Raw genomic sequence first — 72,089 nt, 5'->3', positions numbered from 1 at the left:
TGTAAAATAAATAACGAATCAAGGTCTAATACTCTGAAGTTATTAACAACTCAAGATATTGATACCATCATGGCAAAAGCTAGTGAAAAAGAACGATCTGAACTGAAATATGTTCACATTGGAGGAATCGAAATAATAGAATCAGCTCACCACCGAGAAGGAATAGATACACTAATTGAAATCACAGTTCGTGACAAAAGGATACGTAATTTTGAGGATTCAATCCTTGGAAAAATTGAAGGAAACTTATGTTACAAAAAGATGAAATTTTGTATTTATCCACAATACAATATATCTCTTTTTGATAAAAACATAAATGACGTTTTAACATTAGATTATTACTTTTATAAAAATAATCTTATGTTAACAGGAAACCATCCGATCAATATAAACTATGTTTTCGGTTTAGCAATAAGTAATAATTCTCAAACAGAAATAATTTCAACAAAACCAACTATTTCTGTTGAAAGAATGTTTAAAAATATTACAAGAATTGAACACCCTCGAAAAGCATTTATTGAAGAAATAAATCCCTATAAAAGATGGAGTTCAGATGACCTCCAAATCACAAAATAGTCTGTACCAAGAAGATCATTATCATTTGCTAGAAATGATGAAGATATTCTTGAAAAGATTGGAACCGTGAATCAAAATATTCTTAAAATTAAACAAGCTATTGTTAATGAATCAACCTCATCGCAATGACGTCCTTAATAAAATTAGAAAAAGATCTAGGAGATTTAGAAAATAATATCAATAAGATCAATCTATCAATACAAGAATTAGAGAAGAATTTCAAAGAATATATTGATTTAGCAACGACTAGATTAATAATTGAACAGGAAAGACATAGTAATGAAATATTAAACTATCTTAAAGAAGTTCTTCCAATAGATAAAGGGAAAAAAAAAATAGAAGAAGAACCACCATTCAAAATTGAATCATGGTATAGAAATCCCCTTAGTTATGGCAAACATAAGTATGGAGATGTTTAGTGAAACAGAATCATCTGATTTTGAACAAATAGGAGTAAATACAGAAGAATTATATCATTCACATCAGGAATCAAAACAATACAAAGATATGGATATTTCAGAATCAGAATCTGAAGATGATTCTAGACCACGATTAAATCTACGAACGAATATAGAAGGTAGTGGTGGAAGAGATGATGAAGAATTTAAATATAACAGAGACCAATACTCTGGATCTTATAAAGATGTTAGAGATATTCTTAGAGAATAAAAAACATCAGGATTTGTGAAACAGAATATCTTAGATTTAGGTTGTTCAACAGCCAAAGAAAGAAAATCAAAGATAGATCATTGGGCAAATGAACTATCAGTACAAATTTAATTAACACCATTATTAGACAAAAGTGAGAATATTCAAGTTTTAACTCATGGGATGATAAAAATAACATTGGTTGGAGCAGTAAGAACTTGAGCTGTACTAATCTACCACAAGGAATGACAGGACATCGATATTTTGAACTATTTGTTGATGCCTTGTACCAAGAATTTTTAGGAGTTTTTAATAATGATGCTAATCTGGTAGCTAAGAACATAGAACAAAATAGAGTAATTTTTATTCTAGATAATATTAAACTATGCAATTTATGTTATCTAGAAGAATTTATATGTGATTATGAAACAAACTATTATCAGTTAATAGATGCTGATAAAAAAGAACATTATAAATTAAGTATTTTTAATAAAATACCTAATATACCAATAAATAGTAAAGATGAATTCTTAACTAGCGCTTATGCCAAAACACTAGGAGGAGCTATTAAATTCATTAAAGATGTTATAACAAAGAAATGTCATGAAGTAACATTAAATAAAAGAATATTCAGATCTTACAAACAAAATAATAAACTTTGCTGTAACAAAATGGAATTCACAGTAAAGGAATACGGTTGCAAAACAAACATGTCACACAAACATTTAAAACAACAGAAACAGAATAAATTTAATAAACCTTATAAATCTTTTAATAGAAAATTTATTCCCTATAAGAAAAAGAAATTTAAAAGGAATTTCTTCAGAAAACCTTATAAAAGAAAATTTTATAAAAAATTTGATAACAAAAATCACCTTGCCCAAAAGGTAAAGGAAAGAACTGCACATGTTGGTTGTGCAATGAAGAAGGTCATTATGCAAATGAATGTCCAAAATAAAACGAAAAGAAAAATAAAGTTAAACTTCTTGATGAAATATATACTATTGGATTCTATCCAGTAGAAACAATTGAATTTTCATCCGAAGATGAAAATATTTATTATCTTGATGAATCAAGTGAATCAGATTTTGAATCCGATTTCACATTTGATAATTCAAGAAATAATAATGATTAAAATAAAGACAAGGACATTTTCGAAAAGACAAATATAGGGAGTAAATTGAAACTTATGTTTGATTTAGGGAGTTATCTACAAGTTGCCCTTAAATAAACATGTCCATATTTTGTGGATGGCGAGGTGGGCAGGTGGCCTAATACATAAAATCAAAGATAAACAAAAAGAAAATGACATGCTCATCAAAGCAAACCCCGATTTTTTGGTAGGGCACGTCCGACGATTTTACGTGTTTTTATTTGTAATATGTGTTGATTATATATACTAGTCACTGGAGCACGCAATCCGTGTTAAGTTTATATTTTTAGTTAAAAATGTATACTATTTTAAAATATTAAGGGTATTTATGTCTACACACGTTTATGACCAAAAGTAGTTATTATAAGGGGTAGAGCCATCAAAACGGGTCGGTCCGGCCGGCCCCGTCATGAAAAATTGGCGGGTTGGGTTGAAATTTTACTGGCCCGTTTGGAAGCGGACCAACCCAAATGGGCCATGGGTTGAGGCGGGGCGGGGCGGAGCGCTAGCCAGTTTTAGAAAAAAAATAATATTTTAAATTTTTTTTGAATTATGGGCATAAAAATACTTATTTTTAAAAAAATTAATTTAAAATTTTTAAAATTAGTATTTTTAATATTTTTAATATATTACGGGTCAATTCAATCAAATATCATATTTAATAATTGAATATTTGCATTTCACAATTAATAAAAAGTTATATTGATTATTATTGAGTTCTCTACAATATAATACGATGAAATTATATTTTATTATAGAAAAACTTTATACAACTAAGCATACTTTAAAATTAACTCGTTTAATCAAATTTTATTAAATTATTGCAGTATATTTGTAACAAATAATAAAAATTAAATAATAAATTAAATCAAGTGAAACATTTAGAAGTAATAATATTAGCTATTTAATATTATATATTAACTTTTCAATAGTATTTTAATATACGTCAATGGTCTTATTATATATAATACAACATATGAGTGAATAAATAATAAAACCAAAAGACGAATGTTCTTTTACAATCAATTTATATGTAATATGATGAGCAAATATGAAAAATCATTTATTCATTTAAATGATTTTTTATCCCACTTAAATCATAATATATAATTTTTTCAATTAATTGACTCACTAATTATATACATAACATGGTTAAAAGATATTTGAAAAATTATTTTGCAAAACTGTAATTTTGGTCCTGTATGATTGTCACTTTGCGTTTTCAGTCCTCTATGTTTTCATAATTCAGTTTTAGTCCTGCATGTTCCGATTTTTGGCAATTTCAATCATTTTTCCTCGAAAATGCATATGTAACACTATACATGTTAGCTCTACAACAACAATGCATTGATGTCACATCAGCACCACATCGAAAAAAAAGATAAATTTGCAACAACAACAAAAAATAAAAAAATATCGAACTAAAACTGAAATCTGCAAAATAGAGAACCAACAAAGCAAATTTCTCAAATATTTTTACACTAACTTTTTAAATCCAATTTAAATACAAATGATAATTTCAAGTTATGGACTTATAACCATAGAGAGACATAAGTTATAATGAATCTCTATAATTTTTAAGTGTTTATTAGTTATCAGTATTACATTTGATACATAAATTTTTTCATTGGTAAAAAAAAATCAAACAAAGAACTTTTAAAAAATGATAAAATTTAGAATGAGGATATAATAAGAATCTTAGTTAATTAACACAATTAAAGTTAGCATATTAATTAACTTAATAATAATTTATAATTAAATCATTATTTTTTTAACAAATTTTATTAAACTAATGTAGTATATTTATAAACGAACTAACAATTTAAAAAAATAAATAATAAATTAAACCAAGTGAAATATTTATGAGTACGTAGAACAATTATATATTTAACTCTATTAACTTTCCAATATCACTTTAATATACGCCATTTGTTTTATTATATATAATATAGCATATGGGTGAATAGTTAATAAAACGAAAAGACCAACTCTCTCTCTAAAAGTTAATTTATGTGTAATATGGTGAGAAGGTATTATTAAAAAAATAATTAATATAATTAAATTTTTATTCTACTTAAATCCTAATAATAATTAATTTCAGTAATTAATAACCATTTAATTATATACATAATATGACAAAGAGTTATGAGAAAATTTAAAGAATTTTTACATTAACATTTTTCATTTACTCTGAATACTATCGATAATATCATATTATAGACTAATAATCATGTATGAGTAATAATGAAATATGTATAACTTAAAAATGATTGTAAGTTATCAATATTGTACTTGAAACATTCATTTTTTTACGGTAAAAAATTAAAAAAAACTTACAAATTATTTAAAATGGTAAAATTTAGAATGAAAATTAATAATTAAACTTACTAAATAACGTAGAATATTATTTAAATTTTTTATATATTTTTTATTTTTTACGTATGTTATTCTATTAATTTTGTACTTAACTCTTTAAATTAAATTATAGTAAAAAATAAAAAAAAGGCAAGATTGGTATCCACTTAAAATAACAATATGTCATTTGATGTCAAAAATATTGAGACAAATGCTATAATTAAATGTATTAATATAAATAAGACAATGATAACTATTGATCAAAGATAGCATCATATTGAGTTTGCAAAGTTGTTTTTAAAGAAAATTTGTAAAGTTAACCCTCTATAATATTGTAATATAATTTATTTTAATTTATTTTCAAAACATTATATTGAATCTGTAAAGTTCTATATATACTATTTTAATATAAATACAATCAATTAAAAAAATATTTTGATATAGTCACTTTATTATTATTAAAATTATTAACCTATTTCTCACTATCACAATAAAAATAACTATTTTTTTTGCAATATTTACATTTAGAAAAAATTTGTGCCAAACAAATATATGATAAATTAAAATATTTGACAATATTATAAAATATTTTACCTCATTTCTCCAAATTAAATTATAGTAAAAAATAAAATTTGTTTCAAACAAATATATGAAAAATAAAAATATTTGACAATATAAAAATATTTTAACTCATTTTTTCAAATTAAATTATAGTAAAAAATAAGGCACAAGATTGATATCAACTTAAAATAAAATGTCATTTAATGTAAAAAATATTGATAAAAATGTTATAATTAAATGTATTGATATAAATAAGACAATAATAAATATTGATCAAAGATAGTGTCATATTGAATTTGTAAAGTTTTTTTTATAAAAAAATTTGTAAAGTTAATCCTTTATACTATTGTAATATAATTTATTTTAATTTATTTTTAAAACATCATATTGAATTTGTAAAGTTCTCTCTATTACAATCAATTAATAAACTATTATGTTATAACCTCTTTATTATTATTGAAATTATTAACCCTATTTCTCAATATCACAATAAAAATAACTAATATTTTTTGTTGTTGCAATATTTACACTTAAAAAAAATTGTGTCAAACAAATATATTAAAAGTAAAATATTTGAAAATATAAAAATATTGTGGCCAAATATTATTTGTGAAATTTTATATTATATATTACACATTGACTATAAAAAAATTAATTTTGAGATGATAATTGAATATAAATGATAATAAATACACCTCCATTACTCATGATGCATTTAATTTTTCATTAAAGATGACTAAAATTCTAATCCATTTTTGCCCTTGTTTTTTACCTTATTTTTCCATTATTACCCATACATATTTTTTTATCCATATACAATTTGAGGGGAAAATTATAAATTCACAATAAAAAACTTTGCCCATCATTCATACTTTTATAGTAGAAATTTTTGATCCATATACAATTTGAGGGCAACGTTATAAATTTATAACAAAAAACTTTGCCCATCATTCATACTTTTATAGTAGAAATTATAGTTGAAATAGATTGAAATCGAACCAAAGATCATTTATTTTAATCGCGAGAGTAAGACCACAAGTCCCATGTAGTCTGATTGGTTTCAAATATCACTTTGGTTTGTAGCAGATAAATCTAGGAGTGTGTATTAAACGGTTCAAACCGAAAAAACTGACCGAAACGTAAATTTCGGTTTTTTTGGTTCAGTTTAAATGGTTTTTCGATCGGTTCTGGTTTTGATTTTTGATATCTTCGATTTTCCGGTCCGGTATACGGTTTTGAATTTTAAAAAACCAAAAAAACCGAACCGACCATTTAAAATATAATAAATAATAAAAATAATTAATATATGTTATTTTCATTAGATTTACATATTTGCCTCCTCACTTCTTGACTTTTCACCGTTAATACCTAATTTGGTAACCGTCAATCGTTATATTTTTTTATTATTTTATTTTGATATTTGTAAGATAACTAACAAATTGGTTACAAAAATCATAGCTATGCATATTTTTATTAATTAATTTTGATGTTTTAAGATAATCAAAAAGTTGTTTTGATCACTATTTTTTTATTATATTTATTTTAAATAATTTAACATACAACTTCATTTATAAGTTAAATTGTTACTCAAATCGTAATAACCAAAATCGTAATAAAAATAACCGAACCAAACCGAAATAAAATGGTTTGGTTTCGGATTAGGAATTTGAAAAACCGTAAACCGAAACACCAAACCGAAATTTGTTAAAACCAAACTGAACCGACCATTGCACACCCTTAGATAAATCGGACCATAACTTTCCTCACTCCCCGTTGTATAAAAAATTTAAATTATTGAATTCAAAATAAAGATGAATAAATATTAATTTGATTAATAATATATTTAATATACGCCTCATGAAATATTATGACTCTCAATTTCCGCATACCCGCATTTGTTTCCTATTCAAGAGCTGTAACAATAATAATGATTAGCGCGTACATTGGAGAATATGTAATAATATATTACATCAGTATACTGTATACCCGTAAACCTCGTACTGTTTTTCCTGCAAATACTCAAGAAAACTAAAATATTCACAACAACTGAGACAGAGGAAAAAAAAACTAAAAAATATTATCATAAATCAAGTTCTTCATGGTTCATCAACCAAAAGAGGCAGCTGATCTTCTGATGATGATTTTGAAATGATGCTGGAATCAAAGTTGGTGCTTCCTGGGATCGAGGAGAAGTCGTAAAACTCGGATATCTTTATTGAATATAGCTCATTTTTCTCAACATCACATTGGTAAACAGTCCCCTCTTTCAAATTTTGAATGGCTTCTAACTCGGCTGCTACTTCCTTCATTGTTGGCCTTTTCTTGCCCTAGAGGTGCAAGAATCTAGTGGCAAGTTCAGCGATGGCCAAAATTTGTTCTATTTTGCCTTCTTTGAGCACCAGAGCATCAAGAATATCGAACAAGTGATCTTCCTCCATTGAGTGCAAGAAATGTGTGGCTAAACTCTTCCCCACATCCGCTCTAATTCTAGATGCTGCTTTCTCCCCAGTTAAAAGCTCGACCATGACCACGCCAAAACTATAAACATCACTCTTTTCTATAAACTAGCTTGATTGGAAGTACTCTGGATCCAAGTAACCAAAGGTTCCTAGTACTTTTGTGGTCAAGTGAGTTTTCTCGATTGAAACCGACCTAGATGTTCCAAAGTCTGAAACTTTTGCCCGATACTTCTTATCCAGCAGTATGTTGGTAGATTTGATATCCCGATGATATATTGGAGCAGATGCAGCTGAATGCAAGTAAGCCAGAGAGTTGGCTACTTCTATGGCGATTCGTACACGCATCTCCCAAGTGAATGGGAATTCTTCATTTGGATGATGGATATGCTGAAACAGGGTTCCATTTGGTATGAACTCATACAGAAGAAGTGGAACTTCAGACTCTAGGCAGCATCCCAATAGCTTAACAACATGCCTGTGGTTTATCTGTGATAAAATAACCACCTCGTTGATAAAAGTTTCGATATCATCTTCATCTATCCCCTCAGATTTCTTGATTGCCACAATTCTTCCTGTAAGGGAATGGAGGTTGCACGTAAACAGTTTGAGTTGTTGTCACAGGGTGTTGACAACACCTACAATAACACCTTGAGTAATTTGCAGCGGAATATAATTAAAGCGTAAATAAAATAAACAAGCAACCAATAAACAGACTCAAATGATTTAATCAAGAGTATAAAATACTCTTGCAGCGCCTCAAGCAAAACTTCACTAGTAAATAATTTAAAGAGTTTTACAAACCCTAAAACTAGTGATTAAAACCTCAATAAAGTGATCTTCTTGGATGAGCTAATTAGCCGCGCTAACAAAACTCCTCCAATAAATGATGACCTGTTGCTGACCTGAAACCACGAACAAGAGTGTTAAAGGGGGGGCCGGAAGGTGTTCCGGCATATCCCCTCCGACGCTCAAGTCAGATGCTAGGATAGCAAAATATAGAGAGTGATGTGTGTACACGAGTGAAAATTAGGATCCAAATAATGAAAGTGAACCTGGTATTTATAGGAGAGGACTCCGAATCTTACGCTTACCTTCCTTATCAGGAACCCGAGAATCCCGGGATTTCAATCCCGAATATATAGGCGGATATCTCGTCTGAATCTAGCTTGACCGTGAAAATATCGACATGTACATTTTATCCGAGCTGACCTGTCATCACTAAGACTCTATATTGCTGCTCCCCCGGGGGTCATATGAAAAGGGGTGAGTGAGTTATTACTGAACTCCTGAACTCACCCTAAACATTGATCCTAACATCTTAGCTAGCTCGCCAAGGTTGTCGAACCCATTTACTAAGCTAACTCCCTACTAATATTGGGGCTGAGCTGAGCCCCAAGCTCCCGAGCTGAGCTCCCGACCCGAGCTGGAAATTATGGTGGGGGAGCTTGGCCAAGCTCCGAGCTCCCGAGCTGATCTCCCAACCCGAGCTGGGAATTATGGTGGGGGATATTGGCCGAGCTCCGAGCTCCCGAGCTGATCTCCCGACCCGAGCTGGGAATTATGGTGGGGAGCTTGGCCGAGCTCCGAGCTCCCGAGCTGAGCTCCTGAACCGGTTCTGGTTGATTAGGGATGTTCCTTTTATATTAGGGTCATCGATGAGCTGAGGTGGTTTTCTCCTCCGGGTATCACAAGTCCCTCCCATAAAAGTCGAATTGAGGTCAAAGACTCGAAATTCATTTTTATTCTGAGATGACCCTAAAAGAATGCCGAGCTGAGGTGCTCCGTCGAGCCCAGCTGTCACTCTGACAAGCACTAGGTGACGGTAAATTTTCCAAAGAATCTGATCCGTACACCTGTCTAATTTCAACGGTTCGATTTAACCCGAGCTTTCTATAAATAGCCCCTTGCTGTGAAAACTTCATTTTCACTTTCTTCACTTCCGTAAATTCTCTCTCGAATTCCTTTTTCCAAGCTTCCTCGCTTTCTTGCCTTTCTCCCAAGTTTTCGAGCTTCCTAAGTAAGTATTCCTTTCATGGCCACTTCTTCCCGAGCTCACTCTGGAAGCTCGGACGAAGTATTCCGTGAGGTGGATCAATTTGATTCCCTCGCTCTTACTCCCGCAGGAGAGCCTACAGGCCAGGACCCTGCTCGCCCCTCGACCTCAGCTCAGGATGTTGACTCGAGCAATGACCCTGATGTCCCTGCGGCGCCGTGGTTTGAGCTGTATCCTTCCGAGCTAGATGCTTCGGAGGAGGACAAAATAAGAGCTCTATCCCATGCTCCCAAGAAATATGATTTCATTATTCCTGACCTTGATGACCGAGCTGACAATCCCCCAGAGGGATATTACACCTTTTATGTAGATCAATTAGAAGCTGGTCTTAGGTTTCCCCTGCCCCTCATCTTCCAGCAACTCAGCCGTTATTATGAGCTTCACTCAGGGCAGTTCACCCTAACTCCTTCCGAACCTTGTGCAGCTTTATAGTTCTCTTCAGAACATTAGGCTTTGAAGTAACTTGTTTTACTATCTGTAAATTTTTGCTCCCCAAACTCTCTGAGGAGGGCCCTTTTTACTTCTTTTGCCGACCTAATTACAAATTTTTTAAGGGCTCTCCCAGTTCAAACAAAAACTGAAAAAACTCTTTCTTTTTTGTTCATCCCTCCGATGCCTGGAACATATGCTCAGCTTGGAGGGAAACTCTCCCCCTCCTGCCTGTTCCTGCCCCGGGCTTTCGACAGGGGGAGTTGTTTACTGGAGCCCTAAGGGCTATAGGGGGAAGGTGCTTCGATACTTCTGCCCTTCTGGCAGAAGATCTGCTCTGTCACCATGGGCTCAGCTCGGCCGATGTCTCGGTCCGCGGAAATTTAGGTATGGCCCTTCTCCGCCCTTGCTCTCTCCTTTTTTTTTTTTACTGACCTCCTTTCTACTTGCTCAGAAAAAAGAGTCATGAATGCTGCAATGAAGAGGATGCTAGAGAAGAAGAAGACACCAGCTCAGCCAGGGAGCAAGGCTGAAGCTACCTCGGGCAAATCCAAAGCTGCTTCGCCCCGCGCTGCTGCTGCCTCCGAGCCATCCTCTGCCCCTTCCAAAGGCTCTAAGAGGCGTGCTGTATCCAGCCCCTACCCCGAAATAGTAGAGCTGGATTCGGGAAAATCTACCATTCCCGAGGTAGTGACTCTTCGGCAGTTCAGGTCGGAGAAGCCTCAAACCCCTGTGGTCCGATGCCACTCCAATTTCTTTGACATGTACCATGATGAGCTTCGGATAGTGGGGGTAGGTCCTACCCCAGCAGCAGGATCAGTCCTTCAGGACATGCTTTCTCAAGCCGATGCTGACTTTGTGAAGAACCTTGGCTGGGCTGAGCTCTTACATCGCTCCAACACCTCTTCCGCTGAGGAGATTTATACTTTATTTACTTTAAGCTCAGCACTTTATACTCAGCTCAAAACGATCTCTGTCCTATGCCAGGATGCCGCACTGAACGCCGAGGTGTCCCTCCGAGCTTCCATTGCTCGGAAGCAACTCATCAAGGACACCAGGATTTTTGATACTCATCTTACTGAGCTGAACCAAGAGCTTGAGGTTCTAAAGATGGCTCATAACAAGGAGGTGGCCACTCTCCGAGCTCAAATGGATGAGATGCGGATGGGCTTCCAGGCCGACCGGCTGAAGCAGTTGAATGACCTCCGAGTCTCCGAGGTGCAGAAGGAAGCCTTGCAGGATGAACTTAAAGGTTCTCAGGATCAGATTTCTCAAGCCCTCCAAGAGCTAGAGCTGTCCCGAACCAAGCTGGCCAAGGGAGCTGAAGGCTTCAAAGAAGGCTTCCTAAATTCGGACGAGTTCATGGATGAGGTTGCTGTCCAAGCCTATGGCTACTTATCGAAAGGGTTCGAGGGCTGTACCCAGCAGTTTAGGGCGGCAGGTTACCCTCCTGAAGGGGTTCCTGTAGATTTTTTGGATTTGGATGGGTTTGTCCTCTCCCTCACCTCAGGAGAGCCAGTTAAGGAAGGTGAGGGCGAGGCTGAGCAGGGTGAAGGGGATGGAGAGAATGAGCATTGATTTTTGTTATGAGGGATGTAAACATTTAACTTCTCGCTTTACTATGCAAACTCATTTATTACATTGTTTCTCTTTTATTTATCTGAATTGACCTACAAATGGGAAATAAGAGCTGAGCTAAACTAACCCCAAAGGTGTTAAGCTCAACTAACACCCAAAAATGTTGAGCTGAGCTGAGCTGAGCTCCTTGAATGGAAATAAGATTAACATTTAAAAATAAACTAACACCCGGAGGCGTTGAACTGAGCTGAGCTCCCTAAGGGGAGCAAAATGCTTATTTAAAAATAAACCAACACCCGGAGGCATTGAACTGAGCTGAGCTCCTTAAGGGGAGCAAAGTACTTATTTAAAAATAAACCAACACCCGGAGGTGTTGAACTGAGCTGAGCTCCTTAAGGGGAGCAAAGTACTTATTTAAAAATAAACCAACACCCGGAGGTGTTGAACTGAGCTGAGCCCCTTAAGGGGAGCAAAGTACTTATTTAAAAATAAACTAACACCCGGAGGTGTTGAACTGAGCTGAGCTCCTTAAGGGGAGTAAAATACTTATTTAAAAATAAACCAACACCCGAAGGTGTTGAACTGAGCTGAGACCCTTAAGGGGAGCAAAGTACTTATTTAAAAATAAACTAACACCCAGAGGCGTTGAACTGAGCTGAGCTCCTTAAGGGGAGCAAAGTACTTATTTAAAAATAAACCAACACTCGGAGGTGTTGAACTGAGTTGAGCTCCCTAAGAGGAGCAAAGTACTTATTTAAAAACAAATCAACACCCGGACGTGTTGAACTGAGCTGAGCTCCCTAAGGGGAGCAAAGTACTTATTTAAAAATAAACCAACACCCGAAGGTGTTGAACTGAGCTGAGCTTCCTAAGGAGAGCAAAGTACTTATTTAAAAATAAACCAACACCCGGAAGCGTTGAAGCTGAGCTCCCTAAGGGGAACAAAGTACTTATTTAAAAATAAACCAACACCCGAAAGCGTTGAACTGAGCTGAGCTCCCTAAGGGGAGCAAAGTACTTACTTAAAAATAAACCAACACCCGGAGGCGTTGGACTGAGCTGAGCTTCAGGAGCCGAGCTGAGCTCCCAGATCCGAGCTGAGCTGCCGTAGCCAAACTTTCGACCTGACCTTACATATGTTCTCAAATCGCCTAAATGGGCTCCCGAGCTCCCAAACCAAATTGCCCTGACTCCCAGCTCATCTAAATGAGAGCAATGTGAAGTGACTCCTCATAATTACCAAGTGTGTGTTTAATTAACCAGCTAACACCATTTGTACTTGAGTATCTAAAATGCGTTAAGGGCTGAAATCAAAGTGCTGTAACTGAACTGAGCCCAAAAATCAGGGTCGAGGTGACGTGACTAAGGTAGGGAGCTGAACCAAAGTCGGGCCTAAGATGCGTGACTAAGGTAGCAAGCTGAGCCAAAGTCATGGGCCTAAGAGGCATGACTAAGGAGATGAGCTGAACCAAAGTCAAAGGCCTAAGAGGCGTGACTAAGGTGATGAGCTGAACCAAAGTCAGGGGCCTAAGAGGCGTGACTAAGGTGATGAGCTGAGCCAAAGTCAGGGGCCTAAGAGGCGTGACTAAGGCGATGAGCTGAGCCAAAGTCAGGGGCCTAAGAGGTGTGACTAAGGCGATGAGCTGAACCAAAGTCAGGGGCCTAAGAGGCGTGACTAAGGTGATGAGCTAAATCAAAGTCAGGGCCTAAGAGGCATGACTAAGGTGATAAGCTGAGCCAAAGTCAGGGGCCTAAGAGGCGTGACTAAGGCGATGAGCTGAACCAAAGTCAGGGGCCTAAGAGGCGTGACTAAGGTGATGAGCTGAACCAAAGTCAGGGGCCTAAGAGGCGTGACTAAGGTGATGAGCTGAACCAAAGTTAGGGGCCTAAGAGGCATGACTATGGTGATGAGCTGAACCAAAGTCAGGGGCCTAAGAGGCATGACTAAGGTGATGAGCTGAGCCAAAGTTAGGGGCCTAAGAGGCGTGACTAAGACGATGAGCTGAACCAAAGTCAGGGGCCTAAGAGGCGTGACTAAGGTGATGAACTGAGCCAAAGTCAGGGGCCTAAGAGGCGTGACTAAGGCGATGAGTTGAACCAAAGTCAGGGGCCTACGAGGCGTGACTAAGGTGATGAACTGAACCAAAGTCAGGGGCCTAAGAGGCGTGACTAAGGTGATGAGCTGAGGCACATTTACATCAATATTTCCGAAAAAGTAACTGCTCATAGATAAAAATAGAATATAACTTGCATGAATTACAACTTAAAGGAAAATTGTACTTGCAACATTAAGAATAATATTTTTGTAAATTGTAAGCGCTCCAAGGCCTCTTCATCATCTTTCCCTTTAAATCTTCCAGGTAGTAAGCATCCGAACTGAGCCTCATCACCACCTTGTACGGTCCTTCCCACTTAGGGTTGAGCTTCCCTACAGCCACCTCCTGAACTCTCCTGAGCACCAAATCTCCTACCTGAAAACCCTTCCTGCGCACCCGACGATTATAGGACCAAGCTATCCTGTTCTTGTATGCCTCCATTCTGATAGCAGCAGCTTCTTTCTTTTCATCCAAAAAGTCTAGGTCTTCCATTCTCCTTTCTCCATTTTCCTCATCATAGAAAATGATCCGAGCCGACTCTTCTCCAATTTCTGTTGGCAGGACGGCCTCATTTCCGTACACCATACTAAATGGAGTCTCTCCAGTCCCAATTCTCGGTGTGGTACGATATGACCATAACACACTAGGGAGCTCTTCCACCCAATTTCCCTGGGCTTTTCTCAAGCGTGTCTTCAAGCTTTGCACCAAAGACCTATTAGTAACCTCCACCTGACCATTACTCTGAGGATAATGGACAGAGGTGAAGTGTTGCTGAATTTTCATTTCTTTACACCAAGCTTGCACTCGAGCCACTTGAAACTGTATCCCATTATAAGAAATAAGCTTCCCGGGTACTCCAAATCTGCATACTATATTCTTCCATAGAAATTTCAGCACTTCCCCTTCAGTAATTCGAGCCAAGGCCTCCGCCTCCACCCACTTAGAGAAGTAATCAATAGCGACCAACAAGAATTTCTTCTGAGTTGGAGCTGGAGGGAAAGGACCCACAATATCCATTCCCCACTGATCGAAAGGACACGCTGCCACAATTCCTTTCATTAACGCTGCTGGCTGATGCTGAAGTCTGCTATGTCGCTGACAACTGTCACAAGAAGTCACCAAAGCTATGACACCTTTCAAAATAGTAGGCCAAAAATATCCTGCTAAGAGAACCTTACGGGCTAGAGAATAAGACCCCAAGTGAATGCCACAACACCCCTCGTGTATCTCCTTCAGGACATAATGAGCTTCCTTAGGGCCTAAACACTTGAGAAGAGGTCCAAAAAATGACCTCTTATAAAGAACTCCCTCCACCACCACAAAGAGGAGACTCCTCTGCTTCAACCGATATGCTTTCTTTGGATCTTTTGGTAACTTGCCCTTCTCCATGTATTCCAAGAGCTCTCTTCTCCAGTCACTCTCTTCATGAGCTAATGGTGTGAGCTCAGTAGAAGGTGTTAATTTCACTTGCACGACTACGTATCTGTTCTTCCAGTTATGAAGTGAGCTAGCCATCTTGGCAAGATAATCTGCTTTTTCATTGCTCTCCCTTGGAATTTGTTCAAACATTACCTCATCAAAGAGGCCCCGAGCTTCCTCTATCGCCCTCATGTATTCCTTCAACTTCTCATTTTTCACTTCATACGTTCCATTAACCTGCTGAGCTACTAACTGTGAATCAGAGTAGAGATGCACCCAAGCTGCCCCAGCTTGCTTAGCTTCTCGGAGGCCGATTAACATAGCCTCATACTCTGCCTCGTTATTAGAAGCTCAAAAATCCAACCTAACTGCCAATCTGATCTCATCTCCACGAGGAGAGATCAAAAACACCCCCACTCCACATCCTTCATTATTAGAAGAGCCATCAACATATACTTTCCACAAATCCTCTGCTTCCACATGTCTCGTTTCGGCCAGAAAATCTGCCAACGACTGAGCCTTAATGGCTGACCTTGGTTCATACTGGATGTCATACTCACTGAGCTCCGTAGTCCATTTCACCAATCTTCCCGAAATATCAACTCGAGTCAATATCCTCCCAATAGGGCTGTTGGTCAGTACCACAATAGGATGTGATAAAAAGTAAGGTCTGAGCTTCCTTGCTGTCATAACCAAGGCCAACGCTAGCTTTTTCACCTCCGAATACCGGAGTTCTGCACCCTTAAGGGCATGTGAAAAGAAATAGATAGGGTGTTGAGTTGCTCCCTCCTGCCTAATAAGTACTGAGCTGACTGCCCCTTCCAAAGCTGATAAATAGATGTACAATGGTTCACCAGGAATTGCCTTAGCCAACACAGGGAGTTCAGCTAAATAGCTTTTTAGGTCATCAAATGCCTTCCCGATTTCATCATCCCATTCAAATTTCTTGACTTTACGAAGCACTTTGAAGAAAAGTAGACTTCTATGAGCTGATCTTGATTTAATCGAGACAAGGCTGCTATCCTTTCTGCCAACCTCTGAACTTCTTGCAGATTACGAGGAGCAGACATGGATCGGATAGCCTGCACCTTCTCAGGATTGGGCTCTATCCCCCTCTCAGTAACCATGTACCCCAAAAACTTACCTCCCCTAATTCCAAATACACACTTCTCCGGATTAAGTTTCACCTGATAAGCTCTTAAAGTCGAGAAATCTCCTCAAGGTCGGCCAACAATCCCACATCATCCTGAGACTTCACCAGAATATCATCCACATAAACTTCCATATTTCTGCCAATTTGGGAGGCGAACACTCTGTCCATGAGCCTTTGATAAGTGGCCCCTGCATTCTTCAAACCAAAAGGCATCACTCTATAAAAAAAAGTTCCATGAGAGGTAGTGAAACTTACTTTGTCCTAATCTTCCTCCGCCAAAGGAATTTGGTGATACCCCTGATATGCATCCATGAAGCATAAGTACTGATGACCTGCCGTAGAGTCAACCAAGTGATCGATTCGAGGCAGTGGATAACAATCTTTGGGGCATGCCTTATTCAAGTCTCTGAAATCGACACACATCCTCCACTTGCCTGAGCTCTTAGGGACCAAGACCACATTTGATAACCAAGTAGGGAACTGCACTTCCCTAATGTGTCCTGCCTCAAGGAGCTCATCCACTTATTTTTTAATAACCTTATCCTTTTTTGGTCCAAAGTGTCTCTTCTTCTGTTTTATCAGCCTCACTCCCGCAAGAGTGTTGAGTCGATGAACCATAATTTCCGCACTAACCCCTTTGAGCTCTGACACAGACCAAGCAAAAACATCCTTGTTCTTCTTCAAGCAGTCAACCAATCTTTTCTTCACTGATGGGACGAGATCAGCAGCTAATTTAACAATCTGAGCCCCTGGGCTTAATTCCACCTTCTCATTACCTTCTTCAGACATCAGAAGCACCTTCTGACCAAACACCCTCGATGTTCGACCTACTGAAACCATTCCTAGTTCCCTCCTCTTCTTCTTTGCATCAATATTCACTTCATTCACATAACACAACCGAGCTGCCTTCTGATCACCCCGAACAACCCCCACTTCTCTTCCACTTGGGAACTTCAACTTCTGATGATAGGTGGATGCCACGGCTCGGAAATCACTCAGGGCAGGGCGCCCCAATATTCCATTGAAAAAGGATGGTGCATCCACCATGGTGAAGCAAGCCATTTTGGTTACTCTCTGCTCTCCATTTCCAAGAGATAATGGGAGCACTATTTGTCCCAACGGTTGCAAAGCATGACCCGTGAACCCATACAACTCCGTGGTGATTGGGTCCAACTCAAATCCTTCCAACTTCATTTGATCAAGGGTTTCTTTGAAGATAATGTTTACTGAGCTACCAGTATCAACAAAGATGCGAGCCACATCATAATTGGCTATGGTCAAGGTGACCAATAAGGGATCATTATGAGGTACCACCACATCCTTTAAATCTTCCCTTCCAAAACTAATGTTTGGATCAGTAGGACAGCTAAGCTGAGAATTTACCTCAAACTTTTCCAATCTGCGCTCGTGAGATTTGCGAGCCCTTCCTGAATCCCCATATGTAGTGCCTCCTGAAATCATATTGATCATGCCCCTATGAGGGTGATTTGCAATTTTCTCAACCCTATCTTCCTGACCATTTCGTGGAGCTCTTATTTGATGATCAGGTTGGTTTCCCCTTACTTCATTTCCCTGATCCCTCCATTGAGGAGCTCGGCCTTGGCGAGGAGGATTTGCCCTCTGAGTCAGCTCAGCCCTGAGTCGAGCATCCTCAGAAATAATTCTCTGCACCTCCTCGCCTAGCCTCTGGCAGTCATTAGTGATATGCCCATACTCCTGATGAAAGTTGCAAAACTTGTCGGATGGCAGTAACCGCGGGCCTTTCTCAGCATTTCGAGGCCTCACAAGCGCTCACCTATCCTCACAAACTTGCATTTCCTTCTCCAGGCTTACCGAGAGTGGTACGTAAGGGTAGGGTCCCTTAGCCCTGTTCATCTCTTCCGCAACCCTTTTTCTTCCAACATCTGCCTTCCCTTCTACCTTTGCTCCTATCTTGGTATTTGGCTTACTCCCAGACGTTCTTTCATGCCTCCTTTGCCTCTGTGCATCCTCCAAATTCACATACTTCTCAGCTCGACTAAGGAGCTCATCATAAGTCAAAGGAGGCTTCTTGACCAAAGATTTGAAAAACTCTCCTCCCCTCAACCCTTGAGTGAAAGAGTTTACCAAGGTATCTGCAGTGGCCGCAGGTACTTCCAAAGCTGCTGTATTGAAGCGCTGAACATACTCCCTCAAAAGTTCCACCTCAGATTGCTTCAGATTAAACAAACTAAGAGAGGTCTTCAAATATTTTTTTATACTCGCAAATTGGTGTAAAAAGGCTAAGCTGAAGTCATTGAAACTTCGAATGCTACCAGGCTGTAAAAGATTGAACCATTGCTGAGCTGATCTCACCAGAGTGGTGAGGAAGACCCGACATTTAATTGCATCCGTATATCTGTGCAACAGGGCTGCATTTTCAAACCTTCCCAAATGTTCCTCTGGATCTGAGCTCCCATCATACTCCCCTAAGGTGGGTTGCTTAAAATTCGCAGGGAGTTCTTCATCTAAAATAGCCCGAGCAAAAGGGCTTTCTCTCTGTATCGGCCCAGGCCGACCTCTGACTTGCCGACCTAATCTCCTGATCTCTTCCCACATCGCATCCATTTGGTTTGGCTGACCTCCAGGTGGAGGGGGAGGAGGTGGTGGATTCTGACCCATGGCTGTTTGCACCGTTTGAGTGATGAACTGGTTGAGCTGATCTACAGTCATGTCCGCCACATTTCCTCCTCCCCTCCCTCTTCCTCTTCCTCTTCCCGCCATATATACGCCTTAGCTTAAATTTCCCACAGACGGTGCCAATTGATATACCTCAATAAAGTGATCTTCTTGGATGAGCTAATTAGTTGCGCTAACAAAACTCGTCCAATAAATGATGACCTGTTGCTGACCTGAAACCACGAACAAGAGTGTTAAAGGGGGGGCCGGAAGGTATTCCGACGTATCCCCTCCGATGCTCAAGTCAGATGCTAGGATAACGAAATATAGAGAGTGATGTGTGTACACGAGTGAAAATTAGGATCCAAATAATGAAAGTGAACCTGGTATAGGAGAGGACTCTGAATCTTACGCTTACCTTCCTTATCAGGAACCCGAGAATCCCGGAATTGCAATCCTGAATATATAGGCGGATATCTCGTCTGAATCTAGCTTGACCGTGAAAATATCGACATGTACATTTTATCCGAGCTGACCTGTCATCACTAAGACTCTATATTGCTGCTCCCCCGGGGGTCATATGAAAAGGGGTGAGTGAGTTATTACTGAACTCCTGAACTCGCCCTAAACATTGATCCTAACATCTTAGCTAGCTCACCAAGGTTGTCGAACCCATTTACTAAGCTAACTCCCTACTAATATTGGGGCTGAGCTGAGCCCCAAGCTCCCGAGCTGAGCTCCCGACCCGAGCTGGAAATTATGGTGGGGGAGCTTGGCCGAGCTCCGAGTTCCCGAGCTGATCTCCCGACCCGAGCTGGGAATTATGGTGGGGGAGCTTGGCCGAGCTCCGAGCTCCCGAGCTGATCTCCCGACCCGAGCTGGGAATTATGGTAGGGATCTTGGCCGAGCTCCGAGCTCCCGAGCTGAGCTCCTGAACCGGTTCTGGTTGATTAGGGATGTTCTTTTTATATTAAGGTCATCGATGAGCTGATGTAGTTTTCTCCTCCGGGTATCAATTAATGTCTCAAAAGAATATCATTTTTTAGATATTAGATAAAGTAGTTTACAAAGAAATGTTGATAACATGCAAAAGATACAAATTAAAGGTTAAAAACCAAATACAACGACATAAAATCCAACATAATAATCACAAACCTAATTATGGTCTTTATGTTTGGTATCACTTGCGGCTGCATAAGCCAAAAAAAGTTTCTTATCAAAAACTGGATAAGCAATATGTGACATGAGAGGATAGACAAAAAGAACAAAGAAAGTGGAAAAAGGGCTTGTGCAAGGGCATCAGAATAGGCATTGGGCCGAGAAGAGGCCGGAAGCACATCCATTGATGCATCGAACGCAAGTGATTTTGCCTTATCCACGGTTGTAGACTGAAGACTCTTATGGATACATGTTTACTTTTTTTGAAAATTACCCTAATTCATGTCACGAGAATTTTGTATTCCTAGTTTTCCACTAACACTAAGAAATCTCGTGCGTCTCTTTGTCCCAAATTTTATCACCACATATCGTTCACCACTCAATTTAAACATTCATCTTCGGCGAACTATTGTTTGAGAAATTTAGCTAGAGCATGCCGTTCTCAATTTGGTACCAATAGTGGAAGTCATATATGAGTAATTTGAGTCAACTTTTGCAACAAACATCGAAAGTAAACATGGAGGAAAATTCATTTTTTATCCACTTGATCTTATGTTTCAATTTCAATTATCGTTTTTTGTTATAAATATGAATAAAATTAACTAGTCTAATGAAATATTTATGAAACTGTAGATATATTTTTTGGTTTAAACTTATTTAATTTAAGAGATTAAAAGAGTGATAATTATATCATATTAATATAAATGAAAAAAAAAATGTTCTGTATATGTATTCACCTACTACCAGCAAAGAAGTGAAATATGGGCTGCGGGACTTGATTCGTTCATGTTCCGGGAAACCCCAACATCTTTGCGTCTAATAGTAATTCCCACCATGTCCCCTTCTACACGCCTTGCTCTGCTTACGCTTCTCTCCGCCTCTGCCACACTCTATTTCATCTACAAATCCCGCCATCGCCACCGGCGTCTTCTCACGCGCCTCCTCAAAGAACCATTGGTCCAAAGCTCTGGCCCCAGTTCCTCCAAAAGAGGTAAGCTTTTTTTCCTCTCACAAACCAACACGTCAAAAACACTTGCGCGGCGCCTCCACGCGCTTTTGACCCTCAACGATATTCCCTTTGATTTCGTTGATCCTAAAGACTACGAGCCTGAGGATTTGTGTAAAGAATCCTTGGTTGTAATAGTTGCTTCGACTTGGGAAAATGGCGGGCCGCCTCAAAATGGGAGCTTTTTGGTTAATTGGTTGACCGAGAGTGCTGATGATTTTCGGGTTGGGGCGCTTGTGCTGAAGGACTGCAAGTACGCGGTTTTTGGGGTGGGGAGTAGGAGTTATGTGGAGACATTTAATACTGTGGCAAAGGGAGTTTCAGAAAAATTAAGGAAGCTTGGGGCGACTGAAATTGTAGAGTTAGGGGAGGGAGATGGGGACGAGGGAGATTTGGATGAGGTGTTTGATGGTTGGAGTGATAGGGTTGTTGGCTCTTTGAAGGGTTTAATAGGGGAGAATCGAGGGTGTTCTCAAAATGTCGTAGTTGGGAGCCAGATTGAAGGTCAAGTCGAGTTTAGTGACAGTGCAGAAGAAGATGACGATCCTGAATCGGGGATTGTTGATCTTGAGGATATTGCTGGTAAAGCGCCTTCAAGGAAGTCAAATATGGGAACAACTGCTAATGGAAAAGTGAATGGAGAAGCGGTGAATGGGGAGAAAGAAATGGTGACTCCGGTGATAAGGGCGAGCTTGCAGAAGCAGGTAGGCCTTTCGAGAATAATTATGTCAATAATTGAAATCTATCATTTGGTGCAATAATAATTGAGAAATATTGGTTTTGTTGTGTTGAATTATGCTCCAACTCTACGATTGAGGCGAAATTGATAGATTAATAAGGTCATAGCCTGGAATTTTGCTCTTCATTGGATCAAGTGGTTTTTATTTTTGGTATTATGTGGCTCATTACAAATATTGAACAAATTTGCCATCTCCGGTGTGGATTTTTGTGAATTTCATTGAAATATAATGTTCTATTGCTCTACTAGATACAGTGACAATAATACCTTGCATGTTGCCTATTATAATCTTGACAGAGTATTTATTTGTTAAGAATTATAATCTTGATGGAGTATTTATTTATTCTTATTCTTAACTAAAGCCTACAACTATACCTGGAGGGTACAAGTTTTCATAGTCAATCATTAAGTATTCAATTTAATGCAAATGCTAGAAAGTATGTCTCATTTAGCTTAAGCTATGAGAATTACACAGTTCTTTTCCCAGATCCAACCTATTCCAATAACTTGGATGTGCACACTATGGCTCCTGCAAACATCAATTGAGCCTAAAGGATTCCCCGGGCTTTCTGCAGAGTGGAATACATAGAACTGAGGCCAGCCTAGTTTGCTAATATTGTTTGTAATATATTCACTTGACTATCTAATCAATATCCATGGGTTTTGATTATTTTGTCAGTTTTTCTTGAATAATATTTCATGTTCGTTTTGTCTAAGTGACAGACGCTGCTTGCAGGGTTATAAAATAATTGGCTCTCATAGTGGAGTTAAACTTTGTAGATGGACCAAGTCTCAACTTAGAGGGCGTGGAGGTTGCTATAAGCATTCATTTTATGGGATTGAGAGTCACAGGTGTGGGTTTAATTCAATTTTGTTGTAATTCTATGGTCGGCATCGAAAATCGTAATGATCTATGGTATATTTTACTTGTTTGTTTTGTAGCCATATTTATTCATGCTAAGTTAAGCTGTATGACTGATTATTATGTATCGAGATAGTAACAGGTTTCAATTTCTTCCGTTTTAGAAACGAATTTTGGGTCTGCGGCAAGCAATTATTTCCTCATTTGTTCTTCGTTTAGTATTTCAATTTTTTTCATTTTTGTTTCTCTATGCACACATATGGTTAATTGTTTGGAAGTTAGAAGGGCTTCTTAGCGTAACGAAACATTTTCTTTTTTCGAATGAGAGTGTTCGAAGAGAGCTATTCGTGGTCATTAGTAAAAATTATTGTTAAATGAAATCTTAACAGCTAACTTAAATGATTAAATTTTTAGTATCTAACAATTGTTTATATTTTTATAAACAATTTTTTTAAAAAAACTAGCATTTGATTAACAAAATATGAGAACAAATTTCATGAAATTGTGATTATTAATCACAATAACAAATATAGAAAATGAAAATATTAATCAATGAGGAGACTTATCTTTTGTTGTATTTTCTGAAACATTATATTTGAATTGCATTTTTTGAACTTTTAGCAGAGGTGTTTGCATGTCTCCAGGTGCATGGAAGCAACACCGAGTTTGGCTTGTGCAAACAAATGTGTTTTTTGCTGGAGGCATCACACGAATCCTGTAGGGAAAAGCTGGCGATGGAAGATGGATGATCCATTGGTAATAGTTGACACTGCTATTGATCTTCATACGAAAATGATACGACAAATGAAAGGGGTTCCGGGTAGGTTATTATGATGAGACTTGTATTCTCTCTCTTTCTCGTAAAACAATATTGTGTTATAACTTTTTCATCTAATGCCTGTCTTACTAGACATTGAATTATATATACACACATCTGTAGAATTTCAAATTGAAAATATTTATGTCTGTTTTTTGTTCTGCTATTTAACAGGTTTGGGTTGTTCACTAGAACTTTTTGCATCATATACTTTCTTTGTCTTGCTAGACATCGAGTTATGTTATCAAGATTTCATAGATGGCATGAGGCTTTTAGCTAGCTTGCTATTTGCTGAAAATTGACCACGGTAATCTATGTCCACAGGTGTTAAAGCAGATCGTTTGTCTGAAGGTCTTTCCCCAAGACACTGTGCATTATCACTTGTTGGTGAACCAATCATGTATCCCGAGATTAATGCGCTTGTTGATGAGCTTCACCGCCGGCGAATCTCAACTTTTCTGGTAACAAATGCACAGTTTCCTGAAAGGATTAAGATGTTAAAACCTATCACACAGGCAAGCATTTTTTTTTCATTATGTTGTGTTGGTGATCAGTACTTTTAGGAGCACTGGATTCTGGAATGCATCGTTTAATGAGTTACTACTGCAGTTGTATGTTAGTGTCGATGCTGCAACGAAGGATAGCTTGAAGGCCATTGATAGACCACTTTTTGGTGACTTCTGGGAGCGATTTGTAGTGAGTATCTATTTTTCTTTCTTATGTTTTTTCTTTAGAAACAACTTCAATAATTGAAAATTAAATGTATTACCGAAGGATAAGACACATCTGCAACCAGTCTTTCAAAAATGCAAAATGGACACCTTTGAATACCAATTCTTGACACAAACAAGTCACATAATACCGCCTAGATAGTGTGGATTGAAACCAATTAAAAATGAACTAATGGAGTTTCTTCAAGCTTTCTGTGTAAATGTCCCCGATGAACTAAAGGTTATGGGATCCCTTATTCTGTGAAATTAGTGATTGGGCACCTTCAGTTTTTTCTTTCCATCTAGATGTAACTGAATAAGATGTTGTCAATTACTGTCAGGATTCCCTGAAAGCTCTCAGAGAGAAGCAACAACGAACTGTCTACCGCCTGACACTTGTCAAAGGATGGAACACTGAGGATGTAGATGCCTATTCTAGCCTTTTTGATCTTGGAAATCCTGATTTTATCGAGATCAAAGGCGTGACATATTGTGGATCGTATGTTGTGTTCTTTCTATTCTTTTGTCTCGTTTCTCATCCAAAACTTAATTAAAGATTTTTTGTTTGCATGGTCTTGACATATAGTGGATCGTATGTTGTGTTCTTTCTATTCTTTTTATCCAAAACTTAATTAAAGATTTTTTGTTTGCTTGGTCTTGGTAACTCTATCACAGGTCAGCAACTTCAAAATTAACAATGGAGAATGTTCCTTGGCATTCCGATGTGAAGAAGTTTTCGGAAGCATTGGCCCAAAAAAGCAATGGTGCATATGAAGTTGCTTGTGAGCACGAGCACTCATGTTGTGTTCTTTTGGGCAAAGTCAGCAAATTTAAGGTCGACGGCGAATGGTTCACGTGGATCGATTATGACAAGTTCCACGACCTGGTTTGTAACGCATCTTGTTTTTCTGTATGCTCAAAAAGGGCTTGTATCGTTGGTGTGTTTGTTCATTGATTAGTGAAATTTATCATCTTGAACTGAAGGTGGCTTCTGGAGAACCTTTTACCAGTGAAGATTACATGTCCCGTACACCAAGGTGGGCGGTCTATGGAGCTGAAGAAGGTGGTTTCGATCCAGACCAGTTGCGGTTTAAGAAAGAGCGGCATCACAGATCCGCTGCTGAGAAGTTAGCTTAGGGATGAGGATCTTGATCTTGAATTTGCATATTGAATGGCTCAAATGGCCAACAATTTTGAATTTTGTAATAGCCCCCCTACCCCCCAACCCTTCTACATTGGTTATCATGTCACTGGTTGTGAGAATTCTTGGAACGAAAAGTAAGATTGGGATTGTAAATTTATGTTTGATTCACGTGCAAGTATGATTTGGCAAGACAAGAGTCAATGATTGTACCAATCAAACTCCCTCATATGATGTCGCATTTTTTTTGAGATGATGTCACATATAGCCATACACTGTATATACCCCGCAATACAGAGAAGATTAGCCACGCTACTCATGTATTGTCGGGGACATGAATTGTTGATTAAAGGAAACTTTAAAAGTCAAGTGAATAGGAAATACGCAACAAAAAATATATTTTCGAAACATTCCAAAGATAAGATGGACAAATTAAGCAACCACTTCGAATACTTTGAGCAGAACAAACATTAAACAAATTCTAGTTGAACGGTCAGTAATTGTTATCGCCAAGGTTAAACAATAATATACCAACAAAAAAGTTAAAAGACAGATCAGCAGCAAAAAGAGAAAATCAAATAAATTCAGCTGCTCTTTTAGGCTTACTTTTTTTCTTGGCTCTGCTCTTCTTCAATGGCGGCTCCTCTTGCTGCTGTTTCTGCTCTTTCTTCAATTTTGATGATGACCCTTCATCTTCTTCTACTTTTTCTTCGACGTTTTTGGGATTCTTGGAATCAATACAGCCTCCAACTTCTTGAATTTGTATTGCTTTTTCTTCATGTTTAATCCCCGAGTTGTTTTCTGGAATTTTTCGGGGCCGCCCTCTTTTTCTTGGAGTAGTCTGTGGTTCTGCTTCTGTTATTGATATTGCTACCTCTTTTATCTTCTTCACAGTCTTCTTCTTTCCCATAAATCACAAAATCATACTTCACAGTATAAATTAAAAAATCCAAACAAACAGAAACAAATAAACAAAAGAAAAAAAACAAGAAACAAATTATTCCCCACAACAATAACGAAACAATGGTCAAGCAAATCCAAGGCTGTAAAAATCGCAATCTCGATTGAGTTTATATGAACATACAAATAGGATATAACGAAGGCTTATCCAAAATTCAGTCTAACATATATGCATAACCACTAAGCATAAAAGGGAAATAGAAGATGGGGAGATGATGAGTAATGCTACTATGTTGTTTGACAGTAGAGGAAAAAAGAAGTGGTGGGGTGGGGTGGGGTGAGGAGGTAGTGATAAAATATAAGCGAGACAAAGTAGTGGCTAAGGCTGTCTTGCTGACTTCGGATAACACAGCCAAGCCATGCGTACTTTATACACACAATTCACCGTAGAATTCAAAGAAAAGAAAAAAAGAAAAAAAGTTCATGGATGGGATTATGGGAGGCTATCTAAAATATCATATTGTAAACAAAAAATAAAATAAAAAAATTTACAGTTTGACATGGAATTTGAAGTCAAGCTTTAAAATTTTTCTATGGACAAGATCGTGGATGTAATGTACTTCTCAGGCCTTTTGATTTTGAAAAGATTGCAATTCGACCCTACAAAAATTCACATATTGTTTCCTTTAGATCTAAAATATTCTTTTGGTTACGCTACCCAGCAAAAAATGACACCCCTCACATTTAAAAAAGTTTAAATTCTATGGAATAGCTACCCTTTCAATTTTCTCAAGACAAATAAAAGGTACATCATTCAACATCACAAGGCGTGAGCACGGATTCGTTCCAAAATAAACAGCAATTCAGCATTCGAGAGTATAGAAATTAACGTATCTATCAAGGTTCATTTTCTAGATGAATTAAATCATTTCAAAACCTTTCTTCTGTAGAGGCCACCAGCTGCACAAAAACGAAAATTATTAAAATCATTCATCAGCAAAGTAGAGAACTATCTTTTACTTCGCTACGTTATGACATCGTTCGGTTTCCATAATTTTATTGATCAGTTGTAGCCCTTTTTTATCATTCGAATAGTGTGCAAAGTTTCCCGTTAATGAAAAGTCAATTCCTCTACCTGATGGAGGTTACCTAGCTTAATAATGGAAATAATCACACAACGAAAATAGTGAACAGAAATTAGTGATGGCTAATGTGAAATATCAAAAGGATCCAGATGGATTTGAACCACCAATCTCTCAAAAGCAACTGAGCCCTCTTCCAAGAATGAGCTAATGGATCCATCCAATGGTAAGAAAAGACTTCGTGATAATAAAAGATAAATGGGCTTCAGGGTTGCTGCAATTGAATATTTACCACTGAAGATCATAATAAAATCCAAGCAGATCATTCTCTCAAAAAAAAAAAAAAAATCCAAGCAGATCATGCAAGAGAATAACCAGGCTCCAGAGAGTTGCACTCAAAAGACAGTTGTCCAAAATTTACTTCTCCGAGTTAATGTTGTCCATTTACTGCAACACAGGTCAACAAATAAACATTCGACCAAATCAAGTCGTTGGGCATAGAACCGCATGACGCATAACTTCAATAGACAAACTTTCGGCCATTGCAGACGCCTACATTGTGTAAAAACCTATCAAGCTATCAATCAAATCAAATCAAATATATTAATGTCACAGCAAAGATGTCATACTGTACCAACTCTTCATTCTTCAGTGAAGACGACAGCTTTCGTTCTTCTCAAGAAATTCGCATCACTTGACAACAGCAGCTTGACATCCTTGAGTCCTTGACAATCCTTTTTTCTCACAGTATTAGTATAAATCTTTGTGCTCAGATTTCTTCTGCAAATTAAATACCATCCATTGATGATCCATACACTCAATTAACTAGAGTTTTTTTATCATGTACCTCATGAGCCGTTGATGCTTGATACATGATTGATCCTTTTAAGTTCTGGCCCAAGGATGATGAATCACAAAACCATACACTGACGGAGAAGGAGAGGGACAAAGGGAGCACACCCGAGAGAAGAGCCAAAGCCAATCGTGTACCATCTTCCCTCAAACAAAAAATAGTTCTTTTATTATGTGGCGACCTGCCATCCGAGTGCACCCACCATTCACAAGGTCAAAGGACAGCTACAACTCCTCTATTACATTAAAAACAATTCTTCACAAGCCATCTATTTATCCTCACCACGACGCAAATGATGCAATAACATAAAACAAACATACACTCCCTTGGTTAAAAACATTCCAACTATTGTAACGTTGTGCCGTCCGTTCTATAGTTTCTTGCTAGAATATAAAACTCATTTCCATCGAATGTCGAGCGACATCATCCATTTGTAGAAAGACAGCTGCTTCTCGATCTGCCAGAATACAAGAACAACAAAACAAGATGTATCAAGAGAAAAAAAATATGTACAGAAGACAACGAATTAAAGAAACGGCGAGAAAATTAAACATCCAACAAGAAATTTAATTTAGAGAAGAAGCCAACCCGAAACAATGGTCGAGGGATACGAGTGAATATCTTGATCTATCCGACCAAGGAAAATATAAACCCATACGCGAATGATTTTGAACAAATAAAAAACACCAGACAATCAATCAAATAAACAACATAACAGAACCATCGCAATAAAAAACTTACAGATAACAGGAAAACATCCAACCAAGCTCGCTCATCATCGCAACACTGCAGATAAAAGTTCACTGCTTGTAGAAACGAAAAACAGCCGGCCGATGACAATCAAACGATAAAAAATCAGCAGCAACACAAACCTTTTACGCTCCATTGAAATTTATTTTCTATAGACAAGATCATGATCTAATGTACTTCTCATTTTCATTTTGAGTGCAATCTGACCCTACAAAATCCATATGCGATATGTTGCTTATTTTCGATCTAAAATACTCTTTTGCATATGCCCAACACAAATGAAACCCATCATTTTTTTATTTTATTTATAATTTTTTTAAAAATTTGGATTGGGTTGATTCAGTAGAAAATAAAAGGTCTACCATTAACATCACAAGCCGTGCACACGGTCTCGTATTAATGTGACTATCAAGGTTCCATTTGTAGATGATTTAAATCATTTCAAAAGCTTTCTTCTGTAGAGGCCACCAGTTGCACGAAAAAGACAACGATGAAAAATCATTCATCAGAAAAGTAGAGAACTATCTTTTACTTCGCTATGTTATGACAAAGTTCAGTTTCCATAATTTTATCAATCGATATCAGTCCTTTTTTCTCATTCCAATAGCAAGCAAAGTTTCACGTTAGTCATTATATAATTACAAGAAATACAAAAAAAGTAAAATCCTCTAGCTGATAGATGCTACAAGCTGAATAATGAAATAAGCACACGTTGAAAAATAGTAAACAGAAATTCATAATGAAACTAATGAAAAGGATCCAGATGGATTTGAACCACCAATCTCTCAAATGCCAGCAAGCAGTTGAGCGCTCTTCCAAGAATGAGCTTATGGATCCATCCAATACACAACAACGTGAAGGAAAAGATTTATATATACGATTATGTGGGACAAATTAATCCTTTTCATCTGACCCATCATCAAAAGGGTAAAAGTAAAAAATTTGAAACCCTGAAAAACATATCTACATCCAAATCCAAAAAGAAAAAAACATTTAAAACAATTTTTGACTTTCCAAATTCAATATTCTAATAGCAAATACTAAAAAAAATCGCTAAAAAATAATTTTTTAGAACAGTCTAAATGCTCGTACGCAAACTAAATACAGAGACGACTATGCTCATACATTATAAACTGAGTTTGAAGAAGTTTCAAAAAAGGGAAATCATGAAATTTATCACAAACAAATTATCAGATACATTATATTATTTTCATAAATTTTGATAAATTATGGAAAAAAACAATTAGAAATTCCTAAAACAAATTTATTAGAAAACTAATAAGTTCTTTAGTTGAACGTTGTAGATAGATTCTGTCAAGTTTCCTTGAAAAGTGTGGTGTGCGTTTGTGTGCATGTATACATATATATATATATATATATATATCAATTAAAATTACCAACAATAAATACTGACCCTGGTTTAGCAATTGCAGAGCATTGATTTAACTCAATTTACCTGAAGAAGAGTAAAAATGATTTTAAAAAAAACTTCACCAATGGTTGGGGTTATGGAATTGAATATTTACCACTAAAGATGATAATAAAATCAATATTTACCACTAAAGATGATAATAAAATCCAAACAGATCGTGCAACAGGCTCAACATTCAGGAAAATAGAAGTAAAAAATTTACTTCATCCATGTTGTTCTACTCCGAACACAGGCTCAACAAATAAACATTCGACCAAATCAAGTTGTCAGCCGAAGGTTGCACGATGCATAACTTCGATACACAAACTATCGGCCATTGCAAAAACCTACATTGTAAAATTTAAATAATAATAAAAAAAACAACTATCAAATCAAATATATTAATGACACAAAGTAAACCACAGAAACTCGGGCGTTTGGATAGCAGAAACAAGAAGTTGTTCCGAAAAAACTATCAAACTACCAAATCAAATGTATTAATACTACACAGTAAACCACAGAAACTCGTGTCTCTGGAAAGCAGAAACAAAATTTTGATTCCGATGGGAACAACAAAGATAAACCATACGAAAATTTCATTTTTAGTGAGCGACTCTCAAGAAACTCACATCACATTCAGCAATTGCAGCAACATTGGCAGGGACGGAGACGAATACCGTACATTCTTTACGACAGCAGATTATGACATCTCGAGACTTAAGATCATCTCCACGGCTCTGACAATGAACCAGAAAAGCTCGACCATCCAAAGATATATAACTTTAAGATATTTTAGGTCAAGGATGCAATAATTAATTTACAATCCAAGAAATCTGTTTTCCAGCACCGAACTTGACAGTGGAAAATATAGAACTTTTCACTTGCCATGTATATATCATTTTCAATTGCGAAGTGTGTGCTAGAAGGCATCTGTTCAGAAATTGCCCCTCAGGACAGTGAAGTTAGCACTGCAATACACGTTCAGTTATCAAACAATTATATTCGAGTACACATCTCATCACCGTATTCTATTAGATTCATCACTTTTAGCTTGTCCAGATTCCTGTCAAGGTCATTAGAAAGTCATGCACATCTTTACTATAAATTTACACATTGCAATCCAACGTAAATGCAAAAATTTTGAAAAATTTAAACTTCCTCGTCCCCGAAGTGCATTTGCTTCGGACATTGTTCTCCTCCTGGCTTCGCCCACAATTATTTGGTAACAAACGGGCAATAAAAACACATTAATAGTAGGAGTGAGTATAGTGCATATCATTTCTTCCCAAATTGTAAGTGAGGGTATTGAAATTTAATCTTATATATTTGTCAAATCGTAATTGTGATGATGGTAAGTTTGTTTTGGAAATTTAATCAAATGGAAAGAAAAATAATAATGTACCTTGTGAGTAAACCATGATTCGTAAGGTAATTGATCTCTTTTTCTCATAAGTCATAATATCCGAATAAATCTATGTATCACATAGTAAACCACGGTCACTCTCTGGACAATGCGATTTCGAATTCGGACCGAGCAGCAAAGAGGTCCTGTACCCACTCCTCTCTTCATTCTTAGGCGCTGGCGAAGAAATGGGCAGTTGAGCTCTCAAGAAATCCACATAATATCATATCATACATTAAGCAAAGGTAGAAACATTGGCAAGGACGCATACCACACCCTCGACAACAGCAGATAGACATTCCAGGCAGACGCCTCCAACAATGAACTGAAAAACTCATCTATCCAAAGATGCATAGTCTATCTAAGTATTGAAAGCATGGTCTAGGATGCCTCAACTTACAATGTTTGTAGTATGTGTCTCACAGTGCTAAACTTTTACAAAGGGCACAGAACTGCACTTCTCACTTGCTATGTATTTATCATTATCAATTGCAAAATGTATTCAGGTAGCAGTCATGATGCTATTGTTGAGAAATTGCCCCTCGAGTCAAGATGGTAACCGATGTATAGAAAATCAGCGGAATGCAAGCAAGTTTGATCATCAAGCAAGGCATACCATTGCCACATCTATTAGATTCACAATTTTTTGCTTCTCCAAATTCCTGACAAAGTTATTAGCAAGGTTATCCACATCTTTTCTTTACCATAAAAGTACTTTTACAACTTAAGGTGAATGCACAAATTTAAACCTGGACATCCCGCAAGTGCAATTACTTGGCCTTGGTCTTCTTGCCACTTCGCCCACAAATATTTGGTGGCAAATAAAAACAAGTTAGAGAAACCATGAGTAAGTTGCTGATCATTTCCTCCCCCAATCATAAGTGATGATGTTGAAACTTAATCTGGACTTTCAAAGATCATAATCGCAATGCAGTAACAGTTTTGGAAATTAATCAAATTGAAAGAAATAATGAAATGCACTTCGTGAGTAACATGCCTTGTAATGTAATCGATCCTTTATAAATCTATGTGCTTGTTTTTCTTCTGCAAATTAAATACAATCCATCGATGATCAATACGTTCAATTAATGCAATTTTTATCATGTACCTAAGGAGCCATTGATGCTTGATAGATGATTGATCCTCTCAAGTTTTGGGCCACTTCTTCCCAAGTATATTTCAGTGTTGATAATTTTGATGCTTGATAGATGATTGATCCTCGCAAGTTTTGGCCCACTTCTTCCCAAGTATATTTTCAGTGTTGATAATTGAAACTATCAACACTGAAATTAAATACAATCCATCGATGATCCATACTTTCAATTAATTGCAATTTTTATACTGTACCTCATGAGACATTGATGCTTGATAGAAGATTGATCCTCTCAAGTTTTGGCCCATTCTTCCCAAGTATATTTCATTGTTGAAATTTCAATTATCAACACTGAAATTAAATACAATCCATCGATGATCCATACTCTCAATTAATTGCAATTTTTACCATGTACCTCATGAGCCATTGATGCTTGATAGATGATTGACCCTCTCAAGTTTGGGCCCCCTTCTTCCCAATTATATTTCAGTGTTGATAATTTAAAGAACACAGAGCGAACAGACTCTATCGATCATGAACATGGATGATGAATCGCAAAACCATACACTGGCGTAGAAGGAGAGGGAGGGAGAGAGTGCACACCTGAGGAAAGAGCCGAGCCAATCCCGTACCATCTTCCCTCAGAACAAAAAATAGTTATTTTATTATGTGGCGACCTGCCATGCGAGCGCACCCATCATGACAAAGTCAAAGGACAGCTAACAAGCCTACGACTCCTCTTTTACATAATAAAGGGATTCCTCACAAGGCATCTATTCTCACCATGACGCAAATGATGCAATAACATAAACCAAAACATGCACTCTCTTAGTTAAGATCATTCTAACCATTGTAACGTTAATACGTTATGCCCTCCGTTCTGCACTTTCTTGCGGCAGAATCTAAAGAATTGTCTCATCGACTTTCAATATCATCCATTCCTAGAAACACAGAACCCTTTGTATCAGTAGAAAAATATGCAATGAAGAAACGGCGAGAAAATGAATCATCCAAGAAAGAAATTTACGTGAGAGGACAATGGCCGAAGTATACGACTAAACGTGTAGATCAACGAGATCGAAGAGTATATAAACCCATCCGCCATCGACTCTGCATCCAGGATCATCGAAATCAAAAAGCTACAAGCTTATACACAAATAAGCATCCAGGATCATCGCAATAAAAAAACTACAGATAACAGCAAAACATCCAATCAAACTCGTCGTCGCAACGCCGCAGATAGAAGTCCACCGCTTGTAGAAACGAAAACCCACCGGACAATTAAACCGTCGAAAATCACCAGCAACACAAACCTCTTACGATCCATACAAGAAAGTAGATCGTGAACTCGAAAGTTGTTTAATTCAAGAGGAGGAAGAGAACAAAACGAATACGGGGAAGAGGTGGAACAAGAATCAGTTATTCCCCCAATTGACAACAAGACCAGAAGATTACTTATAATTGAGGGGGTGAGTAATCCAAAGGCTAATAATGAGTATACAAGGTGCGCGGAGGAATGATCGGACGGCTGAGGATGGATCCTTGTGAGATGAAGTTTCTATTACCGTTACAGGTTCGCGGGGAAGATACGCGACGCGTTTTTAACATGCTATACAACAATACAATGAAATATATTAGGAAAATGTCGGGACCAAAAAAAAAAGCAAAGGTATAATTTTAGTCGGTGTATTTTACAACTAAAGTAAAATATTTAAAGCACATACAATATTTGTACATGATAAATTGAATTTTATGTATGGAAATAAAATTAGATGACAATGAATTATATAGGAAAAAAATATAATTTTAGTCGGTATACTTCACTGTTAAAACGCTTTTATATTTTAACTCGCGTTTTTCCTTTCTCGGTAACATTCAAAATCGTCTCACAATTAATATTTTACGATTAACTTTATGATTAACCGTGTGCTTTGTCAGAGAAGCTGGTGAACTATAAACACTTTTGAGAAACAAAAACTCTTTTTTTTTTAACATGTATAGTATTTGAATATAGAAACTAATTTAATTTTTTTTTATACTAGAATTTGTGACATTTTAAGTTCTATTTATATTTAATTATAAAATACAAAAACAAAAGCAATTTTTAATATTTATTTAATCAAAATCGTTTACTCTTCTTTTAATAAAAATAAATAAAATAAAAACATTTAAAAATCTGAATTTATCTAAGGAAGGTGCATTAGTTCTACGAGAGAGGAAAATAGCGAGAGAGAGCATGAGCCACCTTATTTGCAACTCGGCTAACCACAGAGCCCGAATGTCCACTAAAATGTTGCCAATATTGTTCCGATTGTAAGTTGAAGCTACTGCTCAGATGAAAGAAAGAATCCGAGAAAACCAAAACATTTATCAAATACTGCATGCACTGCAAAAAAAAAAAAAAAAATGGGCCGTGGTGGATAGCATAGACTTATGCACCAAGCACCAAACCAGGGTGATGAAAACCATGTGCTGACATAGCACGCAAAAAGCCAGAAAGGTCACGAATCAGTGACCCAACAATAAAATCACCGTTTACCGGATCCCTCAAATCAACGTCTAGTCGTAAATGCCCAGGGCGTGGGCTCTGTGAGGGAGGCAATTTAACATGATGGGTTTTCTGGAATTCTTCAAAATAAAGAACCCAATCCATTGTAATCGACTGCCTGAGATTATGAGAATCATGTCTCAAGCAACAAATTTCTTTACAGGGAGCCCAAACAAGCATTACAAATCATTCAAAAATCGATCTCAAGAACACAAATGCCAAATGAATTCCACAGTCTAAGAAATATAACTCTAGGACACTTCTTTAGGTATTGTTTGGGAGAGCTTATAGGAAGCACTTCTCAACTTTTAGTTAACAAATTTTCAAATTTTTGTTAAGGAAAAGCTGAAAAGTGCTTTCCAGAAGCTCTCCCAAATACTAATTTAGATACATCCAGAATAAATAATCTTTTCAAATGTGAGAGATTTGTGAGCAAAATATTAGACAGTGGCTTGTGGAGGCTAAGAATGAGCCACATAGCGCACAAATTCCTTTCACAGGAACATGGTGTCTTAGAAGATTAATTTGTGTGGGAATAAAATCATAAAATGCACGTCACAGAATAATATGAACCTTAGGGGATAATATGGAGGTTTCAACCGATTTCCAAAAATAGCTCGATTTAACCAAATAATGGAATTTGTCACCCCACTTCCAGTACCGCAAGTCTGCTGAGTTCAGGCGCCCCAAACGAATATCAAGAATAAAAGGCAGATAATTGAATTCCATGCTTAGAATCTCATCTCATTCTAAGCAACCTTCAAGCAATGGCTTCGGACAACACTAACCCAAAAAGTTTAATTTCTGAGCTAGCCAATATTTATAGGACAGGCAAGCTAGCTAACCTCGGGGGTAATACTTGCTTATTGCTCCGATCAGTCCACAGTTCTTGGTGGAAATTGTGATTTAAAAGGAAAAGAAGAGAAAAGAAAGGGAATTTAAAAAATTTGATTGTCTGGGATATTTTAATGAAAGAAAAGAAAATAAAATTTGGCACAGATTTGGAAGGAATCTTTTCTCTCCCAAGATCCAAACTAAGTTTGGAAGGAAAATTTTATTGTAATTTTCTTTCCCTTAAAATCTACCAACCAACAAAATATTTTAGATTTCCTTCCCTTTTTCTCCTTCCCTTTCACTTCTTTTCTTTCCACCTTTCACTTTTTTTCCTTCCAAATCACGACTCACAATCGAAGGAGTGAGACTATTGTTCGAATTCATGCATAATTCAAATTTCAAAGCGGAAGTATAAATGTAGAGTTGTTATGGGTAAAATGTATGTGCGATAGCCAATTACATTGAAACTCCCTCAAAAGCTAATAAATTTTCAACAGTTGAATTCAGACAAGGCTGAAACAAAATTTATATATTACTATCACGGGGAGCTTCATCTTAGAAAGAGGAAATAAAATCATAAGATTGAGAATGAAGTTTTCCTTCAAAAAACAAGAATCATTGATCAGATAATTGTAGTCTGTTTTTTTAGATCGTCACAGGACCTCCGAATCGGCTATCCTCACCTCAATGATCCAGGAAATTCAACAAATAAACAAAATCAAAGATAGAAAACTTCAAAGATTTAGCATCATATCAAGTATGTGACCGCATTGATCCAGTATGTGAGTGAAATAGGCTCAGAAGGATCCATTGGTTTCTATAATCAGAGGGTAAAATCACTCTCAGAAAATAGGTAGTTTTTAAACATCATAGCCTCCACTCAGCCACTTTCACAGATTGGTAGAATGCTCAAATGAAATATATCGAGAAAATTAGCAAAACTACAACAAACATAGAACTTGATGGTTGCTCAGAACTCGGATAAACAATCATGAACAAGTTTCATACGTCCAGACATAATTGAAAAAGTTCATCACTGCAGAATGAAAGAAGAATAAAACAGTAAATTATCATAAAAGTCTATCTTTGAAGATGCATCATACAGTAATATATTACGTGCAGATCCATAGACAAATGGAAATCCATATCCATATAACCAAAAATGTTCTCAGAGAAATTCCTAAAAAGGAAATAGGCAGACAATCAACACAGCATCAGATTCTGACCGCCCGTCTGCTATTTCTCATCATTGAATATTGTTGGAATTCATAGAATTATCTGAGGAACTGGAATGCAATAAAATTCAACTCAGATTGAGTTGAACTGCAGATCATCTTCAGATATTACTCATTCAAGATTTAAAAAAAATATAAAACCTGTTTCCTTCATTCAACCTTCCAAGCTCGTTTTGAACAGATTGTGAGGAATTACTAAATCCAAAAACATAGTATTTGATAAAAAATTTAAAAAAATAACAAATAGAATTCCTATTGGAGATTTAGATAAAACCAAGACCCTTCAAAGAAATAAAAACAATCGTGTATTTAAAATCCAAAATCATACACGATCCATACAAAAGATAAAAACTTTTCTGAAGAGACAACTGAAAGCATCAGATAATAAGCGGAGTTGAGTCTACATCATCTTTCGGTGTGTAGGATAAGAAAATCTTACATCATTTGCCTTCCAATCCAACAAAAAAAATAAAATTGAGTTAATCCACGTTTCATTGAATGCGCTTTAAAATTCATCGTAACAGCAAAGCATACAAACTAGTAACAGAACGATTTCAAGCACGGAAAAACCCATCGTGAAAAATCAATAAGGCAACTAAAATTCACAAATAAACCGCAGAAAACAGTAAAAAAAAATCACCCTTCGTGTCAAACTTCTTCCTTTCACCCCAAAAGAAAATCTTTCGGCAAGAATGAAGAAATTTAGGAAGGTCCATTTGACACCATGGCAATGCAATCAGAATGCGTGCAATGGGCTGGTAAGCCATCCGATCGAGTGTGTGCATCAGTTATATCTCCAAGCATGCTTCGATTTCATGTACGAGGAGAAGGTAAACCAGATGCAAAATTGGATTCTAGATCTACATCTAAGTCTAAAAATTAAAATTTCTTAAAAATATATTATACTTCACGGGGTCAAAAACCTTCCGCAGAAAAGAGAGAAGGATGCGCGGTGGAAGCAGAAGGCGTTGGTAGGCGATTCGTTGGGTAGTTTGAATAGGAATTTGGAAAATTAGGGTTTGGGTCATAGCATGGCCATTTGTATATTGCACTTAAAAGGCTATTTGGCAGAGCTTTCAAATTTTGTTTTGACAAAAAATTTTAAAAACAATTTATAAGCTATTAAATTAAAAATTTATTTGATAGAGCTTTCAAATTTTGTTTTGACAAAAAATTTAAAAACAGCTTATAAGCTGTTAAAATAAGATATTTAACCGCTTATAAGCTGTTTTTAAAAAAACAAAGAAAGATATTTTTTTCAAAAAGATTTTATTTCAATATTTTATTTTTCTAAAATATTTTTGAATATTTTCATAAATCTCTCATCATATCCTTCACCCATTAAATATTAAATATTATTTTTTTAAAAAATTACAAATCACAAAAAATTTTCTAAAGTAAAAATATTAAAAAAATTATTTTTTAATATATGTTTATTCTAAAACTATTTTAGTATGTGTATTACTCAAAATTTTATTTTCATAGAATTATATCATTTTTGATAATTTTGACAATAAAAAGATCTTATAATATCAAACATATCAACGTCTTTAAGTTGTTTAAAATAATTTTACTCAAACATTTTAACAGCTTATTTTTAAAATAAGTTCTAACAGCTTATAAGCTCGTAAAACAGCTTTTAAGCAATATGGACTTATAAACTCTTTTTAATAAGATTAGTCAAACATCATCTTACTAATTTATTGGGTGTTGATTTTAGTTTTATTTTTTTGAGAGTATTTATTTATAACTAGTGACCGAGACATACGCGATGCATGACGACGTTTGTACATGAATATTAAACATAACATGAGTAACTATGTGTGTTATGTGATTTAAATCTCTTTTTAAAATTGAAGGTGTAGAAGAATAATTGTATATTGCCTCATAGTTAAAATGACATGTTTGTTGATATCGACAAAATGTACATATATTTGAAAATATGTTTTGCAACAGAACCAACACCTGAGCGTGGAAAAATCAAAGCATATATGTAATTGAAAACATATTTGAGCTAAGAATGAAAATTTTATGTTATAAATATAAAGAATTACTAATAAAGATAATATAAACCAGTTAATAGATACAAATTAAGTAAAAGATTGAACCCCAAATAACTTTAAAAAAAGACCAAAGATAAATTTAAGTTGAATGTGATTGAACACATTTTTCTTGGTCTCGTTATCTTATGCAACTCCATCATGGTATCATCTCCTTTGAGTAAGAAAAAAGAGAAAAAAAAAAAACCAAATAAATAAAATTTGAAATTAAAAAATATATTTAATCTCTTAAAGTAAATAAATACGAAACCAAAAAACATAAACATGCACTTCAAAATCTCCAAACACTACAACACATAGTAATTCAATCATGGCACACGCAACGTGTGCGTAACGAAAAAATATGGCAAACACGTTCTTGTATAACTTAACATGGGTTTCCAAAATAAATTTAATTTAATGCAATAAAATAAGATAACTACATTTTTTAAAACACATATATACACACGTTTGCATGTACTTTTTAGAAAAGTTTGAACTAAAAAAATTTAAAATACAAACCTAATATTCATGAAACGACCCGAACTAATAAAATGCGGAAAACTTTTTTCTTTAAATAAAACTAAAATATTAACTATACATATATGTTCATACATATATGTATAAACATTTAAAATTAACGTTTAATTAAAAACTTGATAAATAACTTGAATGAATAATAAATAAATATCCAATAAAAATCTTGAAACATGCAATATTAAAATAATGTCAATGCTTAAAATTCATAACTCATGCATGTCGAAATAAACATAAAAAAAAAAAAAACATTATTACCAACCACTGAAAACATAAAAATACTGGACTAGTTTAAAATACTGATAAAAATGTCTCAACACCAAACGGAAATAATAAAGCAACGGTCACGGGGTCCACTGCTAGCGAGCTCATAGGTCCGCACCACAGGTAGAAGCTACAAAATTAAAGAATCATCATATTCACCTGCACCATATAAGCGTAGTGAGCCTAGAGGCCCAACATGTTTTATCTCATAATAACAATTTTTTAAAAAATAACACACAAGCACATAATCATACTAATACATATACTCATCATGAATATGCATGCATGCTCTTAAAATAATGCATCATAAATTCTTCCATGTCATAACTTTCATCATAAATAATATCCATGTGTTATATCATATAATACATAACATAATTTGAGCATGTCATAATCATAAATAACAGTGTAGGTTATATCCATGAGTGTGACTCGTAATCATGAGCGACTGATCAGTCTAAAAACCATCGTATGTGGCGGTTAATAAATCCACCTCTATGCTGGTAGTAAAACTACTATGTGCTCGGTGAAAAATCACGTCTATGACGGTAGTAAACTACATCTGTGCTCGGTGGTAAACCACCTCTATGCTGTCACATCACTTCAATTTCCATAAAATATTTTTCATGCTCAACATTAAACATATCATTCATTATAAAATTATTTCATGTATGCATGCACTAAAATTTGCTCCGAAATATATATTTAAATAATTTTTATAATATTAATACTTGTACATAAAATAAATGTCATGCATAAAAAAAAGGGAAAATTGCTTTTTTAGTCCTATATGTTTGTCACTTTGCGATTTCAGTCCATTATATTTTCAGATTTCAGTTTTAGTCCGCTATCTTTATTTTTTTGACAATTTTAGTTCTTTTCGACATGGCGCTGATGTGGCACCAATTCAGTGCTGATGTGGAGCTGACGTGTACAGTGCCACGTAAACATTTTCGAATAAAATGGACCGAAATTGCCAAAAATCAGAACATGTAGGACTAAAATTGAAATGTGAAAACATATAGGATCAAAATCACAAAGTAACAAACATATAGGGCTAAATTTGCAATTTTCCCCATAAAATAATTTAAATATATATTCCGGACTTATTGATTTTTCATGGGATTGTTCAAACTGCTGGGCCCAAAAATTTCCAAACTGGCCCAATAATTCTCATTGGCTCCCAAGCCTATGAAAATTATTGGGTTTACTTAATTAAATAATTTTAAGGCCTAATAAAATTATTAAAATCCCAATTAAATTTTAAAACAAATTAAAAGTCCCAAATTACACTTAAACTAATAAATAACTTAAAAATAAAAATACCCGAGTCCGACTCACCAAACCCGAACCCGGGCTCAACTAACTTGACCCAAGACCCGACTGACCAGACACGGACCCCCAGACCCTACCCGACCCGACCCGGCCCGCACTGAATCCCAAACAGCCCCTAGCTACAGCTCAAACCTGCTCACGGCCAGCAGCCCCTCAGGGGCTTCCACCGCCTTGCTCAGGCCACCACCGGCTGGAGCACCACCTTTTAATCCTAGCCAACATCTAGACGTTTCCATAAAGCTAAAAACCAACCCAAACCAAGCCCTAACGAAGGAGAACGAACCAAAACAAACTAGCCCTTATTCTGCTCGCGTGCAGAACACATGCACTGACTTCCGGCCAATCGGCTGCCCAGATCAAGCCACCAATGGCCGGAAAAACACTTGGAATACCTTCTCCTATGTCTTGCGGTTCTAACCCAACTAGAATCCGCCTAAAACTCGCCCTGTGGACCGAGAACAAGTCATTCTCCCACAACCGCTCATCTGCACAATCTACTGCGCACCGGATTGAATAGCTTCGGTTCCGGCCTCTACCAGCCCCAAGCCTTGGTTTAGCCCGACCCTAAGGACCCTAGGACAATCCTCTAAACATGATCCATGGTCTGGACAAGCCATGCTAAGGAAAAACATGAATATCATGCATACCAAGCACCAAAACATGAATTCAAGAAACAAGGATGCTCATGCTGCATATTTCGAAATTCTTACAACTTAAATCATGGGTTCTAGATGAAAAACGAAGTAGTATATTATATGATGTTAAATAAGAGAATTCGACATGCCTTTTGATTTATTTTTTAATATAGTCGCGTGTACGGGCTCCGGGACGACGGATCGACGAATAACTCTAAATTTTTCTTGAAGGAATCAGCTATGGAGGCTGGCTTGCTTCTGATGAAATCGTGGGGGAGGAGGAGGTAGATGGAGGAGGCGGCTAGAAGGGAAAAGATCGTGGGATAGGGGGATTTAGGTTAGCTAATTATGGGATAATTACCTATTAATTAATTAGGATAGATATAATACCATAAAATATAAAAATCAAAATCCTAAATACATACCAATCTGATGGAAAAATAATAAATCCCGAAATATTATTTTAGTGGATTTTTAAAAGTTGATAAAAGTCACTAAAATGACTTATTTTGACTAAAAAATGGATTTTCTAAAATATATAAATAAAATACCATAAATTTTGGGAATTAAAATCTTGAAATAATATTTTATGGCTACTAAAATCCCATAAAATAATTTGGATGAAAAACCAATTGCTCGTCCGTCCACGGTCCCGTCTACGCGATAAAATAAATCATTTAATCAAAAATTCCTAAATTCAATAATTATGGGTTAAATACTAAAATAACTTTAAATCATGCACATATTACATAATAACACATAAATAATATTTAACCCATATTTCAAAAAAATTTAAATAATTATTTTTTTCCTAATTATGCATGCGAATTTACGTATCTCAAATACCGGGTGCTACAATTAATATATGCATGTTTGTTGCAAGCATAATATTTTTTAGTTAAAACTCCAAGAGATTCCTGCATATCAATTTTTAGGCTTAAACTTTTTTCACAACCACTTGGATTTTTTGTGTGGACCAATAGTAATCATCTGGAATCGAATAGTCGCTGCATAAAATCCAATTCATGATATTATAATTTTTAGAAAAATATTAGATGAACACAAATAACATACTGACGTAACAATAGTAAAATTTCAAAAAACGATGTTCATGAAAAATAATTCTCATTAATTAAAAAATACTTGAGAAAATAAAATTTTAGGATATGAAGAAGAACAAAACATTAAATCAAATTTTCATCAGCATTATTTAAAAATTTGGTTTCAAGACACTTAAATGTGCCAATAGTAAAATTTGCAAGAGACAATGTCCATGAAAAGTAATTCTCACTGATTCAAAAAAAAACTTGAGAAAAAAAAATTTTAGCCTGCCAGCAAGAAAAAACACAACATTAAATCACGTAGTCATCAATAGTATTTAAAAACTTGGTATTAAGACATATAAAAAAGGGAAGCATACAAAAAACATTAAAATGTGTAAATTAAATAAAATCATGGCAAAACAACAAAGTAGTAATAATTTGTATTTTAAGTTAAATAATATTTATGGTATATACCAATTATGAAACTATTTTTGCAAAAAATTTATAGTTATAACACAACTGCAATTTCGTGTAATCAAAACATAAAACATAATATATATTGAGCATGTAGTGCTAAGAAGTAAGGGTTGTATCGCATAGGCTTCCTAAACCTCGGTACCTTCCTATAGCAGATTAAACAAATATACGTTGATAGTTATGCACATAGAGCGAAGAGCATAAAGTTGGAAGAAATTGCAGAAACAGTTAAGATGTCACAGGGTAAAAGATGTAAGAAATAATGGCTCTACTTGTATCCGTAAGGAGAATACACATAAGGAGCAACCTTGAGTGGTGTCCCAGTTGGAAACCCCATATATGTAAGGGTTGGAACGCCGGGCGGAATTGCTTCCGTGAACATTGGTCCTATTGGCTGATACCTGAAACAATATCAAAATACTTTGAGAACAAAAACAGACAACATATCAATCGAGAAAATGCAGTACATATCGTTTGGTGTTCAATAATACTACTTTAGGAGCCCATTTGTTGAATATGCTTAACAGATATAAGCAGAACGTAGCTTGACCTTCAAATGTCGACCATGAAGTTCTGATTCATTAAGAAATATAGCTTGTTCAACAGCTTCTAATTCAAGAAAGTCAACATATGCATAACCATTTGGTTGCCCAAACTTGTTAGTCCGAATAGTTAGTCTATTCACAGTCTCGTATGATTGGAAATGCTGCTAAACATCATCTGGACTAAATGCATAATCTGCCTGCAAAGAAATTTTCATCTCAAATTTTAGCAACCAGAAAGGAAGAGGAAGGAGGAACCGACTTAAAAACAATAGAGCTCATAATGAGTGTTGTATTGAATCCTGTTAAAGTTAAAATAAAATAAAAAATTAATCTCTTAAGGGAAATTATTAAAAAACCAAAAAAACATAAACATGCGCTTCAAAATCTCCAAACACTACAACACAGTGATTCCAGAAAGAAATTAGAACTTTTAGAAAATTTACTCTTCAGAAATTCTTTTTTCGGTCTTTATCCTTCCTTGGGCGTTCATTTTCTTCTTGATTTTTTTCTTACTGCACGTGAACATCAAATTTTAAATCCTTACATACATTTATTTAAAATAAACACATAAATAGAACAAAAAGATAAAGATTTAACATGATTGAAGTTGAATTGAAGAAAATGTGGCATAAACTGAGAAATTGGTGTAGGAAGTTGAGTGGATGAGTATAGACTAAAGATAACATATTGACACTGTAAAATAATTTGAATAATTTCATGGTGTGTCATGACCTAATGCGATCGTTTATATAAGGTCTTTGATAACATTTGTAAGAGCGTAGAGATGTCTAAGTTGAAAGGAAAGTGAGTGAATTACACCGAATAATATTAGATAGCTTAATACAACAATAAAACAATGCACAACTATCAGAAACAGAAAGTCATACGAATAACTTTAGACGCAATTTGTATTACAGATTCTCAGTCGAGGTTTTGAACGTCCTCATCCAAACATCGTTGGAAAACATGTTTGTAATTATTAAAATTAGAATTACATTTCATAAATTATATAAGCAATTTAACAAACATTTAAATTTTGTTAAATTTTTTTAAATCTCTATTGATATTAACTCCAAACTCAAATTTATTATCCACAAATAAATAGAGTGAAACACATTAAATAAATTTTATTACCAAAAAATGGTTATACGCTGGAATTTTCAGATTAAAAGATATAATTGCAGTACATTCGATATAGGAAATATTTGATATCAAAGAATAAAAGTCATAAAACATAAGGACACTCATTTGCAAAAGGAATCAATTTAATGATAATTGATAACTCATCTGTTGGGTTTTGAAACACAAGCAATCTTTATTTTGATGATAACAAAACTTGTTATTGTGTTTCTAATATATTTCATCAAGTGTTGTAGTTAGTAGATCAAAGATGGGAGTGTTTGAGCTGGAAATCAAATAAGTCAATCTGGCGCAGTTTAGTAAATCGATCATATCTCATAGCTCGGTAATCCAAATGACTTGACGCCAAAGCGGTTTGAAAGCTTACTCAAATATATACAAGTCATATCTCAGGCCATATGAGTTAATTCGGACGTTATCAAGGCAAAAAGTGGGTCGCAACATTGAGCTGGATGCAAATCAGATCAAAGCTACAACAACCAGATCAAATAGACCAGTCCTGGTATTTTGGCCATAACTTACAGCTCACTTATCAAAACGAGATGATTCAGTATTCGTTACGAATCTAAGACAATGATCTACAAATCATCTTCAAGAAGCTCAATCTGAATCGGAGTGTAAGAAGCAGATAAAGCAGGATGAAGTTTCAAGATCTGCACAGAAATTCTGCAGAACAGAATTTCTGACACAGCTTAGTATTTCAAGTATAGCTCTCACATACAAACTCGAAATCGAGCGATTCTTGATTTCGTGGAAAGCCAAGAGAAAGGGCTACAACTTTTATGTTTATCATCTTGCCCAGAAATCAGTGAATCAAGAGCTATAAGCAAGTGAAAAGATCAGATCGAATCATAAACGAACCAGATCAATTGAAATGATGAAGATCAACTAAGAGACTAGATCAACTATGAACCAGAACAGATCAAAGCTCGACCAGATCAAAGTCGGACCAGACCAGATCAAAGCTTGACCAGACCAGATGAGTTTGACTAGATCGAATCGGTCAAACCAGCCCAATGAACAGTAAATTCAGCTCAAACTCAAAAAAGTGTCAGCTACTCAAATATGACCGTTGCAACTTCAGAAAGTGTCCAGAAACATCCCAAACGGTCATATTATTGAATCTAACGTTCAAATAATTCTTGGAGCTTATAAATACAACACTTTGAAGATTAAACAAAAGTTTTGGCATGAGATTCAAAGTGTAGGCAGCCTACATGAAGAAAACAAGCTAGAATGAGAGCAAGCCCAATGTGTGAGGAAGAAGAAGAAGAGATGAGTTTTTTCAACATTAAATCCTCGACACCAAACCCACTTTATAGAACACTCTTCCATGTTCAATATCTTTGTATAAATACAACACTTTGAAGATTAAACAAAAGTTTTGGCATGAGATTCAAAGTGTAGGCAGCCTACATGAAGAAAACAAGCTAGAATGAGAGCAAGCCCAAGGTGTGAGGAAGAAGAAGAAGAGATGAGTTTTTTCAACGTTAAATCCTCGACACCAAACCCACTTTATAGAACACTCTTACATGTTCAATATCTTTGTATATGAGTTGAAGAGAGCTCACTCACACACATACGAGAGACATGCTTTGCAAGATTAGTTGAGTGAAAGTCTTAGCACAAAGACATTAAACATTGTGTTTGTAGTCTTGGCATAAAGACGTAAAATATTATGTGGATTGTGAGATTGAGGCCTACAATCGAGAGTGGCTAGGAGTTCTCATTTAGGCATTGGATAAGTTCTAAATTGGATTGAGTTTATACAAATGGGTTTTTATAAATCAAAGTCTTCTAGTGGATCCTTCCGAGGTGGAAAAAGGGGTGACGTAGGAGATTGAGCTCCGAGCATCCATAAACAAATTTGTGTCTATTTGTTTATTGCATTTACTTTATTATTGCCACTGTTTTAAGATGCATTGTTGAAGCATTTTATGTGTTCTTCATAGACCAAAATATAGCATACAAAGTGTTTGATAAAATGCTTCAACCAAACTGTTTTTATCATTTCAACTTGCATCTTTTAAAATGATTTATAAAATGTTTATTCGGTTTCTACGAAGGATTATTTCGAGTGTATTCCACTTGGTTTGAAAACCAAACTCGATATAATTCATCGGTGCTCGGTTTATTTTTGAACATTTCAAGAACGAGCTATTGTAGCTCTAAAATATTTTTAAGTGTGTATCCACCCCCCTTCTGCACACCTATTTCGATCCTAACATCATCTCACACTCCAATGACTGCGACATTTAAGCAAAAAAGCCCAATTGTAGAAACATATAAATTTAATGTTTTTGGGGAGGGAAAAATCAACAACTAAATCGGATAACCAAGAAAAGCTATTGTAAAATTGGACGATGCACCGCTGATCAGGTGGTTAATTGTTTGTTTTATGTGCAGACATGATGTTGTTTAACCCTAAGTTTGATTTGATATTTAAATACATGTGTGCATTCGATGATTTGGGCACATGCAACTGTCCATATTTTTTTTCGAGCGGACAGAAGGCCCTCCTAAAACTGGTTCGAATTTGTGTTGTTTACGTTGTTTTCATGCTTTTTTTTACTTTGTGTCTGTGTAAATGGTTCGAATTTGTGTTGTTTAAGGCTGTAATTGTTGAGGATGATTTCGAGTGTGAGTTGTGTTGGACAGGTTAAAGTTAGAGAAACTTGCAAGATTCGAATTTGTCAAAAATATTCATCCAAGGCAACATATAGACAGTCATAGGAATGAACAATGGTTTTGGCTGTTTGCTTTTTACCTCATGTTGTCGATGAGCTTCAGAGGGATAATCCCATAATTTTGCATTTTGTTTACAGTCATAGGAATTAACATATATTGATCAATCAACGATTTTTTGTTTACCGATCGATTTGATCCATTTTTGAAAATTTAACATCATCTAGTGAAACCTTTAAAAGTAATAATAAAAAATAAAAATTGCTGTTGTATTTGTTGATACTAGAAAAATGAGGTATTTTAGAGTAGGAAAATTGCTGCATTCTAAACCAAAATATTTGTCCTCCCAAATGTTGTCATTTCCAAATAAAAACTACTATCATTTCCTTTCTTCTTTTCTCCTTCGTCCTTCCAATTTCCGAATTATTTTGAAAGTTAAAAAACAACTACAAAAATTTTGATGGAATCTTAAATTGTCCTTTTGCTCGATATGAAGAAGGCTGCTTAACCAGGTCGCTCGTTCAACCTACTGAGACAAGTTTATCAAACAGATGAAACTAAGAGTATACTTGTGCACATTACAAGAAGGAAAAATATTTGTTTTTGTTTTTTGTATAGTTGTATTTTTATAATGTTTCCACTAAGCTTTTCGGACCAAAATATATATGTCGAAATGTTTCATTTCTCACTTGCAATCTGTTTCTGGTTGGAAAAATCACTCTTGTTTCATAGGAGATTTGTCTTAGGCAACTCTTGTTTCTGGTTGGAAAAATCACTTGCAATTTTTTGTTCTCCAAACATGATTGGTGGATGAAGATTATGTTAATGTTACATTTTGCATGATGGTTTTTTTTTTAGTTTATTGTTTCATTCTTTACATTGTTTTGTGCGAGATTTATATGTTGGATTGCTCCATAGGCTATCGTGTAGAAGTTTGATAGTGTCTTTAAATGATAATGAGTTTGGTTGCAAGATTATGTTGGAGTGCGGATTTAAGTCTCTGGGAATTGAAATTTTCTGTCATTATGAGGTTTACATCTGTTAGTCTATTTTCTGTTTCATGTGTCTTTATAAATTTATGGTTAGATTCATGCTAGCATATTCTCTCCAGTTATTTCAAATTTCATTTTCCCCTGTTGTGTTATATTTAACCTGTGTTATCTAATTTTGTATTTTAGAAGTCTGGTTCTTACTGGTGGCGGAGATCGTCTGATTCTTACTGGTGGCGGAGATCGTCTGGTTCTTACTGGTGGCGGAGATCGTCGCTAATTGTGGTGGGCATTCAGAAAAATTGCATTGTTAGGAACAATTTTCTTTCAATATTGCAGCACCATCTTTGTGGGGATAGCTAGCGCTAAATGCTTGTTGATATCTTGCACTTTCAATATTGCAGCACAATGACTATATACTTTTTTATGAGAATATTTTGCCACACAGATTTGCAATTTCATATATTTTAATGGTGTTATTTATATAGACATTTAAATTTGCAAAAAAAAAATCGAAAACAACGTTCTTAACGACAACGTTTTTTATTGGTTATTTTGGCACAAATTAACAACAAAGCACAACGATTTTTTTAAGCAATATCTGCCAAGCAAAACACTTTTTTACACTGAGGAAGCGTTGTCGTAGCTTCAATCTACAACGCTTTTTATGCGTTGTCATTTCTACAAACAACATCGCTTTTTCAGCGTTGTCTTTTATACAATCTACAACGCCTTTAAGCGTTGTGGTATTTGGAAATCACAACGCTTAAAAGCGTTGTAGATTGTATAAAAGACAACGCTGCAAAAGCGTTGTTGTTTGTAGAAAGGACAACACATAAAAAGCGTTATAGATTGAAGCTACGACAATGCTTTCTCAGTGTAAAAAAGCGTTGTAATTTCCAAATACCACAACGCTTTTAATAGATACGAAAACGCTTTTTAAGCGTTGTCTTTTTTGAAAACCACAACGCTTTTTCCGTGTTGTCTATGACCGTGGTCTTTTACAACACTGTCTACGACAACACTTTTTCTGGGACAACAACAACGCGAAAAAAGCGTTGTTGTTTGCCTTTTTTCTTGTAGTGATGATCAGTTGTTACTCGTTTTCAGGTTAGACTTGAAACATTGTCCTAAAAACATCCTTCGAAGTTTTTTGCATAAAGTTTCATCATCAATTGTCCAGCTATATTTTTAAGGTTTTTGTTTCAATTTACACGTCAAATATGTTTATCCATCAGTTATCCAAGATTATGCACATAATCTGGATTTATGACATGGTAACAACAGCTTGAAATTGAATGTTATCTAAATTATGTCAAGAAACCGCAATTGAATATTAGAAAATATACCTTCTTTCCACGAATAACAGCACCAGAATCCCCTTGAATCACCATATACTTGTTGCCTCCTAGGTATAGTCCATTGGGATCAAGAAATCCAAGCTCCTCAAATCTTTTACAATGTTAGAAATCTCTTTTGTAGTGACCCTGCATGGTATCACCTACTAACTGACAACTAATAGCATGCATTAAACTTAATACAGCAAAATAACTTAACAGAGTAAAACGTGTGGAAACATAACCATAAATTACATATCAGCTTAGTATAAAAGTGTCAAGCTTATTCATCAGTAGTGATACAACCATATCGAAATACTTAAAAGTAAATATTATACAGCTATATCGAATCCTGCTGTACAATTAACTCCTCAAGGCCTGCTCCCTAATCCTGCCTTGAACCCCCAGCTCCATCCATCCTGCGACCTGCCCCATGGAATAGGGTGTCCAAGATAACAACTAGGACGTGAGCGCTAACGCCCAGTACATAAACATGAGTACACGTATAAATATGATGCATGCAACATGATGACTGGTAAAGGGTCATCTGAAAAGTCATGTTCAGTACCGGCACCACATGAGTGCTGCCACCGCACGGATCAACCTCTGGGTGCAACCACACTCGTCAAATACACCAGAGTAGTCAGACATAAATGTCCCCGCCGTTGCGGTTCTCTCAGTGATAGACTATCGAGTATAGAGCTGAGCGGCTCTATAATCAGGTATATCAAGGTATAGGCTCAACGTGTATATGCACATGAAATATGAATATAAAAAGCGGTAAATCATATATCATGTCATATAATAATGCCAAATAAATGCAACATATAAACATGTATACTCGCTGGCAATCTCAGTCAATGTGTACGTACCTCTAGGCTAGTTCAAGTATAGTAGGATCCTAGGTTCCAAGCCTATATTCAAGAGTTCACCGTATCACTACATAATTTCTATAAGTCTTAACTAAGCTAATAAGTACTCCCAAAACTTAAATAGATTCCCGGACCATACCTTCGTCCGTAGATAGCCCTTTGGAGTCTCTAGTCCCGAATGACTATAACCACTCCTTGGTTATTTCAGAACCTCTATTATAACCGATAGGGCCCTCAAGTGTATAACTCACACTATATAACTGAAGAAGAAAACTCGGGAATTCGTATTCAAATTATGACTCCGAAGAGCCCTATTTATAGGAAAAGTTTCGGACGAGTTCGGGCCCTCCAAACCTGAGTTCGGATCGTCCGATCCAACTCACTGTCTGCATACGAGACACGTCGAGTTCGGATCTTCCGATCTCTACTTCGGGTCGTCCGAAGTGCTCTAAGTCCGACACTTGTCAAAATTCATTGCTGAGTAATCCTGCCTACTTGGCACAAACAAGTTCGGATCGTCCGAACCAGCCTTAACTCCGAAGTCAACAAGCTCACCTTCAGAGCCCCCGGTGGTCAAGTTCGGGCCGTCCGAAGTCCTCTTTGGATCGTCCGAACTGGCTCAGACAATGAAATTTCATTTCTTGCTTCTGAAGTCCGATTAAATCCCGTAATTGGTTAATTACTAACCCTTAATCATGTTTAACATATTATTATCTTAAAATAAGTTCTGGGTTACTACATTCTCCCTACCTTTAGATATTTCGTCCGCGAAATAACATCTAAAGACAAATCAAGATAACAATATGAAATATCAAACCACGTTTTATTACAACAACTGTAATTACAACTACATGGTAATAAAAAATACAAAGCAAATAACTCAGGATATTCTGCTTGCATACGACTCTCAGTTTCCCAAGTTGCTTTTTCAACGCCTCGGCGCTGCCACTGTACCATCACAAGTGGTATAGTCTTGTTCCGAAGAACTTTCTCCTTGATGTCTAAGATACGAATTGGTCGTTCAACAAAAGACAGATCTGGCTCTAGCTGAATATCAGTAGATTGAATCACATGAGATTCATCAGCTATATACTGTCGAAGTAACGACACATGAAAAACATTATGTATACTGGAAAGATTTGGCGGTAAAGCCAAACGATATGCAACATCTCCGATCTTCTCCAGTATCTGGAAAGGTCCAATAAAACGAGGAGACAACTTGCCTTTCACGCCGAATCTCATCACCTTCCTGAAAGTTGATACTCGTAGAAACACATAACCACCAGGCTCAAACTGAAGTGGCCTGCGATGAATATTAGCATAACTGGCTTGTCTATCTTGAGCAACTTTGATCTTATGCTTGATCAAATCTATCTTGTCTACAATCTGCTGCACCAATTCAGGACCCTCGACTTGTCGTTCCCGGACTTCATCCTAGAATAACGGAGTACGACACCGTCGACCGTACAATGCCTCGAAAGGTGCCATATCAATAATACCATGATAACTGTTATTGTAGGCAAATTCGATCAAAGGTAACTAATCCTGCCAAGATAAGCCAAAGTCCATGACAGAAGAACGTAGCATATCCTCCAATGTACGAATCGTCCGCTCTGACTGTCCGTCAGTCTCCGAATTATATGCAGTGCTCAAACTCAGAGTGGTACCCAACGCCTCCTGAAAACTACCCCAAAAACGTGAGGTAAATCGCGGGTCTCTATCACTGACTATGCTCACTGGAATCCCATGCAATCGCACTATCTCCTGGATGTATAATCGTGCCATGCGATCATAAGAATACTCCCGGTTATAAGGAATAAAGTGTGCTGATTTCGTCAAACGGTCAACAACGACCCAGATAGCATCACACTGACGTGAAGTCATAGGTAAGTGGGTAACAAAATCCATAGTTACGTGCTCCCACTTCTATTCAGGAATCTCAAGATTCTGCAATAATCCACCTGGTCGTCGGTGTTAAGTCTTGACCTGTTGACAAACCAAACATCTTGAAACAAATTGATACACACTCCGCTTCATCTCTTTCCACCAGAATCTAGTTCGCAAGTCTTTATACATTTTCATGCTTCCAGGATGAACTGATAATCGACTCTTGTGAGCTTGAGATAAAATATCGTTCCTGAGCTCCGCAACATTAGGTACAACCACTCGATTAGATAAGCACAATAAACCATCTGCCTGAAAATGAAATCCAGATGTATTAACTCCATTGGCTAAACGTGCCAAACGCTGAGTCTTAACATCAGATATCTGAGCATCTCTGATCCGAGAATGCAATGCTGGCTCAGACAAAATAGTATGCAATCGAATCTCATTTCTCCCTTTCTTGTGCTTGAGCGTAAAACTCAATGAAAATCACTCTTGAATCATATGAGATACTTCACTAGTCTGAAGTGCAGAAAGTCTCACCTGCCGACTCAAGGCATCAACAGTAAGATTAACAGAACTTGGATGATATTTGATTTCACAATCATAATCCTTAAAAAGATCCATCCAGCGTCTCTGTCGCATATTCAACTCCGCCTGAGTGAATAAATACTTCAAACTCTTGTGATCCGTGAATATCTCAAATTTCTCGCCATAAAGATAATTCCTCCAGATCTTGAGTGCAAATACAATGGCGGCTAACTCGAGATCATGTACTGGATAATTACTCTCATGCGTCTTCAACTGTCGAGAAGCATAGGCAATAACATGTTCATGCTGTGTCAGAACACATCCTAACCCCTGACCAGAGGCATCAGTATAGACAACATAACCTCCTGATCCAGAAGGTAGAGCTAGCACAGGTGCAGTAGTAAGACGTCCACGCAGCTCATGAAATGACTCCTCACAATCCGAGGACCATATAAAGGCAACATCTTTCCGTGTAAGCTGTGTCAAAGGTCTGGCCAACTGTGCAAAATTCTTGATGAACCGACGGTAATATCCAGCTAGACCCAAGAAACTACGAATCTCAGCAACCGTCGTCGGACGAGACCAGTTCAGCACTGCCTCTATCTTACTAGGATCAACAGATATCCCTTCATTAGAAATCACATGACCGAGAAACACTATCCGATCAAGCCAGAATTCACACTTGCTCAATTTCGCATACAGCTACTTATCTCGTAACGTCTGTAAAACAATCCTCAAATGCTGTGCATGCTCATCCTTGTCATGAGAATAGACAAGAATATCATCAATGAAGACGATGACAAATCTATCCAGATATTCTCGAAATACCTGATTCATCAGATTCATAAAGACTGCAGGTGCATTCGTCAAACCAAATGGCATAACCAGAAATTCATAATGCCCGTATCTTGTCCTAAAAGCAGTCGTAGAAATATCTGAGTCTCGTACCCGCATCTGGTGGTATCCAGATCTCAGATCTATCTTGGAGTAAACAGAAGTACCCTATAATTGATCGAATAGATCATCAATCCGCGGCAAAGGATACTTATTCTTGATGGTGACACGATTCAACTGCCTGTAATCAATACACAATAGCATCGATTCATCTTTCTTCTTGACGAACAAAACAGGTGCTCCCCACGGAGAAACACTCGGACGAATATATCCCTTATCAAGCAGATCCTGTAACTGCTGTTTCAATTCCCTCATCTCTGATGGTGTTAGATGATAAGGCGCTCGGGATATAGGCGTAGTTCCTGGTACTAAATCAATACCAAATTCAACCTCTCGCACCGGAGGAAAACCAGGAATCTCATCGGGGAATACATAAGGAAACTCACTGACTACCGGTAACTGATCAATACCCGTACTACTCATGGACATATCAACTGCATAGATAAGGTAGCCCTCCCCACCTGACTCCAAGACATGACATGCCTTCAGAGCCGAAATAAGTGGCATCGGAGGTCGCGCACCCTCACCATAAAAATACCAGCTATCACCCTTAGCAGGATGAAACTGTACCAGACGCTGATAACAATCCACAGTAGCGTGATACAAAGTCAGTATATCTATTCCCAAAATACAATCAAAATCTGTCATCGCTAATATCATCAGATTAGCTGACAATACATTACCCTCAAACTCTAGAAGGCAACCCATCACTAGATGCTTAGTTACTATCTCCTGCTCCAGCGGAGTAGATACAACTAAATCCATATCTAATGATACATAAGGTAATCTATGTCTCTTAACAAAGCGATTAGAAATAAAGGAATGCGATGCTCCAGTATCAATTAAAACAAGTGCAGGAATACCACATAACAGAAAGGTACCTGCCAACATGCGATCACTTCCCTCCTTAGACTGTTCTTGAGACAAAGCAAATACCTGCCCTTGAGTCTGGGGATGGTAACCAGAAGAACTCTGTAGTGCTGGCTGCTGTCGTGGAAAAGTAAAATCCTGAGATCCAACCTGTGATCCCGATCCACTAGCAGAACCCATGCGCTGAGGACAATCTCTCCGCAGATGTCCCTGCTGACCGCAAATATAACAAGCACCAGTAGCTCTCCGACATGAAGCTGCAGGATGCTTCCCTCCACAGTGACTACAAAACTCCTCCTTCTTCTTCTTCTTACCAAAACAGAACATACCTCGTGAACCATGAGATCCAGATGAAGTATTATGAGTAGAAGAAGACGTAGGTCCAGATTGCACAACAGATTGAGCTCTAGGCTCAAATGATCCACTAAGCTGTGCTGGCATCAACAACTGTGCATGCCTGTTGCTGGTCTCCACAAGACGGCAACGGTTCACCAAAGTCTCATAAGATACTGGGTCATCACAGACAACAACCTGTGAGTAGATATCTTGGTTCAGGCCTTGTAGAAAGAGATCATACTTCGATGCATCACTCTCATTAATATGAGGACTGAAAGGTAGCAGATCAAGAAATCGTTTCTGATATTGATCAATAGTCATTGATCCTTGCCTCAGAGTAAGCAACTCCATCGATCGTGCTTGGCGAACAGCTGGAGGAAAATACAGTTTCTGGAACTGCTGACAGAAATCTCCCCAAGTCACCTGTCCTCTCTCAGTACGTGCCTGAGCAGCTTTGGCATCCCACCAAAAACGTGCTCGATCCTCTAAAACAAATTCTAGAACTTCCAATTTCTGATCCTCAGTACAATCGAAAGCACGAAAAGTACTCTCGAGTTTAGACATCCAACTTCTTGCTTGTTCAGGATTCTCGCCTCCCACCAAAGGTTTTGGTCCTACTTGCATGAATTTATTGATAGTGTAGCGATGTCTACCCTCATAAAGACGATAATGATCATCACGATGGCGATGATGACGATGATGACCACCTCCCTGGCCAACACTACCGTGACTCTCGTCAGCCATATCCTAAAAAAAAATTGCACATTAAAATCCCAAATGCGCAAGAATTACTCAAGACTAAACTAAATCTCAAGTACTAATTCCCAAAATCTATGCATGCTCTGATACCAAAAATGTAGTGACCCTGCATGGTATCACCTACTAACTGGCAACTAATAGCATGCATTAAAATTAATACAGCAAAATAACTTAACAGAGTAAAACGTGCGGAAACATAACCATAAATTACATATCAGCTTAGTATAAAAGTGTCAAGCTTATTCATCAGTAGTGATACAACCATATCGAAATACTTAAAAGTAAACATTATACAGCTATATCGAATCCTGCTATACAATTAACTCCCCAAGGCCTTCTCCCTAATCCTGCCTTGAACCCCCAGCTCCGTCCATCCTGTGACCTGCCCCATGGAATAGGGTGTCCAAGATAACAACTAGGACGTGAGTGCTAACGCCCAGTACATAAACATGAGTACACGTATAAATATGATGCATGCAACATGATGACTGGTAAAGGGTCATCTGAAAAGTCATGCTCACTACCGGCACCACATGAGTGCTGCCACCGCACGGATCAACCTCTGGGTGCAACCACACTCGTCAAGTACACCAGAGTAGTCAGACATAAATGTCCCCGCCGTCGCGGTACTCTCAGTGACAGACTATCAAGTATAGAGCTGAGCGGCTCTATAATCAGGTATATCAAGGTATAGGCTCAACGTGTATATGCACATGACATATGAATATAGAAAACGGTAAATCATATATCATGTCATATAATAATGCCAAATAAATGCAACATATAAACATGTATACTCGCTGGCAATCTCAGTCAATGTGTACGTGCCTCTAGGCTAGTTCAAGTATAGTAGCATCCTAGGTTCCAAGCCTATATTCAAGAGTTCACCGTATCACTACATAATTTCTATAAGCCTTAACTAAGCTAATAAGTACTCCCAAAACTTAAATAGATTCCCGGACCATACCTTCGTCTGTAGATAGCCCTTTGGAGTCGCTAGTCCCGGATGACTATAACCACTCCTTGGTTATTCCAGAACCTCTATTATAACCGATAGGGCCCTCAAGTGTATAACTCACACTATATAACTGAAGAAGAAAACTCGGGAATTCGTATTCAAATTATGACTCCGAAGAGCCCTATTTATAGGAAAAGTTTCGGACGAGTTCGGGCCCTCCGAACCTGAGTTCGGATCGTCTGATCCAACTCACTGTCTGCATGCGAGACACGTCAAGTTCGGATCGTCCGATCTCTACTTCGGGTCATCCCAAGTGCTCTAAGTCCGACACTTGTCAAAATTCATTGCTGAGTAATCCTGCCTACTTGGCACAAACAAGTTCGGGTCGTTCGAACTTGAGTTCGGATCGTCCGAACCAGCCTTAACTCCGAAGTCAACAAGCTCACCTTCGGAGCCCCCGATGGTCAAGTTCTGGCCGTCCGAAGTCCTCTTCGGATCGTCCGAACTGGCTCAGACAATGAAATTTCATTTCTTGCTTCTGAAGTCCGATTAAATCCTGGAATTGGTTAATTACTAACCCTTAATCATGTTTAACATATTATTATCTTAAAATGAGTTTTGGGTTACTACATTCTCCCCACCTTTAGATATTTCGTCCGCGAAATAACATCTAAAGACAAATCAAGATAACAATATGAAATATCAAACAACGTTTTATTACAACAACTGTAATTACAACTACATGATAATCAAAAATACAAAGCAAACAACTCAAGATATTCTGCTTGCATACGACTCTTAGTTTCCCAAGTTGTTTTTTCAACGCCTCGGCGCTGCCACTGTACCATCACAAATGGTATAGTCTTGTTCTGAAGAACTTTCTCCTTTCTGTCTAAGATACGGATTGATCGTTCAACAAAGACAGATCTGGCTCTAGCTGAATATCAGTAGACTGAATCACATGAGATTCATCAGCTATATACTATCAAAGTAACGACACATGAAAAACATTATGTATACTGGAAAGATTTGGCGGTAAAGCCAAACGATATGCAACATCTGCGATCTTCTCTAGTATCTGGAAAGGTCCAATAAAATGAGGAGACAACTTGCCTTTCACGCCGAATCTCATCACCTTCCTGAAAGTTGATACTCGTAGAAACACATATTCACCAGGCTCAAACTAAAGTGGCCTGCGACGAATATTAGCATAACTGGCTTGTCTATCTTGAGCAACTTTGATCTTATGCTTGATCAAATCTACCTTGTCTACAATCTGCTGCACCAATTCAGGACCCTCGACTTGTCGTTCCCCGACTTCATCCTAGAATAACGGAGTACGATACCGTCGACCGTACAATGCCTCAAAAGGTGTCATATCAATACTACGATGATAACTGTTATTGTAGGCAAATTCGATCAAAGGTAACTGATCCTGCCAAGATAAGCCAAAGTCCATGACAGAAGAACTTAACATATCCTCCAATGTAAGAATCGTCCGCTCTGACTGTCCGTCAGTCTCCGGATGATATGCAGTGCTCAAACTCAGAGTGGTACCCAACGCCTCCTGAAAACTACCCCAAAAACGTGAGGTAAATCGCGGGTCTCTATCACTGACTATTCTCACTGGAATCCCATGCAATCGCACTATCTCCTGGATGTATAAACATGCCATGCGATCATAAGAATACTCCCGGTTATAAGGAATAAAGTGTGCTGATTTCGTCAAACGGTCAACAACGACCCAGATAGCATTACACTGACGTGAAGTTATAGGTAAGTGGGTAACAAAATCCATAGTTACGTGCTCCCACTTCCATTCGGGAATCTCAAGATTCTGCAATAATCCACCTGGTCGTCGGTGTTAAGTCTTGACCTGTTGACAAACCAAACATCTTGAAACAAATTGATACACACTCCGCTTCATCTCTTTCCACCAGAATCTAGTTCGCAAGTCTTTATACATTTTCATGCTTCCAGGATGAACTGATAATCGACTCTTGTGAGCTTGAGATAGAATATCGTTCCTGAGCTCCGCAACATTAGGTACAACCACTCGATTAGATAAGCACAATAAACCATCTGCCTGAAAATGAAATCCAGATGTATTAACTCCATTGGCTAAACGTGCCAAACGCTGAGTCTTAACATCAGATATCTGAGCATCTCTGATCCGAGAATGCAATGCTGGCTCAGACAAAATAGTATGCAATCGAATCTCATTTCTCCCTTTCTTGTGCTTGAGCGTAAAACTCAATGAAAATCACTCTTGAATCATATGAGATACTTCACTAGTCTGAAGTGCAGAAAGTCTCACCTGCCGACTCAAGGCATCAACAGTAAGATTAACAGAACTTGGATGATATTTGATTTCACAATCATAATCCTTAAAAAGATCCATCCAGCGTCTCTGTCGCATATTCAACTCCGCCTGAGTGAATAAATACTTCAAACTCTTGTGATCCGTGAATATCTCAAATTTCTCGCCATAAAGATAATTCCTCCAGATCTTGAGTGCAAATACAATGGCGGCTAACTCGAGATCATGTACTGGATAATTACTCTCATGCGTCTTCAACTGTCGAGAAGCATAGGCAATAACATGTTCATGCTGTGTCAGAACACATCCTAACCCCTGACCAGAGGCATCAGTATAGACAACATAACCTCCTGATCCAGAAGGTAGAGCTAGCACAGGTGCAGTAGTAAGACGTCCACGCAGCTCATGAAATGACTCCTCACAATCCGAGGACCATATAAAGGCAACATCTTTCCGTGTAAGCTGTGTCAAAGGTCTGGCCAACTGTGCAAAATTCTTGATGAACCGACGGTAATATCCAGCTAGACCCAAGAAACTACGAATCTCAGCAACCGTCGTCGGACGAGACCAGTTCAGCACTGCCTCTATCTTACTAGGATCAACAGATATCCCTTCATTAGAAATCACATGACCGAGAAACACTATCCGATCAAGCCAGAATTCACACTTGCTCAATTTCGCATACAGCTGCTTATCTCGTAACGTTTGTAAAACAATCCTCAAATGCTGTGCATGCTCATCCTTGTCATGAGAATAGACAAGAATATCATCAATGAAGACGATGACAAATCTATCTAGATATTCTCGAAATACCTGATTCATCAGATTCATAAAGACTTCCGGTGCATTCGTCAAACCAAATGGCATAACCAGAAATTCATAATGCCCGTATCTGGTCCTAAAAGCAGTCGTAGAAATATCTGAGTCTCGTACCCGCATATGGTGGTATCCAGATCTCAGATCTATCTTGGAGTAAACAGAAGTGCCCTATAGTTGATCGAATAGATCATCAATCCGCGGCAAAGGATACTTATTCTTGATGGTGACACGATTCAACTGCCTGTAATCAATACACAATCGCATCGATCCATCTTTCTTCTTGACGAACAAAACAGGTGCTCCCCACGGAGAAACACTCGGACGAATATATCCCTTATCAAGCAGATCATGTAACTGCTGTTTCAATTCCCTCATCTCTGATGGTGCTAGATGATAAGGCGCTCGGGATATAGGCGTAGTTCCTGGTACTAAATCAATACCAAATTCAACCTCTCGCACCGGAGGAAAACCAGGAATCTCATCGGGGAATACATCAGGAAACTCACTGACTACCGGTAACTGATCAATACCCGTACTATTCATGGACATATCAACTGCATAGATAAGGTAGCCCTCCCCACCTGACTCCAAGACATGACATGCCTTCAGAGCCGAAACAAGTGGCATCGGAGGCCGCGCACCCTCACCATATAAATACCAGCTATCACCCTTAGCAGGATGAAACTATACCAGACGCTGATAACAATCCACAGTAGCGTGATACAAAGTCAGTATATCTATTCCCAAAATACAATCAAAATCTGTCATCGCTAATATCATCAGATTAGCTGACAATACATTACCCTCAAACTCTAGAAGGCAACCCATCACTAGACGCTTATTTACTATCTCCTGCTCTAGCGGAGTAGATACAACTAAATCCATATCTAATGATATATAAGGTAATCTATGTCTCTTAACAAAGCGACTAGAAATAAAGGAATGCGATTCTCCAGTATCAATTAAAACAAGTGCAGGAATACCACATAACAGAAAGGTACCTGCCAACATGCGATCACTTCCCTCCGTAGCCTGTTCTTGAGACAAATCAAATACCTGCCCTTGAGTCTGGGGACGGTAACCAGAAGAAATCTGTGGTGCTGGTTGCTGTCGTGGAAAAGTAGAAGCCTGAGATCCAACCTGTGATCCCGATCCACTAGCAGAACCCATGCGCTGAGGACAATCTCTCCGTAGATGTCCCTGCTGATCGAAAATATAACAAGCACCAGTAGCTCTCCGACATGAAGCTGCAGGATGCTTCCCTCCACAGTGACTACAAAACTCCTCCTTCTTCTTCTTCTTCCCAAAACGGAACATACCTCGTGAACCACGAGATCCAGATGAAGTAGTAGGAGTAGAAGAAGACGTAGGTCCAGATTGCACAACAGATTGAGCTCTAGGCTCAAATGATCCACTAAGCTGTGCTGGCATCAACAACTGTGCATGCCTGTTGCTGGTCTCCACAAGACGACAACGGTTCACCAAAGTCTCATAAGATACTGGGTCATCACAGACAACAACCTGTGAGTAGATATCTTGGTTCAGGCCTTGTAGAAAGAGATCATACTTCGATGCATCACTCTCATTAATATGAGGACTGAAAGGTAGCAGATCAAGAAATCGTTGCTGATATTGATCAATGGTCATTGATCCTTGCCTCAGAGTAAGCAACTCCATCGATCGTGCTTGGCGAACAGCTGGAGGAAAATACAGTTTCTGGAACTGCTGACAGAAATCTCCCCAAGTCAACTGTCCTCTCTCAGTACGTGCCTGAGCAGCTTTGGCATCCCACCAAAAACGTGCTCGATCCTCTAGAACAAATTCTAGAACTTCCAATTTCTGATCCTCAGTACAATCGAAAGCACGAAAAGTACTCTCGAGTTTAGACATCCAACTTTTTGCTTGTTCAGGATTCTCGCCTCCCACCAAAGGTTTCGGTCCTACTTGCATGAATTTATTGATAGTGAAGCGACGTCTACCCTCATGAGGACGATAATGATCATCACGATGGCGATGATGACCACCTCCCTGGCCAACACTACCGTGACTCTCGTCAGCCATATCCTGAAAAAAAAAAAAATTGCACATTAAAATACCAAATGTGCAAGAATTACTCAAGACTAAACTAAATCCCAAGTACTAATTCCCAAAATCTATGCATGCTCTGATACCAAAAATGTAGTGACCCTGCATGGTATCACCTACTAACTGGCAACTAATAGCATGCATTAAAATTAATACAGCAAAATAACTTAACAGAGTAAAACATGCGGAAACATAACCATAAATTACATATCAGCTTAGTATAAAAGTATCAAGCTTATTCATCAGTAGTGATACAACCATATCGAAATACTTAAAAGTAAACATTATACAGCTATATCGAATCCTGCTGTACAATTAACTCCTCAAGGCCTGCTCCCTAATCCTGTCTTGAACCCCCAGCTCCATCCATCCTGCGACCTGCCACATGGAATAGGGTGTCCAAGATAACAACTAGGACGTGAGCGCTAACGCCCAGTACATAAATATGAGTACACGTATAAATATGATGCATGCAACATGATGACTGGTAAAGGGTCATCTGAAAAGTCATGCTCAGTACCGGCGCCACATGAGTGCTGCCACCGCACGGATCAACCTCTAGGTGCAACCACACTCGTCAAGTACACCAGAGTAGTCAGACATAAATGTCCCCGCCGTTGCGGTACTCTCAGTGACAGACTATCGAGTATAGAGCTGAGCGGCTCTATAATCAGGTATATCAATGTATAGGCTCAACGTGTATATGCACATGACATATGAATATAGAAAGCGGTAAATCATATATCATGCCATATAAAAATGCCAAATAAATGCAACATATAAACATGTATACTCGCTGGCAATCTCAGTCAATGTGTACGTACCTCTAAGCTAGTTCAAGTATAGTAGGATCCTAGGTTCCAAGCCTATATTCAAGAGTTCTCCGTATCACTACATAATTTCTATAAGCCTTAACTAAGCTAATAAGTACTCCCAAAACTTAAATAGATTCCCGGACCATACCTTCGTCCGTAGATAGCCCTTTGGAGTCGCTAGTCCCGGATGAATATAACCACTCCTTAGTTATTCCAGAACCTCTATTATAACCGATAGGGCCCTCAAGTGTATAACTCACACTATATAACTGAAGAAAAAAACTCGGGAATTCATATTCAAATTATGACTCCGAAGAGCCCTATTTATATGAAAAGTTTCGGACGAGTTCGGGCCCTCCGAACCTGAGTTCGGATCGTCCGATCCAACTCACTGTCTGCATGCGAGACACGTCGAGTTCGGATCGTCCGATCTCTACTTCAGGTCGTCCGAAGTGCTCTAAGTCCGACACTTGTCAAAATTCATTGCTGAGTAACCTGCCTACTTGGCACAAACAAGTTCGGGCCGTCCGAACTTGAGTTCGGATCGTTCGAACCAGCCTTAACTCCGAAGTCAACAAGCTCACCTTCGGAGCCCCCGATGGTCAAGTTCGGGCCGTCCGAAGTCCTCTTCGGATCGTCCGAACTAGCTCAGACAATGAAATTTCATTTCTTGCTTCTGAAGTCCGATTAAATCTCGGAATTGATTAATTACTAATCCTTAATTATGTTTAACATATTATTATCTTAAAATAAGTTCTGGGTTACTACATCTTTGGTTTTGAACTACATGTAAACAACCACATACATGTCATCAATAACATGATTTTTCAAAGCTTTCAATTATTTTTTCCATAGCGTAGGAAATTAATTAACATACTATATATATTGTGCTAAAATTAATTATTTTTTAGAGTTATTCAACATAAGTAGTTAAACAGGCATATGTTAATGCATTATGTCGTATGTACTCGTTTTTATTGATATGTGACAATTTTTTCTTTAATTGCATAAATGTAGTATTTTCAATTGTATTTCTCATGCTCATAATTAGATCTACACCAAATTTCATTCATTCTCCATTATTGTGTTTAGACGAGTGTACATAATCAAAATTCAGAAGTGACTATTAGCATAATTAGTTGATTAATATGGCTTGTTTCCTGGATGTTTAGTTATTCATCTGACCATACCATTTTAATTTCCTTACTTTTTCGAAACAATTAACTTTCCCATTACTCTATGATTTTTCCATGTTCTTTTCGTGTGCGGGTTTTTTTTTTATTATTATTATCATTCTTTTTTTTTTTGTCATGCTTCAATTAAATTAAATTCAAATAGTTAAAAGGCCATGAAGGGTAAAGGAACATTATCATTTAAGGACATGTCTTATGATTTTATTTAATTATGAGCATATATCCAATTAAGGACCTGAGCATAAATATACTTATGCTGAACTATAGGCTCCACAACAAATCTCAGTACAATCATTAGCATATTCAATTAAAATTTTTAAAATACCATAAATTTTAATCTTTACCTGAAGAACATAACTGGACACTATGATAGACAGTAGGATGTACCTTATATCTGTGTAAGTTTGTGCAATATTAGCCCAACAACCAGATATCATGAAGTTTGAAACGGTTTCCTGCCACCATTTGCTTGTTTTCTCACCTAAATGTGTCTGCCAAACGCATAGAAATGGAATTCAGAGAAAGAACATGTTAATCGGGATTTAAACCAAACATATATACCAAAGAGAACTCATAAAGAACAAAACTTCTGGTGACCCATTATAAATAAAAAATTGGAACACATAAAAATGTAAGATCACGAACAGTAAACAAATAAAATTTTTTATTCAAGAAACAAAAAGAACAGATCTTCTCCTGACACATTATGAACCAGAACCAAGAACACATATAAAGTAGGACAGTTGGTTTTGATTCTTCAATCCACCACTGAATATGAGAGCCGAATTTTAACGCTTCTAAATTTTTACCATAATCATTGAAAATGATTTATCATACACACAAAAAAAAGGGCTGAAAATTTTTAATTTTTCAAAAATCAAGTACCAGGTTATTTGGAACGTTCCAGCAGTGTGTAGTAGATTTTCCAATCCCGTTGTTCCTATGATTTTAACGGCTTTGATTGAGAAGCGATGTAATTTGAAAAGAAGGGGTTGTAGCAAATAGAGGTGGTTTTGCCGAAGTGGAAGTTACAAACCAATACTTCTTTACATTTTTTTTTCCTTCCATGATGTCAGTCACGATGTGAGGAGGAAGGAGACGGTTCCGTTCTTTGTTTGAGGCCACACCAAGGTAATGGGTCTTACCAAGCGTAGGTTTTCTTTTTTTAAATTTTTTTTTAATACATTTCATTTAATTTATTTGGCCATACCAAACGTACAAGTCAGTTTCTATGTGACTTAAAGCTTTATGAAATAGAAAGAGATAGAAAGAGATTAGTAAAAAAAGTGATTGTTTGAGTTTTTTAATTTTTTTAGAAAAATTATTATTAGCCTAAAAAAAAGAAAAATTATTATTATTATTATTATTATTTTATAAATATCCACACACTTGACTAAAAAAATATTTATGATTTTATTTAAAAATAATAACTACAATATATATGAATTTTGATGTTTAACAGTTTTAATTATAAAAAAAATTGGAATTGACAAAGAGTGTTATTTTTTTTTAATGAAAATGACTTCATTAAAGTAGGGTAAAAAAGTACAATATACACTGGGACATCAAGTTAGTTATATAATGTAATTAAAAAGAAAAAAATAGTTAATATATTATTTGATTTGATGGATAGATTATAGTTTATTTGATTAAATTTATATAAAATTAATAATTAATAAATAGATAAATAAATAATATGACGAGAATAATACGAGATTAAATGTGATAAGTTATACATAGATTAATAATACATCAAACAAGCAATGCTTTAATAAATTGTAATAATAGATATCGATTAAATTCACTCGGAAGTTGTTTGAATTAAGTACTTAATTAATTAATATTATTTTTTTAAAAAATAATTTATTATTAATATTAATTATTAATTATTAGCACTTTAAACAAGTAAATAATTAATCAGAAACAAGGGTCGTTAAGACGTTAAGGCCCCGTTTGGTTTCAAAAGCCAGACCAAAAAAGTATTATTATTTTTTAAAAAAAATGTTTTTCAGTTAACAAGGTGTTTGTCAATAAACACTTTTTAATAGAGCTGTCAAACGGGCCAGCTCATGGCGGGGCGGGCCGACCCACCAAAAACCCACCTTTTGGCGGGTCGATGGCGGGCCGACCCACCATCCTAGCGGGCCGAAAATACTCAACCCAACCAAATCCAAGGTGGGTTGTGGGTTAGGCGGACCGACCCGCGGGTTGGCTCACGACAAATAAAAATAAATAAAAAAATTATAATTAATTATAAATATCATTTCATAAATAAATATTAATAAAAATATATTAATAAAAATTTAAATTATTGATTTCATGTGTGTAAATTTTATATAAAGTAATTAATACAAAAAAAATTCATAATTTTTATTAAAAAAATACATATATCATAATAAAAATAAAAATAAATTATTAATTCTCAAGGCCCGCGGCGGGCCAACCCGCGCGGGTCGCGGGCCTTGGCGGGTTGGCCCATCTAGGCCCACCTTTTGTTGGGTTGAAAAAATGTCAACCCTACCCACTTAAATTGTGTGGCGAACCGGGCCAACCCGACGAGCCTAACCCAAATTGACGGCTCTACTTTTTAAGTCAAAATTAAAGCTTTTTTAAAAACAAAAAATTATAACTTTTAAAAATATTCATTTTAAAAAATTTTTACAAAATCCAATTATTCGTTAAAAATGAAATGAGCGTAAAATCGAAAACCTTATTTACTCATCGTCTGCCCATTTGCTGTTACCGCACATCTTCTCTCTCAATCGCTTCCGCCGATCTCTCCTCTGCGTCAATCAAAAGCGTCTCCGGTGGTCGAAACGAGAAGTTCAGCAATCAACATTTGTCTCCTATTCAGGTACTATGTTTGTGCTATATTTGTTTAATTTGATTTGATTATATTTGATTTTAAAAAGTAAAAGTGAAATATGCACTGGTTTTGGAGAACAAATTTAATAGAAGCCCGAATTAGTTGTGTGCTGTTCGTAGAGAGTACTGTGTCACTTTCTTGATACTACGTATATTTAAGTGTCGTTTTTTTTTTTTACCAAGAAGCTTGACGTGGATCAGTACTTGAATGTTCGTTCTTGGAAAGATAAGGCCTTGCTTGGAGGCGTGCTGTCAAGGTACGTAATATTTATGTTTATTGTCTTTCATCTGTTTGTTGAATGTCCTTTATGAATCACGAAATCCGCAAGCGCATTTGTTGGATAGGAAACTTTCAGTGTTTGCACTTAAATCGAGGCTAATATTATGCGTAAGTTGCAAAACATTCACTGAGAAAAAAAACCATTGCTAAATATTTTCGTTCTCTAATAATATGCATGAACATGTATTCTTTTGCATATTTAAGCCATTTTATCACACTGCAATTGAAGATTTAGTCTTTCTTATTTTTTCGATCAAAGAATGTCGAGGTTTCGTGGATTGTTGCAAGCTTCTCTCAATGCAACAAAAAGAGGTGTGTGATCCGATTTCCTGATTTTAGCTTCGTGTGATTTTCAGTTTTCTCCTGATTTGAATTTTTCTTGTTGTTTGAATCCTTTTTGTTGTTGTTTGAATCCCTCATAGATATTTGTAATGTTTCCAATTTTTCTACGCCTTGCAGCTCTAACGTGGAACCTCGTAGACTTGGTTCCTCCCAGTGAAAAATATATCTTCAATTTTAGTTCCCCAGAGGAGCTTAAAAGATGGCACTTGTATTCCGATTCTGAATATGGAGGTATGGATATGGCCAAGTTTTGGATTTATCGATTTTTTGCTACTCCATTCGATAGCATATAGTGGTTCCAACGTGTTCCTACATCAACTCAGAACTTTTCCGGTTGAAATGTTTGTTATTTTGTTCGCTAATGTTTGTGTTGGGTTGTTAGTTGCCCTAAGTCGGTGGGGTAAAAATAAAATCCTGAGAGTTACATTGACAAAGAGAATCCTCTCCCCTTAGAGTTAGCTGTTGGGGTTGACAAAGAGAATCCTCTCCCCGCTGAGCCACGAGCTCATGCTTTGATATGATAAATAGTAAAAAAATTGGATATAATTTTTTTTTCTCCTTCTAAGGAATAGTAATTCAACTAAAGCCAAGTAATATAATAAATAAAAGTGGCAAATTTTTCATCTTGTGGAGGGGTTTTCGATTTTGATTGTGTATATGTTCAAGTTGCAAATTTAGTCTCATATCTATGCTGTGATAGGAAAATTCTTTTTGTGTCTATTAGCATTGCGTATTTGGTCGTATATCTGTGCTATTGTTAGCAAAATTGGTTCTATACCAATCAAAGTTCCAAAATCTGTCATATAATTTATGCACCAATTCATCAGTTGTCTCATATACAGGAAATATAAATTTGAGTTTAGTTTTGAAATTTTCTTTGATTAGTTAGATCAGATATTTTATCTGGCATAAGTTTGACTGACGTGTTAAAGATGTTTTTTACTATTAAATTGTATAATTTAAGTAAATATATATTGATCATATTTAGTTCATATATATTACCTATGTTCTGATATAAAAATTTTGATATTAATCATTTAATATCATCATCTACGTATTTTTTTTAGTTTCATGTTGAAGCATGTACTTATCATATTTTTCATCGCAATAATGTTTTACCCCATTGAAAATTTTTAATTAAATAATTTTAATATGCACAATTTTTTTATATATCTAACAAAGCATTTAACTTAAAGGTTAGAGATAATGAAATGACGCTCATTGATGATTAGAGATAAAAATTTAACTTAAAGGTTATTTCACATATCAAACTTTGGGGAAAGTTAAACATCCATAATTATTATTTTTTCTGTACGTATGAATATGGTAATTGGAGTACAGATATGGAGCTAAATTTGAAAATTTAATAGATGCAGTATCAATTTTGCTAATCAAAGCATAAATACACAACTAAATTTGTAATGTTACTCGACTCTTAACCCAATTTTGTTACTCTAAAAAAAACCCAATTTTGTTATATAGAGCATAAATAGAGGACTATGTTTTCAACTTGAATATGTACCTGTCCAAAATTGCTAATCCCTTATAGTTGTTGCATTTCCAAAATATAGAACTTTTGTCCCTAGAAATATAAAGATGATAGCGCTACCATGATACCATCAATATGTATGGGAATTCGACCCTGCAGAGGGGGTAATACCTCCTCTGCATTTTCCTTGGCCATGATTGGGCCACATCCAATTTTCATGTGGGCCCACATGAAATTGCGGGGCCCACGTGAAAATTTGACAATAATGGCCAAGGAAATACAGAGGGGGTATTACCCCCTCTGTTGGATCGACATTCCCCAGTATGTATTGGTAATGCAGCTTGTGTTCACATTATTGGCTGGATTGAGATGCTTGTCGCCAATACTGATGGGTGGGTGCAAATTGTTCTGAGTGACCGTTTGGTCTGCAGCTACTCGAGGGGTGGGCGGTGTTATGCGTCTCCAATCAGTTCCACAACAAAATCCGAAATAGTTAATAAGCTTGAGGGATTCTTCCATCTCGAAAGCTAGCCTTTTGGGTTTGGGCTTCTCTCTTGGGTGTATGGGTTAAAAATGTAGAATTCTGAAGTACTTCTCATTTATTTAAATTGATTGATCAGGTTTATCATCAGCATCACTGGAGATACAAAACCCTGTAACTGGGTCCGGTTGTACAGGTTCATAAATATTTCTCTTCGATACATCTTATGGTAAATTATACAGGTTTATTATTTGTGTTATTAACCATGAAATCTAGTTTCAACTGTGGACCCTCAATTGATTGTGGTGTATCTCATAGGACTGTTTTCGGGGAACCTTTCATTGGATGTTAATGAAAGTTCGAGATGGAATATTAGTAGAAGTGGTTTCTGTGGAATGCGATCTAAAAAGGTGAATGATATTACCTAGTATGGTTGGACGCACTTTTGTGTTGGTCAAATTGAGGCTATTGTTTTAGCTTTATCTACTATTTCTTCTAAGATTCTTCAATTTAGCAAAACTATTTTGCCACAGGCTTGTTTGAAACCCAGTTTATATCAATGGTTGTCAGCTTCTGTCGTCCTTATTTTTGCAGTTTGATGGCTTCATCGATTTGGACGCATATGACACTATAGCACTTAAACTTAAAGGAGATGGTAGATGCTACATTTCTACTGTGAGTAACTTCGCTCTTGTCCGATGCTTGAACACTATAAATTATAAAGGAAAAAGAAAAAGGAAGTCTTTGTCATCCTACCAATCTTTGAAACTCATAGAAATAATGAGCAAAAATGGCTTAGGCCAAGCTTTATCGAACATTTGTTTAATTTCAATGCAGATTTATACTGAAAACTGGGTAAATTCTCCTGGACAACAGGAAGATAACTCATGGCAAGCATTTGTTTTTGTGCCCAAGGACAACTGGTATATTGCAAAGGCAAGTGCCCACCTCTCTTCCCTTGCAATATATTGCATGCATACATATGTGTGCATGTGCATGCGTACTCGTACCAACTATGAACTTGTTGGCTGATGTTCGTTCAAAACAGACATATCTAGATGCATACTTGAAATTGATCCTAACCTAGCTAAATATAAAATTGAAAATTATGGAGCCTTGCCTGGAGTCTGGAGACCAAACATAATTTTCCCAGTTATTCAAGTGCTGGCTTCTACCTATGGTCTTATGATCTTATCCTGATGATGAATTGAAACAAGATTGATATGAACTTTGCCTAGAAAATGGCTCTGAACCGATAATAGCAAATTGCATGTAAAATATGTTTATCAATTGAATAATTGAATCCACCTTAATGATGCAGATTCCTCTTGCTCGATATCTCCCCACATGGAGAGGTAATGTTATTGATGCGAAGTTAGAGATGAACCCAGCTCGAATCGTCGGTTTATCCCTGTCGGTCAATGCAGAAGGTGGAGTTCCAGGTGCTAAGTCTGGTCCAGGCGATTTTCTCATTGAAATTGACTGGATAAAAGCATTGAGAACCCAGAATTGAGAAAACTGTTGCTTGGGGAATGAGAAGATGAGCGAGGAG

At 36.7% G+C, this 72,089-nt stretch overlaps 2 protein-coding genes, 1 long non-coding RNA gene, 3 other non-coding genes and 1 pseudogene across 36 annotated transcripts in view; 2 read left to right on the top strand and 5 right to left on the bottom strand.

The window, feature by feature from the left end:
• Nucleotides 1-7,389: 7,389 nt before the first annotated feature.
• On the bottom strand, nucleotides 7,390-8,706 carry LOC140878320 (wall-associated receptor kinase-like 1; annotated as a pseudogene).
• A 12,281-nt stretch (nucleotides 8,707-20,987) lies between these two features.
• LOC140880481 (S-adenosyl-L-methionine-dependent tRNA 4-demethylwyosine synthase) lies at nucleotides 20,988-25,717 on the top strand. Its single transcript, XM_073284968.1, has 8 exons — nucleotides 20,988-21,985; nucleotides 22,757-22,872; nucleotides 23,527-23,702; nucleotides 24,024-24,214; nucleotides 24,309-24,395; nucleotides 24,751-24,908; nucleotides 25,085-25,295; nucleotides 25,394-25,717. The coding sequence occupies exons 1-8, from the start codon at nucleotides 21,062-21,064 to the stop codon at nucleotides 25,544-25,546; spliced, it is 2,016 nt and encodes a 671-aa protein (XP_073141069.1). The 5' UTR covers nucleotides 20,988-21,061; the 3' UTR covers nucleotides 25,547-25,717.
• A 265-nt stretch (nucleotides 25,718-25,982) lies between these two features.
• On the bottom strand, nucleotides 25,983-34,598 carry LOC140881149 (uncharacterized). 30 transcript variants are annotated; one of them, XR_012149823.1, is made up of 7 exons: nucleotides 34,069-34,571; nucleotides 32,698-33,982; nucleotides 30,550-32,610; nucleotides 29,258-29,343; nucleotides 29,127-29,171; nucleotides 28,380-28,842; nucleotides 25,983-28,312 (listed from the first exon to the last, which is right to left on the bottom strand). It is a non-coding gene; the product is annotated as an uncharacterized lncRNA (long non-coding RNA). The 30 variants fall into 30 exon arrangements; XR_012149830.1 differs by lacking the exon at nucleotides 29,258-29,343 and having other exon boundaries at nucleotides 30,550-30,591; nucleotides 30,693-32,610; nucleotides 34,069-34,568; XR_012149835.1 differs by having other exon boundaries at nucleotides 31,176-32,610; nucleotides 34,069-34,559.
• A 2,441-nt stretch (nucleotides 34,599-37,039) lies between these two features.
• LOC140885559 (small nucleolar RNA Z155) lies at nucleotides 37,040-37,113 on the bottom strand. Its single transcript, XR_012151003.1, has one exon. It is a non-coding gene; the product is annotated as a small nucleolar RNA Z155 (small nucleolar RNA).
• A 99-nt stretch (nucleotides 37,114-37,212) lies between these two features.
• LOC140885985 (small nucleolar RNA R41) lies at nucleotides 37,213-37,303 on the bottom strand. The gene has a single exon (XR_012151395.1). It is a non-coding gene; the product is annotated as a small nucleolar RNA R41 (small nucleolar RNA).
• A 725-nt stretch (nucleotides 37,304-38,028) lies between these two features.
• LOC140885988 (small nucleolar RNA R16) lies at nucleotides 38,029-38,110 on the bottom strand. Its single transcript, XR_012151398.1, has one exon. It is a non-coding gene; the product is annotated as a small nucleolar RNA R16 (small nucleolar RNA).
• Nucleotides 38,111-67,781: 29,671 nt separating this feature from the next.
• Nucleotides 67,782-72,089, top strand: part of LOC140880564 (probable complex I intermediate-associated protein 30) — a 4,530-nt gene continuing 222 nt past the window's right edge. Inside the window, exons 1-9 of one of the 2 annotated variants that reach the window (XM_073285124.1) lie at nucleotides 67,782-67,934; nucleotides 68,132-68,202; nucleotides 68,485-68,537; nucleotides 68,685-68,798; nucleotides 70,677-70,733; nucleotides 70,856-70,947; nucleotides 71,132-71,212; nucleotides 71,375-71,473; nucleotides 71,859-72,089. The exon at nucleotides 71,859-72,089 is cut by the window's right edge and continues 222 nt beyond it. In XM_073285124.1, the coding sequence (XP_073141225.1) occupies nucleotides 68,486-68,537; nucleotides 68,685-68,798; nucleotides 70,677-70,733; nucleotides 70,856-70,947; nucleotides 71,132-71,212; nucleotides 71,375-71,473; nucleotides 71,859-72,050 (687 nt within the window). In that variant the 5' untranslated portion in view covers nucleotides 67,782-67,934; nucleotides 68,132-68,202; nucleotide 68,485 and the 3' untranslated portion in view covers nucleotides 72,051-72,089. Of the gene's footprint in view, nucleotides 67,935-68,128; nucleotides 68,203-68,484; nucleotides 68,538-68,684; nucleotides 68,799-70,676; nucleotides 70,734-70,855; nucleotides 70,948-71,131; nucleotides 71,213-71,374; nucleotides 71,474-71,858 lie in introns of both variants that reach the window. The other variant, XM_073285123.1, reaches the window with a different exon arrangement.

This window comes from Henckelia pumila, chromosome 2 (assembly GCF_033568475.1).
Source record: "Henckelia pumila isolate YLH828 chromosome 2, ASM3356847v2, whole genome shotgun sequence".
NCBI lineage: Eukaryota > Viridiplantae > Streptophyta > Magnoliopsida > Lamiales > Gesneriaceae > Henckelia > Henckelia pumila.
This window is presented reverse-complemented; position numbering and strand designations above follow the sequence as displayed.

Bases quoted from the DNA above. Each gene is read 5' to 3' on its own strand.
- LOC140880481 (XM_073284968.1), top strand. From the start codon at position 21,062: ATGTTCCGGGAAACCCCAACATCTTTGCGTCTAATAGTAATTCCCACC. The intron at 21,986-22,756 runs GTAGGCCTTTCG...CGCTGCTTGCAG, and splicing joins GGGCGAGCTTGCAGAAGCAG to GGTTATAAAATAATTGGCTC. The intron at 24,909-25,084 runs GTATGTTGTGTT...ACTCTATCACAG, and splicing joins GGCGTGACATATTGTGGATC to GTCAGCAACTTCAAAATTAA.